Here is a 72,089-nt window from a genome sequence, read left to right as displayed (position 1 = left end):
CCCTCGATTCTTTCTTCTTCTTCCTTCTTCTTTCTTCCTTCCCTTTCACTCCCGCCGGTCTCTCTTTCGCTCTGCCGCATCTCTTCCGACCGTCGCACGGCCACATGCACCGGACGACGTGGTGGCCCACAGCTAGATGAGCCTGGGCATTGAGTCGCCAGTCGGTTGGCAGGCAGAGGTGCTGAGATCGACACCCAAAGCCGACGGTCGGCGAGGTGGTGGGTGGCCGGTTTTTTGGAGGCCACCGGTCTCAAGGTTGGTCCCTCCCCCTAGTTTTCGACCCCCTAATTCCGAAAAATGACATCCATTTGCCCAAATTCCAAGCCATTGGTGAGATGAGTGGAGGGGGAGTCTAGCCGAAACTTCCTGGCCATTTTCCGGCCAACTCCGACGATTCCAAGCCAACCAAAGGTTGGTTTTACACTCATCGTCTCCTTAGCTTTCATTTGGCACCTTATTTGTGAATTGTGATTGAGTATTTTGAAAGATGCCATTTTTGGATAAAATAATATTATTTTAATGTGGTAATCTGAAAAATGTATATTTAATATTTAAATAATTGCCATTTATATTGATGATGTCAAATTGTGTTGAATTGCATAAATATGGGTTGAATTAATTTTTCTGAAATTTGGAAAGCTGTAGATTTTAAACTGCTATTAAATTATTGTTAACTTTACTGTGAGGTTACTATAAGGTTATGGCATCTAATAGAATGTATCTTTATATGCTTAATTATTTTTGGAATTGTATGTGGTTCTATTGACATTTAGTATGAATTAATGGAATTGATTACATTGAATTATTGTGATCGAAACTATACTTATGTGTTTAATTATTTATTAATGCATAAAATTTTATGGATTTGATGAAAGTGCGTAAATTTAAATTTATTTTATTAAATTCAAATTTTCTAATAATATATTATATTATTATACAAATATAATATTATAAAATTTTATCGTTTTTCGATGCACCATACACGTACCGGTGTCCTGTAGTTGTGGATGTGATTACTGTGCTGGTAAAGTGTGATGAGCACACAGGTTTATATTCTACCGTGGTTGCCATCAGACCGAGGGCAGGCAAGTTTGATATTGGCCCTAGCCGTTCCCCTCTATAGCCAGGATTGGGTTTTTAGCATCGGCACTACTGGGACGTCAGGGCAGCTTGGATGCCGATTTTCTCTCTTTAACCCTCCTGTCAGTCGGTGCCTTGGGACGCTGGGCACCTTCGGACGCCACTAGTATATAGTATGAGTATCAAGTATTTTAAATATAGAAATATATATACATACATATGTATGTGATGCTATATTATGTTTTATATACCACACCGTACAGGGTAACGATCCAATGTGGTCCATGTAGAGCTAGACTTGTATATATGTTGCCTATGAATCCAGGAGATCGAATGGCCAATTTAGTCAACCATCCCGGATTGTATGGGTAGCAAAGTATCGGCGACAGCTGGAATCATGGATCACATTGTATGTTAGATGGTATCGTGTATATCTCCGTTACGATTATGCATATTTTATTATGTGTTACGAATTTTAAGATAATATTTTATCTTACGCTACCTTGTCTATTCGTGATCTGATTTCTTACTATTGATTTTATTATATATTCTTATTATTAATAAATCTTATCATCATTATTATCATACGATAACTTTGAACAAGCATTATAACCTATGGGTGAGAAAGATAGCCATTGGGCAGGTGTGGTTATGTGATAGCCATTGTGCAGGTGAGGTTATGTGATAACCTTTGAATATGTATGGTTATACGTAGCCCTCAGACGAATTGTACTAATATAGTTGTTATTATCATTAAAATGTTTACTATTATTATTGTTGGTGTAGTGATTGGTTTGTACACCTTTCTCTATATTATGCATTGGCATAGTTGTAAAACGACATTTGAAATGTATTTGAAATTTGCAGCACTAAGTGGGTGGTGTGGCCGGACGAAAATCAATGATGGTATATTCTGGTTGGCTATTTACTAAATTACTTCCATTGTATAAATATTTTATATAAATGTACTATCGAAGTGCTACAATTTGTGGAATTTATTGTAGTAAGGAGGGAGGGATAAGGTGGCACGATATAGGAGTGCGTTTTCATGTAGGAAATTTTTGGGCATGCTTTACCCTTAAGGGAGATTCTATCGGATTTTCTACTGGAAGATTTGGTAGGGTTTCCCTAGGATCAGACTTGTCTAGGGTTTCGAGAAGGGATTATGGATGGGTCCTGACAATTGTTATAAGCTCTTAACACCTTAAGAGACCTCAACATGCCTATTTCAAATGGTATAGATCCATCTAAATTGTTGGAACTCAAGTCAAGGTGTTGCAAACTTATTAGAAGGCCTACTTTCTTCATAGTTGGCCGAGATTGTGTGGAGTTGGTTGCAGACATGTGAATGCTAGCTTTACAATAGAGACAACTTTCTCTGCTACATGATTCTTTGGTGGTGAAATGTGTTGATCAAATAAATCCTTGAACAGGAATATCTGGTGTTGTTGTTGATGATTATGATGATGCAGAAAGAGACAAGATGAGATCTCCTGGAAGCTTTCAATGATCAATTCCAGTATTACAATTCTGAAGCTTTACACTTCATGGTATTCATTTACTTCCATTGTGTAAGCAAGCCCTAGTCAAACAAAATTCCTTTTAAATTAATATACACGTTATATTATATATAAGTATTTTTTAAGTGATGAAATAAGTTTTGATAATTGCAAACTAGTCTAGCTTTTCTCTGTTGCAATCTATAAATTAACAATATCTTTTTTGTTCAAAATAAAAAGCATTTCTATTGTTCAAATGATTTTTTTTTTTTTTTAAGGAAACGAACAAAAAGAGATTGATGGAAGACTTACCTAGAGCTGAGTATCAAAAGGACCCTGCAAATGGAGTCCAATTTGATTACTCCAGTTCTAAAGTTGTAGCAGAACCAAAGTCAGAAATGTAAGCTTCATATTCATCATCCAACAGAATATTCTTACTCGATATGTCTCTATGAACTATGGCAGGACAACATTCATGGTGCATGTAGAATATGACATTCGCTAAACCTTTCATAGCATTCACTGGGCTTTCTCTATCCCAACTCCAATGCCTTCACTTCTTCACTTATGGTGAAGTGGAAAATTCAAAATTCTGATGTGGAAAGTCATACTACCATAAAGGGAAAGTGAGTTAGGAAAATATGAGAAGCTCAGGTTTTGGAGAGTACCTCTAAGATTACCACTCCCCAGGCTTACGTCGATAATGCTTCCTACTTCATTACAGATGATGCCAATCCATTCCCAGGGGCTGCCCTTATTGTGTTTCCTTGAAGAATTTGAATTTTATATATATATATATATATATATAGCTTCCTTGAAGGAACAAGAGAATTGCAGCATTCGAGGAACAACCAAGGAAGCAATAATAGAATGATTATAATGATGGACATCATGATTATAAATATCAGAGAAAGGAAAAAAAATTCCTTTTGATGTGTTGAAGGGTGCATCGGCTTAAATATCCTTTCTTGGAGGAGAAAGATAGAAATTAAAAACAATAAATTATAAATTTTCCAGCTTAGTTTTTGACCAGGCTTCACGTTTTAAATGTTTCTAATTGTTCTCACTGATTCAATGCAAGAAATATAATAATATCATGTGCTATACAAATGGGATTATACGTTTTATTTTTCCAAAATTAATTTTTTTTCCTCAAATGTTTCAACCTTGTTATATCAGATAGAGCACTTCGAGATCATTAAGATTTATTTATTTATTTAATCTTGCTGGTAAGATCATTAAGATTTTGAAAAGATAGGTATTTATCCCACTTATAATTAAGAATATACATTAAATATATATTCTTTGTCGATATAATTATATGGAAGCTTGGAGTTGGTTTATTAACCAAAGCCACATTGGCAGCTATAAAAAGTCTTGGGGTACACATTGTGTACTGACATGGATTCGGATGTGGTACACATGATCAATAAAATGGAGCCATAGTGTACCATTAATTATTATGTCAGATTAAAAACCTAAATCAGTTCTGAGGCTTTAGCGCCTTTCGTTTCCTTTTAACATTTTTTTTTTTTTTTTTTTTATTGGTTGGACAAGAGATCGTATTCATCGGGAGATAGCTTGGGTGCCTAATGTCACGGTCCTACATTTTATGCAGCGGAATAGACCGTGCGGCGCCAAGACTCTCCAGTCATGGCCAGCCTTTTCACTATCCGAGTTCATATATCGACCCATCTGATACCAATTGTATGCTCATGAGGTTCCCATAGTCGTCATGGCTCATGTCGCTCAGCAAGCTAGCCCGATGGCCTTGCGCCCACTCGGTAGCTTGTTACTCAATCTTGTGCCAAGATCTGGCCAGCAACCCATCTCTTCACTCGGGCCTTGGTCCATGCACATCTCGAATAGCATCCGACCCTAGAGCATGCACACCAGCATCATGCCAACATGCCCTCAGGGTAGCAACACAAGGTTGGAAGCCCACATATGAATGTCACCCGATGGCACGGTGTCGCCCCGTCCGTGCCTATTTAGCTTCCGACCCTCTTGAGCGAGGCAGAACCCGAGTCCCCGCTCATTGGCACATTTGCCACAACCTTGTAACAAAGGCCTACGTGTGTTCTTGGCATAGCCGATAGAAAACGGCATAGCGAATGCTACACTTAGCCTCTGACACAGGAGTGACGCGCAATACCAGCTCATAGCGCCTACCGGTACTGTCCTCGGGACTCCCTGTCCCTCGGAGACATAAGACCACCTCCGTGGCACTTTATGTCCGCCCCATGGCTTGCCGTCGCCCATGGGAAGCTCGCTTAGCCCAAGCTCGAAGCCGGAGCCGGGGGCCGTGGAGAGCCAACACGGACCACCCCCCTAAAGAGCTTATTGAGCCATTTCCTTTCTGGCACCCATAGATATCACTTTGTGCGAGGAATCATAATGGGGTTTTCTCTAGCAAACCTTCACATCTTGGCTTGCCATTCGATATGCACCATCCTAGTGACATTCTTAAGAACTTCCCACGGCCCGGGATCGAAGATCCCGACCTTCAAATATTTACGAAAATGCCACTAGGCCATTCCAAAGGTGCGGACCGTCACATCCTCCCCCACTTGATTATGTCGATGCCCTCATCGACGTGCCCGCTGGCTATCCTCAAGACTCCTGCACTCCGCGTAACATCTTTCCTCCACATAAGCTCTTCAGGCTCAAACTCAAGATCCTGCATACTTCGTCCCTCTACCTCTGTAGAATCACCTCTGTGACGACCTTCGCGCGCCCACCCTTGGACTTGGCCAAGGACCTACTGCATGCATTCACCCAAACTCAAGCTTTCCTCAAAACCTGCACCTCCTTGTGCATAAATTAGTGCTTCGCCCCGCACTTTCAGCTCCATATGCAGATAGTGTCCCCCTCGGACGAATTCTGCCTTTTGTATATCTCGCTGGCACCCAAGCCAGACTCGTGTCCCCCTTGGACAAATGTTCTCTTCACTTGTTGGCACCCAAGCCAACGCTTATTGTCCCTCTTGGACGAATAGCTTCCCGAGCTCCAAAGTAAGGCACTCTCTTGCCTTCAAGGTCCTCCCGTGGACCGAACTCTACCAAGTAATCCGATGGTGACATTGACCCTCTCATCGAGCACACCGTCTCCTCTCAGGTGGTGCCCCTACGTCAACTATCCCAACGGTACCCAAACTCGAGAGTTCTTCATGTGGTAGTTCTCCTCTCTCTTGAACTCCACTTCATGCATTTTCGGCACTCTGTTGCCGTGACGAGCTAAGTTTCCCTTCTTAGCTCTTGTTCCCGCGCTCAAATTTCCATCTCCACGATGGTGAGGTGCTAGCAATTCTCAAGCTAGCTTTGCCTTCTCCAAAGGCAAATTTATGCACAACATCCCTTGAGTGTGCATCTCAAATTTCCATCTCCACGATGGTGATGTGCTAGCAATTCTCAAGCTAGCTTTGCCTTCTCCAAAGGCAAATTTATGCACAACATCCCTCGAGTGTGCATTTATCCTTGTGGCTTCCAAAGCCAACCCTTGCGCAAGTGGCATCCTCTTCCCGACGAGTTACCACATCTTGAATGGAGGTCCTCTCTTCTGCGACCTCCTTATTTCGGCTGTTGACACCTAGTGTCGTCTTGAACTAAGTCCTTTCCTTAGTTCTTTGCCTCAATCTTGCTCACTTTTGTATCTCGGCTCCTCCTCTGAGCCAGTTTTGCCCTCTGGCAAATTTACAGTGCTCCACGCATCCACTCGTCTTGACTTCTCATTTGCTTCGACAAGGTTGTCTTTTCTCTTGGACAAACGTGGCCTCTGCCACCCAGCCGCACTGGCTTGCTCTTTCTTCCCCACTCTTTGTGGCTGTCAAGACTCTTCGTCAAAATGGATCTATTTTTGGTATTTTCTGTAATTCTTAAGACCAATACCCCAAAAGAAACACATGGCTAACAAGCCCTCAATTATTCAAGAGAACTGCACTACTTACGGCTTGTGCTCTCATTTAACGACGCATGAATTCCTTTCTGAGCACCAGTCACTTATTCCAAATGCTTGTCCCATTCATGAACTTCACATTTGCCTCGCTGCTCGAGCATCCAGTTAAAGGTATTTGTATCGCACACTGGTACTCGTTTGGTGAACATCCCCACATCATATTCAAGTTGGGCATGCTGCCACAACTAACCACGCTCCATGCAAGAACGCCCCCTTCACAGTAGCATCGGGGTTCTACGGATCCAAGCATCACCAACCAATACCATCCGTTCCTCGGTTCGCCTATTGCAGGACAAACCGGGCTCTGATACCACTTGTCACGGTCCTACATTTTATGCAGCGGAATAGACCGTGCGGCGCCAAGACTCTCCAGTCATGGCCAGCCTTTTCACTATCCGAGTTCATATATCGACCCATCTGATACCAATTGTATGCTCATGAGGTTCCCATAGTCGTCATGGCTCATGTCGCTCAGCAAGCTAGCCCGATGGCCTTGCGCCCACTCGGTAGCTTGTTACTCAATCTTGTGCCAAGATCTGGCCAGCAACCCATCTCTTCACTCGGGCCTTGGTCCATGCACATCTCGAATAGCATCCGACCCTAGAGCATGCACACCAGCATCATGCCAACATGCCCTCAGGGTAGCAACACAAGGTTGGAAGCCCACATATGAATGTCACCCGATGGCACGGTGTCGCCCCGTCCGTGCCTATTTAGCTTCCGACCCTCTTGAGCGAGGCAGAACCCGAGTCCCCGCTCATTGGCACATTTGCCACAACCTTGTAACAAAGGCCTACGTGTGTTCTTGGCATAGCCGATAGAAAACGGCATAGCGAATGCTACACTTAGCCTCTGACACAGGAGTGACGCGCAATACCAGCTCATAGCGCCTACCGGTACTGTCCTCGGGACTCCCTGTCCCTCGGAGACATAAGACCACCTCCGTGGCACTTTATGTCCGCCCCATGGCTTGCCGTCGCCCATGGGAAGCTCGCTTAGCCCAAGCTCGAAGCCGGAGCCGGGGGCCGTGGAGAGCCAACACGGACCACCCCCCTAAAGAGCTTATTGAGCCATTTCCTTTCTGGCACCCATAGATATCACTTTGTGCGAGGAATCATAATGGGGTTTTCTCTAGCAAACCTTCACATCTTGGCTTGCCATTCGATATGCACCATCCTAGTGACATTCTTAAGAACTTCCCACGGCCCGGGATCGAAGATCCCGACCTTCAAATATTTACGAAAATGCCACTAGGCCATTCCAAAGGTGCGGACCGTCACACTAAGCCCCTGTTGGTGAAAATCTGATACTAGTATTACTCTACAAATATGAGAGTTTGCAATTTTGAATTGAGCACACAAATTGTATAATTCTAATTCTGCCGCAAAACCTGTAAAGTTTATGCTATTTTTAAAGGGTTTTTTTTTTTTTTTCGGTTGGTGAATATTTTTATAGCTAGTCGTTGATTGTTTGTGAGGCTATATTGCTAATTTCTATATCTACAAATTAAAATAATAATAAAAACTTGATTGATAATTTAGTATATATATCAATTTTGAGATGTTCCAACTAATAGTGTCATAGGTTGTCGCCATACATAAAATAATTTGGATAATTATCAATTACTAGGCTTGAAATTGATTTTTGAATTAGTTAATTTGTAAAAAAAATCTAATTTACCTTTCTGTGTCAAGATAAATATTAAATTATTATTTTCTCATTTACTTTACAATGATGTATATATATATATATATATATATTAAGAGAATATTATATACTCGAGATTGCATATATAGATTTATGGTGACTAGCAAAATAACAAAAAGACAAATAGATTATATTTTTTAAACATTTAGGTGAAATAAAACAATGATGCCATAAAGTATTGATATTTATTCTAAAATAAAAGGGTAAATAGACATTTTATCAAAAAACCTCTGGCAAGGTAGATTAAATTTTCCCTTTTTTTTAAATTTTTTTAGTAAAGGAAAAAGATGGTTTGTGATGACTATACTGCCTTATTGTATGATGTTTACAAATTAACATCATCATGACAAAATTAATAGATAAAGTACTGATTCCTTAAGATTGATATACATGCATCATTTTCCCCCCTCCCCTCTCTCTGATATGGAAATGGAGATCAAGATTCCGATTTAAGATCATTGTTGGAGAAAATAATGATTTAATTGCTTGATTGTCGACGCATATGGATACAAGGTTTTCATATAAGTGAGAAAAATACGGGTCTATGTTCTTTATTAACTAGTGTATAAAACAAAAGTAGCATGTAAATATAGTATATATGGAAAGGTAAAAGCCAACAAACGTAAATACAACAATAGAGAAAATGAAGAACATATATTCCCTACGGCACTAGATGGATATAAATGGCCTAAACAGTCATATTGGAAAACACTTGAAACCTTATTGTTATATGTCGGTCGAACATCTGCATCTGTATCATGGGGACACAATCAGTGTCGCGGTATTCGAGAAGTGCGCCCAGGTGGAGGTCGAAGTGGGAAGTCCTGCGGGGGATCATCATTAGGAGTGCCCGATGTACTAGGTGTTGAAAGAGTACTACGTAATGATCGAGATGTGATGACACCGCTATCCGGTACAACATCCAATCTAGAGGACAAAACATGGAATAATGGAGTTGAATCTGAGGAAGACGATGAAGAACCCCCATGAGCGCTTAAACATGGAACAAATATTAATAAAAGCGTATGGATGAGAACCAGTAAAGTAAATGTTGGAGCCACATGACCCATTTGCTTGCTGCTACAACTACTTACTAATATCCCTTTCTTATAACTCAGATATTGGAACTACCTTCATATCTATGCTATAGATATTTATATATAGAAGCGAGATACATATATGGCTATTTAGGTAATCAATACCATTAACCAATTTAAGTACTTGTCAAATTAATTAACGAGTGAAAGAAAAAGGCTCGGTGTCATTGCATATTCATATATGTAGCTATAGCACCTTGATTAAACAAATAAAACTCACTTAATTGATTAATTAATGTGATTAGCCTCTAAATTTTCAACTATTGAAAAATAAATTTGACATATATCATTGGGCCTACTTCCTATTAATTATAGGTTTTGGAATGGATGATTTAATACGGTATTCCCGCATTGCTTGTAATAAGGTGCGAGAAGTTAAGTCAAGCCAACCGTGTTTGGAATAGATGATTTAATACGGTATTCCCGCATTGCTTGTAATAAGGTGCGAGAGGTTAAGTCAAGTCAACCGTGTGAAAAATAGAGCTTCCAGAGGCATGCAGGGGAGAAGATTTTCATGACAGTTTTTCAATACACAATGTGCAGACAAAATAGCATCTTAGCCACATTTAACGCATATCCAGTGTGAAAAGTAGAGCTTCCAGGGGCATGCAGGGGGAGAAGATTTTCATGACAGTCAATTTCTAAGGAGACAATAAATAAAGACTGAATGAAATTAATAAAAATAAAGCCAGTGTCTTCTTTTTCTTTTCTTTTTATTTTAATTTTTGGTATTAAAAAAAAATGCAGTGCCTTCGATTTGAAATTTCCATTCTAATTAGTAATCGGAAAAAAAAAAAAAATTCAATGCACGTTGTGTAGACAATTTGGATCTTAGCTACTTGTAAAACATATTCAATCAAGTAGAAAAGCGTATCACTATCGACTGACACCGCCTCTTATTAAAAAGTCAAAGAGAGCCCAACCCTGTTTCCTATCATCCATTTTTCTAAACCAATCTTTCTTCTCCTCTCCACCAGCATCAAAATCTCAATTACAGCATACAACCCATGAGGTATATTATTTCTGGCTTAGGGAAAATGTGGCCATACATGACCCTATCATATAAATGCCTCTTTTCCGTTGTAATAGTAATCTACATGTATTAAAATATTAACAAATTTATTTACCAATTCATATTTATATAAATTAAATATAAAAAAATAAATTTCTAAATAAATAAATAAATTAAAAAATAAACCAATTAAATATTATCGTATCATTTATAATATAATTTAATAAATAAATTTGATGACCATTTAAATAAATTTGATGGCCATTTTGATAGTTCTGATATTATTGCAATAGAGTCGGCACTGTTTGATTAGGTAAAAGAATTTTTTTCTCTCTTTTTATTTGAAATGGAAGGTACAAGAGATATTAATTATTTCAATTAACTAAAATTTAGCCATTCTTGTTTTTTTGTATAATATCTTGAATATTTTATAGTTTGCATTCATTAATAAGGCAAATATAGAGATCAGTTTATCTATGGCTGTACTATTTCAAACTAGATACAACTAAAACAGTCATAATTTCAAAAAATTTTGCAGGAATTTAAAATTTGAGACAAAAATCATGGTAGGGAAGACGGTGTAGGAGGCGGTGGCGATGGTGGTCGAAGCAAAACACGAGGAATATTAGGCATGGGATTAATCATATGAACAGCTTTGTTGGGGATTGGAGAAGAAGGCCTTGTGGGAATCCCAGTTCTCCTGCCAAGCTGAACCTTCATTTCATTAGCACCACGTTTATCAACTCCAACCACTTCAATTGTATCCATATGATCATGAACATCATGATTAATATCATTTTCAAAACCACACTGTGCCACTGCGGCATAGCATTGCGAAAGTGAAGCCAAACTAGCTGAAATTACCGCCACAACTATCAAAATCAAACAAGCTGATACTGGAACATCCATTAAACTTACACTTCCTCACTCGATTCATGCTCTGTTTTAGTTTTTGTGTATGTATATAAATAGGACACAGAGGTCCCAGTTAGAGTAATTACCAATTAAGCTAAAGGTTTAATTATTATATATTCTTCGTATTGAGGTTTATGAGATCAAATTTATTAGCTGCTGTCAACTGGATATATTTTTTAAATTGAAATTACAGGCCTACTAACATGTTGGTCTGTATCTTATTGTCAAAGTCAACTAAATTCATAGACTTTTGAGAGTTAGCTACCTACTAAAGTGAAAGAAGATATTACGGGAAGGTGCATTGTAAACCAACTAGAGAATCTTTTTGCAGGGATTTTCCGAATTAATTTTAATTAAATATAATATTTATTCCATACACTGACCGAGTTAGTATGGATATTTGGGCAAGGGGAGTCCTAAGATGCGACGCCGTACGATACAAGTGGAATATCTAAGGGAAAGACCCCAATAAATATCTCAAAAAATCTATCTCTTTATTATTATTATTATTATGTTTATTTTTTGTATTTTTATATATCATTGTTTCTTAATGGTTCAGAAGTCAGATAACCAATGGACTAAAGTATGCCACATTAAGAGAAAAATAAACAACTTTTATTTTCCAAACTTTCTCTTATTGGCTTTTCAATTGAGTAGGATACATTTTCTAGGAGGGAAAGATTCAGAGGAAGGGGAGAGTACTTTACCAGAGTCAGTACTTAGGCATACAACGATTAAAAAGAACTTAAAAAAGAATAAACGAAAAAAAAAACATTAACAACTTTCCCAAAATTAGGACGCTTTTAGAATGAGAATTAATAGAAGCGTAGTGTTGATATATACTACATGTCAGTGAAATTATGTTATCTCCTGAGATTAGTTAGTTTATATATTTTCTAGTCACGACAGAAAATTAAATTAATAGAAACATACAATATACAAACAACTTTGCCGGAAAATTAATTAAGGATACAGTATATATTAGCTTAAAAGTTAACGAATATAATAAATCATGATTAAGTTGAAATATAACACATAAGAAATATACAACAAAATATATGCTCTTCTTTGAAAAATTCCTAGATACAATTAAGTTGGTTTGATGGAAGCAAACAAAAAAAATTAACTAACTTTGCTCTTTCTCATTAATTGAGTTATATAATTATATGCTCATGCTATTACGTTCAAGTTGGGGATAGTATACATTCCATTACAAAGATTGAACTCCTTAGTTTAAAATTTTGGCTTTAAAGTAGTGTTCTTTTTGAACATACGTCTTAGATATTTGTGTACAATCCATTATAAGTAATTGAATAACATTGTACGACAAGACAAAGACAGTAACTTACACGCCACTGTACACAGCATATATTTATATATATATATATATATATATTGTATATAGTCGGTTTAAAATAAAATCTAATTTATTCTATTAAATTTAAATTTATCTTTGATAATTATTGGATTTTATCAATAGTACGTGCATTATCCTATTATATATACATAATTTGATTAGTGACTAATGTGATCAAACCCAAGTTTTTAACCCGAAAAAAAAAAAAAAGTTGTTCTTTTGATCTCTCCTAGCCCAAATGAAGATGGTTATAAGTTTTATTTATTTTGTTGTAACATTCGAAAAGATCAAGATCTCAATAACAGTTACAAATACAATACATGATTTTTAAAAGAATGTACAACATATATATATATATATGAATTGTTAATTTGTTCTTCATGAAATGCTAATTTTGAAAAATGTAATACGCATAACTGTTTAAGCATAAATGTTTAATTAAACAAAATGTGAATCAGATTTATGACAGTAAAATATATCTTTTTAAAAAAATCAAATTTATATATGCTTGGTCTATACTCCGACATTGCTTGAAATTAACTTTTTTTTTTTTTTCTGGGTGAATAACTTGCATGAAATTACTTGAACTATACATAAGGAGACGAACAAAATAAGGTAATTAAAGTTGGACCAAAATAAAAAAATGATTGATTAAAATTGTGGAAGTTCCAGTTCTCCTGCCAAGCTGTGTGTTAAAATTCTAATCCGGTACATGGTTACTTCAACTTTATTAGACAAGTTGTACATCTATTCTAATTGAAAATTACAGGCCTACTAACGCATTGTCTGTATATGTTATTGTCAAAGTCAATTGCATTCAAAGCCTTTTGCGTCAGCTACCCCATAAAGTCAAGAAGAGACAGAGCAGGAAGGTGCATTGATACAACACTAGAGAAATTTTTTTGCGGAAGTTTGAAAATTTTAATTAAATTAATATATATATATATATATGTATATTTATTTATTTATTTACTTATATATTCTACACACCAACCAATTCATTATGGAATTTTGATACAGGAAGTCTTACTGTTATCAGAAATATATGTAGAGTATATATAGTAGCGTACTAATATCAATGAAATATTACCACCGAATGTGGTAGCTAAGTGGAAAGAAGTCATTCCGCCTTCATATAAAAAAATAAATGTAAGAATCTAGAGAAAAGCTCAAAAGAGGAGGACCTACATTTGAGGTGGAGTGTTAGAAAAAAATATAAATGAAATGAAAACCCACCTTCCGCCAACAACTCAACAACTCCACCTAAAATAAAGAAACAAATGTAAGGACCAGAGAGAAGCCCAAAAGAGGCGGACCTATATTTAAGGATGAGTTTTAGAGAAAAATATAAATAAAATGAAAGTCTATTTTCCATCAGCTTATACCGCACCCACTTATATGGAGTGTTTCGTTCCCCTTTCCAACCGACGAAATCCCACATCGGTTGGAAAGGGGAACGAAGCATGGCTTATAAGAGTGTGGATACATTTCCCTTCTAGACACGTTTTAAAACCTTGAGAGCTGGATTGTACGAGAATTCCCTAGGCCCAAAGAGGACAATATCGCATGCAGATGGTCTGGGCTGTCACAAATGGTATCAAAGCTAGTACCCGGATCGGTGTGCCAGCTAGGACGCTGGGTCTCAAGCGGGGAGGATTGTGAAGTCCCACATCGGTTGGAAAGGAGAACGAAGTATGGCTTATAAGCGTATGGATACCTTTCCCTTGTAAACGTGTTTTAAAACCACATGCGAATGGTCTGGACCGTTACATTGTGTCTCCTTGAACAATTTGAATTAGATATATATAAAGCTTCCATGAAAGAAGAAGAGAAAGAAAAGTTGAATTGTAAAGGCTATGCTTCCATTTGAGTATATAGAATTGCAGCATTAGAGGAACAACAAACGAAACAATAATTGGTACTAAGAATAATCATGCAGACTACAAAGATGAATTTTGGGAGGATTGTGAAGTCCCACATCGGTTGGAAAGGAGAACGAAGCATGGCTTATAAGCGTATGGATACCTTTCCCTTGTAAACGTGTTTTAAAACCACATGCGAATGGTCTGGACCGTTACATTGTGTCTCCTTGAACAATTTGAATTAGATATATATAAAGCTTCCATGAAAGAAGAAGAGAAGGAAAAGTTGAATTGTAAAGGCTATGCTTCCATTTGAGTATATAGAATTGCAGCATTAGAGGAACAACAAACGAAACAATAATTGGTACTAAGAATAATAATGCAGACTACAAAGATGAATTTTATATGTATAGGATGGACTATAGCGGCTAAAAATGGGAAAAACTGGAAACTTTTAAAGGTGATCGGGCACTATTTTTAGTTAGAATTCAACCCATATCATTAGGTGCTCAAGAGTTTTCAGAATGGAAATAAAAATTCATTGTACATCATGGTTCGAAATCGGAGTGATTTTTGGAATCATATTCCATATTTTCGTGATATTTGTAAAGTTAGAATACATAACTTAGAAAATAAAAATACTAATATTGATCATCCTTTTATGGAATTCAATATGGATCGTGATATGGTAGAGAATCCTTTGACGTCCGCTTTGTGGATTGTCCAAACATTTGGTAAAGCCATAAAGGGATATTGGAATGGAGTATGTTGTAGTTAATTAATGGCATGATCATTGCGACTTCTAGATCTATATGTATAAATATTCAAAAATATATACATGTTGGAAATTTACTTATGTAGTGAATTCTTTTCTGTAATTTTAATCATTATTTATAACAAGTGATAAAGTATTCCTTTCAGCATTGAAATTTTTCTAATCATGTATTCGGCTCAATATACTTTTTCTATTTTATTTTATTTTTCTGTCCTTATCCTTGGTATACAATATTTATAACTCATTATAAACTTTCAAGATCCTCTCTCTCTCTCTCTCTCTCTCTCTCTCTCTCTCTCTATATATATATATATATATATATATTTTTTTTTTTTTTAAGCTAGAATTTAAGAATCTAAAAGTATTCAAAGACGGAGTAACTTTTATTCATCTCCTCTAAAATTCTAAGAGTTAACCATAAATTACTCATATAATACTAAAAAATTCATATATAATCATTGCATATACTTATGTATAGATGAATATGCTATATTTTACAACCAACTTTGTTTAATTATTTTTTTATTTTTAATTTATTTTATTATTTAATTTTAAATATTATTAAAAGATAATTATCATAGAAGTATACATATATATATATTTGATTATATTTCGGAATCCTTTTCCTTAAAATAATCAATTAGCAATTCAATTTTGGATCACAATATTTTATTAATTTATTTGTACTTCTTAATTATATAAGAAAACTAGCACCAATAATTGGCTAATGAGATTGTTTCGAGTTAATGGTGATCTTAAAAGTTGATTTGGCTCAATTTGGTTACCCCAAATTGAGATCCTCCATTTCAAATGACTGTTGGGCACTAATTGTACACTGATGGATTATGCACATATAAACACAACTCAATAACCAATAACCAATCTTGACCCAAAAAAATCATAATAATAATAACAACCAATAACCAAAAAAAAATACACCATATAAACATGAAACAAAACATATAAGTTTCATATTGGTCATATATACTATTTGATAGAAATAACAGAATAGCCACCTATTAATTGTTAATTACCACACTTATAACCAAATAATATAATAATATTTTATTGGTTTATATTTGCGGTTCAGATATCTATTTAAGGAGAGGTTATATCTAACTTTTTAATCAATAATATATTAACGCACATTATTAAATTTGTCACGTTATTAGCATGGTAAATATTTTTGATAATTAAACATTTTATCTTGTTCACAAACTATAGTTTCGTATATTGCAGATTAAAAAAGTATATATATATATATATATATATATGGAGAAAGTGTTGTATCTTGCAGAACGCACTGTTAGTATAATACAAAAAATTACAAATAGAAAAAAGAGGAGAAGGATAATTCAACAATTTCGGTGCATATATTACCCCTTTTTCAACAATTATATATATTTCCCAACTTTCTTGTTAAGTACTATTTTTTTTTTTTTTTGGTTCAACATTTTAATTAATAACTGGAGGCAACAGAAATCTTATCTTAATTTCTTATTTGAATTGAGAATATAGTATTCATGTATGTTTTGAACTGAGAAAATTATTGGTTAGTTTTAAGTAAGATTGAAACAAAAATGTTGCATGCACTGGTTAAAAACTAATGCCGAAGAGATAGCATGTTGATGAAGGTAAGATCTTAATTTTTTTTTTTTTAAAGAAAAAAAACAATAAAAAAGGAAAGAAAAATCGGTTGAATTTTTCGAAAAAATATATACATAAAAAGGTTTTTCAGTAATTTTACATTCCTATGCGGTGTGAGTGGAAATTCTTGCCGTGAAGAAAGATGTACTCTTTTTCAATCTGTTTGGTCATTTTTATGTTTAACTGATGGGCCGTATAGGCCCAAAATTGATTTACATCTTTTCATTAGGAAGTATAAAGAAAGAAAGGAGCGGAACCACCAAATAGAAAAATTAATAATAAAAATAAAAATAAAAATAAAAATAAAAATCCTTGCACTAATTTTCTTATTTTAACTTGTTTTAATGAAATAGCTCCAATCGACTTATGTATATTTGACACAAATATTGCAATAAATGGCCGATATACATTAAGAAATGAAAATTTCACATAATAAAAATTAATTCCTATGTATGGATATAAAAATGTGGCTATGTTAGACGAACATGATATTTTTATAGAAATTTTGTGAATGGTCTGCTGTAAAGCAATTTGTTATTTCTATGCATATATGTCCACAAGCATAACAATAGATAATATAAATTTTTTTATAATTACTTGTAAATTAATACAGGAAATTTGTAAATTAATACTTGAAACAGCAAGATATCTGTTTTGATTTATTTCTCCACTATATATATAGTACTGTGGAAAGAATTCTGATAGCTAAGTTCAGTTTGAGCAAAGGAGGGCTTCCATAAAAAAATAATAATAATAAAAAAAATAAATTAAAAAATTAAGCAACAGCTTGTTTACCTGTCTTTTACCATAAAATCAACATTTTATATTTATCTAGTTTTGTAATTCTACTTAAAAATGGAATCAACTGGTTAAACAAGAATTCCATCAGCTCCTTTCTGAACTACGCCTTTTAAGTCTAGGGTTGGAAAGAGATATATATTTCGACTTAAAAATATCGTCTTTATTGTTTTTTTTTTCTTCTTTTTTTTTTTTTGGGTTGGGAAATTATGACATTTATTTTAGATGAATTTTCTATGTATATGAAGCTCTGTGAAGTTATCTTATTCAACGTCAACATTCAGGTGGTCTATTAGTTTCTGAACTGTCATTCTTTTTGGTTATTATAAAGTCTAATAGTTTGGTTGGTTGAGTATTTTGATTCCAACTTTTATTTGTGAGATATTTAATAGCTGTCTATGATCTTTAGCTCTTTTTAAAAAGTCGTTGGTTATCAGGAGAACCAGGAAATCCAAAATTATGAATGCAGCATTGCAGAAAGGCCAGGTAAAAATTTTGCTGCATTGCATTTGATTATTTTGGGATTATATCTAGTTGCAAGGCCTGGTGAAAATTTGATCTGTTTCTGGGGGGCCTGGGATTATAATTGATGTTGCAGCAGGATAAGAGTGTGTGCCTCATGGTAGAAATTATGGTCCAAAAACTAGGACACATATGGAAATGGATCTAATAAACAATACATGAATGTAAATTTTGCTTCAGTTCCATCACAAATGCCAGACCATTTTTTTTCTCCATTAGAGACTTTAGAAGCTAGATGGAACAAAAATCAGTTTTCATATTAAGTACATGCGATAACCAAGTCCTGGTATATCCAAGCTCTTGCTATCTTATTACACAAGAAAAGAAAAACAATCCGGGACTAACGAAGAATGACAGAGTGAATGAAAATACACACACACAGATGATATCAAACAAGGAGAAATTGAAGCAGTTTAGGATGTCCATGTTGGAGAATCAAACAGCTGCTTTATTGTAATCATATGAAAAGGCTCTGACAATGATGGTAAAGGAGTTGACAGCTTCTGAGATACTTGCTTCATAGTTGGTCAAGATTGTGGACTTTGTTGTAGGCATGCAAATGCTGTTTCTGCAATGGAGACCACTTGATTTGCTATGTGCCCCCTTGGAGATGAGAGATGTTGATCGAGTACATCTTTAAGTAGCACATCAAAAGCTGGTAATGGTGATGGTAACAGAGATGATATGAGATCTCCTGGATGCTTTCCAATGATCACTTCCAATGTTACGACTCCAAAGCTGTACAAGTCAATCGTCTCATCTATTTCCATTGTATAAGCAAGCTCTTCAAAGAAATATGACTTTGGGTTGGTATTTCCCGACCATCAGATACTTTATATATGCCAAATGCAAATAAGTATATGTTTTTTTCATCACAATCAGTTAATTAAATTATATACATCTTCTTCAATTTAAGTGTTCAAAGGCCTTAGTAGTGCATTAATAGAAGATAGTCAAATCATTCAAGTTAATCTCTCTGAATCATTCAAGTTAATGTATATCTAGTAAATATGCATTAATTACTTGGCTCTCATATCTGGTCTAGAAATCTATCTTTGAAGCTATTTGGAAAAACACAGTATGTAAAAAATGCGTATGATGAATATGATTTGGTCTTGAATCCTTTTGCTAGATACGTTTCTTATGAGTGTGCTAGGAACTTCTCAGTTCTTGTTTTACCAAAATTAAAAGTACCATCTCTATTGTTCAAATGATTCTTTTTTTTTTTTTTTTTCTGGAGAAATGAGCAAAACATGAGCTTTCTTGTTTACTAAAAAGAACCAATAGATATGTTATGGATTTAACATAAAAGTGTCAATTTGATGGAACACTTATCTGGGGCTGAATAGCCAAAGGTTCCTGCAAATGGCGTCCAATTTGATGACTTCATGTCCAAAGTCGTAGCATAACCAAAGTCAGAGATGTGAGTTTCATATTCATCATCCAACAAAACTTTCTTACTTGATATGTCTCTACGGAGTGTAGCTGGGCAAGATTCATAGTGCATATAGGATATGGCATTTGCTAAACCTTTGACAACATTCACTCTCTTTGTCCACTCCAACTCCACCGCCTGAACATTATTACTCAAAATCTTAACAAAACTTCCCCTTTCCATGAACTCATAGACCAGATATGAGTATCTTGTATGAGAACAAAATCCAAAAAGCTTGATGATATTTCGATGGCGCATTTCTATCAAAATACTTGTCTCACTTTTGAAAGCCTCTTGATGCGTTGTTCCATCATTCTCATGGAATTTTTTCACTGCAACAGCTTGACCAGTTGGTAGTAGTGTTTTATAAACACTTCCGTTCCCTCCAACACCAATGTTTAGAATCAAATTTCTCTGTTGCTTGAACTATTTCATCATGGACCATTTTCCCATGGTGGTTCCATGCTGCGAAGAAGAACAAAGGTTCAATTTGTGTTTCTCTTAGTTCATTCATGTTCCACAGTCCTTTTTTGGTGAATAAAAAGTATCCCAACAATGACAAACAATAAAAATAGAGTGGCAAGCCTTCAAGCTTGTGTTGTTGCCGCACAAACCTTTATTATCTTGTAATGCTTCAATTGGGGCCTCAATGAAGGCTTTGACGTGGGGAAGAGGACCTTCTAATTGATTATGGGATACATCAACGGATATCAAACTTATCAGCTTTTGAAATGAAGCTGGTATTAAGCCAATGAAATTGTTACCGGCTAGGCTGAGTGTTTCTAACAAGAAAAAATTTCCCAGTTTTGGAGGCAACTCTCCTATAAGAATGTTATGACTAGATCAACATTTCGAAGAGACTGAAATTCCCAATCTGAAAAGGAACAACCTCATTGAATCTATTCTTTCTCAAGTTCAAGCATTATAGGTTTGCACACAGCTTCAAATGTTTGGGAAATATTCCACTCAATTTGTTGTCTGCAAGGTCAAGCTGTTGAAGGTCAACAAACATCCCAATTTGTGTAGGAACATTTCCAGACAGTGTATTATTATTGAGTTTGAAGATATAATCCACAAATGCATCTTGCAAAGATCTGGTGTATGCATGAGGTCAACATTTGGAGAAGACTCGAGCTAATTCAATGGATAAGCTTCAGAAGAGTAAAACGCATCGTTTCATTTACTTGAAAATAAAGAAGGGCAAAGCAGTCATTTCTAGCATATTGTAACAGAATAACAGCAAGCTACGTGTTTTAATCTGAGTGGTCTTCATAATACGTTGGACGACGTCATTTTGAAGCTGGTGTGTAATATATATGCACAGAACTCTTTCTCTTCGATGGATGTAACAGAAATAACAGAAACCAGTCTTTCTTCAAGCTTGTGAACGAGAGAGGAGCTCCAAGATTCTTCTTTACCTTTTCTTTAATTGTATTCTTTTCTGAGTGAGAAATCATCTCTAAGTGAGATTGAGTGATTGTATAAGTTGAAAGGGTGTATAATGGGGCTTCGGGATTTGGTGAGTATGTTTTCTATGTGAAAACCTGTGTGTATACAAGAGGTGATAGTTTGTGTAACTACTGCAAGATCAATAAGAGACCAGAAGCTCTCACCGGAGCAACGAGGACGTAGGTCATCTTGACCGAACCTCGATAAGTTGTGTTGTGTTTGTTTTGTTTTGATTTTCGAACAGTGGTATCAGAGCTTAGTTGAGTAATCTTGATTCTTGGTCCTGTGTCTTGTGAGTTTTCTGTGAGAATCATCTGTGTGAGGGTTTCTCAATCTTTCAAGAAGTCAAGAATGTCTACAAAGTTGGAAATTGATGTATTCAATGGCAAAGGTGATTTCTTGCTGTGGCGCAAGAAAATGAGGGCAGTACTGGTGCAAATGAAGGTAGTTAAGGCAATCGATGGAATTTATGCTGCTGATGTTACTGATGAAAAGAAGCATGAGATCGATGAAATTGCAATGAGCACAATTATATTGCATCTCTCCGATAGTGTTCTGAGGCAAGTTGATGATGTAAGCACTACTTCTCAAATATGGCAAAAGCTTGAACAGCTTTATCTGGTAAGATCCTTACCTGATAGAATTCTTCTACTTGAACAATTTTTTGGCTTTAAGATGGATACTACTAAGGATTTGGACACAAATCTTGATGCTTTTAATCGTTTAATCTTAAGTCTTGCAAATTGTAAAGTTACTTTTGATGATGAACATCATGCTGTGATCTTATTGAACTCATTGCCTGAGACTTATAGAGAAGTAAAGAATGCCATTAAGTATGGCAGAGATTCATTGACCTTAGATACTGTTGTAAGTGCCCTTTGATCTAGAGACTTGGAATTAAAGTCTGAATCGAAAAGTGAAGGACTTACTGTGAGGGGTAGGAGTGCTACTCGAAGTTGGGGTCATAGTGACCATAGAAGTAAGTCTAGGGAGACTTTTAGGTCTAAATCAAGAACTAGGGGTAGAAGGTGCTATTACTGTAGGAGAGAGGGACACATTATTAAAAACTGTTTCAAGAAGAAGAAAGATGAGAAAGAAAAGAGTCAAGAGTCTGGTGATTTAGCAGTGGCCTACACTGATTTAGAGCCTGCAGAAGTTTTGGTAGTGTCCACAAGTCAAAATCATACTGAGTGGGTATTGGTGTCAGGACCCGTCCAAAGTTCCCCACCGGAACCCTAGACAAGCCCTGATCCCAGGGAAACCCTACCGGACCCTTCTGTGGAAGATCCGGCAGAACCTCCCCTAAGGGATGGACTTACCACAAAATTTCCTGCACTGAAAACACACTTCTATAATTGTTCCCTTATTCCTCCCACAGTACGACGAACTGGTTCCACAAATTTCAGCACTCCAAAATAAAAATACAGTAATCCAGTGCAATACAAATACATAAGTGTTCCATACAGTATACAGAGCTTTATGAAGTACTACAAAATACAGAATACAGCAAAAGTGAACGAAATATTACAACTGCAGTAAAAGAAGAACAAGGTACTGCACGAACAAATACAGCGAGAAAGATCAAGTCCGCTCCGAGTGAACACCGACAACCTGGTACCTAGAGGAACGGAATTTAAGAGTGTGAGATGCTAATCATCTCAGTGAGCGACCCTACTACTCTACACTATCATACCACGGTAATAGGTATATAAATAAGAATTATTTGGAAATAATAATGTCTCTCAAAACCCTTACAATTCTCTCAGTTGGAAAGGTTCCCCTTTTAAAACATTTTCACAAAACCCTTTATTCATATTTCCCGAAAACCAAGACATCAATTAAATACCAGAAGCGGTAACAATTATATTTTTAATTCTAATTCAGTTTCCAAACATTTTATTTTTAAAACACAGTTCTGAAAATCATTTGATGCACCCACTATATACCAGTGGCGCCAACAGTACCCAGCGTCCCAAGGTACCGCCAGACAGGAGGTTATAGAAAGAAACCGGCATACGGTCGCGTGGCGTCCCACTGCACCGCTGCTAACCTGGTGTCCCGGCCAAAGGGGGGTGGCCGCCCTCTCCGATGGCATCCACAGGACACCCTCATAATATCAACCGCGCACTACTCACACCCACCTGCGCGCTAATCACATCACCTGCGCGCTAATCACACCCACCTGCGCGCTAATCACAACCGTGTGCACACTAACCATATCACATATACCATATCACATAATCAGAACACCAGTACGTGCACGGTGCATCTAAAAATTATAAAATCCATAAATTTAAATTTAAATCATAAAACAAATTTCACATTTTTCATAAGCATAGCGGGCATAATCCATCCGCTTGAACCGGGAAATTCTCCACAATTTCCTTATAATCCATACCATAAATTCCATGATTTTCAAATCCACCAACTCCCAAATCCATCAATTCAAATATCCACATTTGTTTTCCAAGCATAAATAATTTCTCGAAATATCATAATCAAATCCCATAATATTTTATGGGCATATTTCATAAAAATTGAAATCACCAACATAACCAAATATTTTCCTTGAAATATTTGAAAATCAAATCGTGCCCAATTTACCATTAAAACCACACCAATTTCAAAATCCTCAAAACCATAAATTAATTCCACGTGGCATAAATTGGTGAAATACACATTTTCTTAAATCCGATAAATTCACAAATAATTCCACAATAATTCAAATAAATATTTGGCACATAGAAATTAAATTCCAAATATTTAAATCACACATTATATATTCACCAATTAAATTCCCAAAATTAATTTGAAGGTGGGTCACTCACCTGGAGCACGCAATTAACCCATGATCCACTACGGGATCAATTCTACGACTCACCGGTGCTCCTAGAACAAAATTCACAGACAGTCAAATAAATTAATATTTTATTCGGGTAAATAATACCCGGTACCCGGGGGGTCAAAACACAAACGATAACTAAAATTTACGAATCATATACCGAATCGAAGCTCGAGTGATGCTAATCACAGATCCGGTCTTAATTTTCGATGATCGTACCCGACGGGGTTTGAATTTCGTCGGGAAGCTTTCCGGGTTTCGGCTCCGCAATTCTCCCAAACCGTCGCGAATTGGCGGAAACGGAAGTCGGATTTGGGTTCAGGAGGTCGAACACTGCGGACTGGAGCTGGCCGGAATTTTCGGGGTACTCGCCGGAACAGTACTTTCCGGCGGGCCGCCACGTCACCGGCAACCGTCGCCGGAACAGTAATTTCCGACGGTGGCCGTTTGCTGTGAAATTTTGCAGATTTGTAGATCGTGAGGAGAGCAATCCAACGGGACCGACGGTGAGCAAAACGGAGGTCGGACGGCGGAGAAATCACCGTTTGAAGATTTTCGACCCCTCGCCGGAAAACGCTCCGATCCCGGCGCGTCGGTGGTCCGATGGCCGTGATTTTTGGTGGGTAGGCCGGACTTGAGGAGAGGATGCTGGGTGTATGGCGCGTGTACTGTTTATCGGCCGGAATAGTGCCGATTCGCGGTGGCCGGCGGTGGAGGGGAAAAATCGCCGCCAAACTTCGGACGTCCGATCCGGGCGCGTCCGGCGGCCGTTCGCCGTGAAATTTGGAGGTTTTGCCGGAAATGAGGTGGGCAATCTGGCTGGCCGGCGCGTGTACAGTAACTAGGCCGGAAAAACGTGAAAATGGCCGGCGGCCGGCGGGTCCTCTTTCTCTCTTTCTCTCTCCTCTCTCTCTTTCTCTCTCTTCTCTCTCTTTCTCTCTCTTCCCCGAGAGTTTTTCAAAATTAAAACCCTGTGTGACACTGTTCATGCCACGTGGACCACTCAGAAGCTGACACGTGGCATTTCACTGTTCACGACCCAAAAACATTAAAATAATACGGTATCCGGTAAACTTCAAACGTCCATAACTTTTTAACCGGATGTCCGATTTAAGCGTGCCGCTAGTCTATGAACTCGTATCGACGAGTACTTTACAACCATACAAGAGTCAACTCACAATTACATCACAAGAAAAAGTCAACTCCCGGCACCTTTTAGACAGTTTACACTTCAACTTGTTTTGCCCATAACTTTCAAACCGTAGCTCCGTTTTCGACGTGCTACTAGTCTACGAACTCAGGGCGTCATGCACTTCGCCACGGTACCCTGGTCAACTCGAAATTCCCACCGAGTCAAAAAGTCAACTTTGACCCCTTCGGTCAACGGTCAACGGTCAACCTCGGTCAACGTGCACGGATTCCGGTGCGATTCGGGACGGGGTGTTACAATTGGATTCTGGCTGTTCTTTCCACATGTGTCCTGACTTGAGTTGTTTTAACTCATATACTAAGTGTGATGGTGGCCAAGTGTTGTTAGGCAATAATCGATCATGTTCAGTAACTGGCATTGGTAATGTGCAGTTGCAGTTAGTAGATGGTACCATTAAGACCCTTACAGCAGTAAGGCATGTACCTGATTTGAAGAGAAATTTAATTTCCCTTGGCATGTTAGATGAATCTGGCTTGTTCTGTAAAACAGAGAATGGTGTCATGAAAGTGACCAAAGGATCACTTGTAGTAATGAAGGGTCAGAAGAAAAATGGTTTATATGTCTTACTTGGTAAACCATTAGTTAATTCAAGTAATGCTTCTATAAGTTCAACTGCTGATAAAACTGCTTTATGGCATAAGAGATTAGGTCACATTAGTGAAAAAGGCCTGTATTACTTGAATAAACAGAATGTTTTTGATAAGGATATAGTCAGTAATTTGGAGTCTTGTGAAACTTGCATTTTGGGCAAACAGCATAGGCTCAGTTTTAATTTGAGCTCAAATAGGGCCAAGTCTGTCTTAGGTTATGTACATGCTGATTTGTGGGGACCTGCTAGAGTGCAAACATAGAGTGGAAGCAGGTATTTCTTGTCCATAATTGATGATTACTCTAGAAAAGTCTGGATATACTTGTTAAAGGCTAAAAGTGAGGTTTTTTCTAAGTTTAAAGAGTGGAAATTGCTGGTTGAAAATCAAACTAGCAAAACTGTTAAAATTTTAAGAACAGACAATGGTCTTGAGTTTTGCAGTCGAGAATTTGATGACTTTTGCAAATCAAATGGTATTCTAAGGCATAGAACTGTGAAATACACACCACAGCAAAATGGTGTGGCTGAAAGAATGAATAGAACCTTACTAGATAAGGTGAGATGCATGCTAGTGTCATCTGGATTACCTAAGTTATTTTGGGGTGAGGCTGTAATGACAGCCACGCATTTGGTGAACTTGTCACCCTCTACAGCTTTAAACTTTAGAACTCCTGAACAAATGTGGCTTGGAAAGAAGCCTGATTATAGCAAACTGAGGGTTTTTGTGTCAGGACCCGTCCAGAATTCCTTCCCCGGAACCCTAGACAAGCCCTGATCCCAGGGAAATACCACCGAACCTTCCAACGGAAAATCCGGCAGCACCTCCCCTAAGGGTAGGACTAACCAAAAACCACCTGCACTGAAAACACACTTCAAAAATTCATCCCCTTATTCTTCCCACGTTACTACAAATTGGTTCCACAAATTTCAGCACTTAAAAAAAAAAACAGCGGCAACCCAGTGCACAAAAACAACTACATGTCCAATACAGTATACAGAGCATTATACAGGTACATGTGGAATTTATACAACGACAGATAAGAAGCAATACAAGATAGAGAGGAAAAAGGGAAGAAATACTTCTTGAACCTTCGGCAACGAACTGAGACGTTGGGCTCGCCCCGGACAATCAACGTCTCCAACCTGGACCTAGGGGAATGGAATTTAAGAGTGTGAGATGCTAATCATCTCAGTGAGTGACCCTATATACTGTACACCTTTAATATTAATAATATAAAAATAAAGGAATTTAATTAACCAGTACCGAACAATTAAATAAATAAACAATTGAAGTAATACTTTCTCTCAAAACCCTCACTATTCACTCCGTTGGAAATGTTCCCATTTTAAAACATTTTCACAAAACCCGATATTCGTACTTCCCGAAAACTAATGAACCAAATAATTTAATAAACAACAAATAAATAAATAAATAAATACCCCAAATATAAATAAACTGTAATAAATTATAATAAATAATTTTGTACCATTTGGGGTTTGAAACTTTATTTGAAAATTACACCTGACAATTACACCTGACGCACCACACCATATACCGGTGATACCCTCCGATACCCAGCGTCCCGAGCACCGACTGGCGGGGGGGTTAAAGAGAGAAACCTGCAACGGCACTTCGGCGTCCCGACAGTACCGCTGCTGAAACCATCTCCCGGCCAAGGGAGGGGCGGCTGTGGCCAATATCAAACTTGCCTGCCCAGTCCAATGGCAACCACGGGAGAAATAATAACCGCGCGCTAAACCACATAATAACCGCGCACTACCACGTGTCCATACACCATACACCAGAACACCAATACTGTATGAGTGCGTCTAAAAATAATCATTAATGACCAACCGTACCATTTTTCCAAAATTACCGTGGGAAATACATTAAATTCTCACACTTACCATCCCACATATTTTTATTTAATAAACCGGTACGAAACATTGATAACAACGAACCACAATTTTCTCGAAATACGAGATGCAACCATAAAAATACCGCGGGCATAATTTATAAAATTTAAACAAATATTTTCGTAAAATATTTAACCTAATTATGCCCGAAAAATCAAATTTAAAACCACGTACAAATACTACCGAAATACACTTTGCTCATGCATAATAAATTAAACCACAATATAATTCATAAATAAATCACACCACATGAGCATAATTTAAATACCAATTTAAATACCAATTAAACATAATTAATTGCCCAAAAATGATATAAAATCCAGACACAATCAATTACTGAAAATACTTGCTCATGTGTAATAAATACCATTTAATCACAATAAAATAATAATCGGGAATTTCTTAATGACCCCAAAATTTCATTTAGCACCAATGGGTAATTATATATAAAATAATATTTTTTCCCGATTATATTTAAAGTACACCACATGAGCATAAATTCAGATACCAATTTAATACCACATAAATACAATTAATTACCCCAAAAACATTTTTAAAGGTGGGTCACTCACCTGGAGCACGCAATTAACCCATGATCCACCATGGGATCAATTTCACGACCCACCGGTGCTCCTAGAACAAAATTCACACAGTCAAATAAATTAATATTTTAATCCGGTAAATAATACCCGGTACCCGGGGGTCAAACACAAACTTTAACCAAAATGGTCGAATAATATACCGAATCGAAGCTTGAGCGACGAGGATTACCAATCCGGTCTCCATCGACCCCAATTCCGTCGGAGGTGGCCGGAAAGCTTCGGCCGGTTTTCAATTCCTCGTATCTCGCAAACCGCTTTGAATTTTTGAGATTGGAGGCCATTTTTGAACTCAGGGGACTCAAAATAGGGGGAGAGGAGGCTTCATTCGGACTGAGCTGGCCGGAAAACACAAGAAAAGAGGAGAGAGAAATTTTGCCGGCCGGCGGTTTCTCCGACCCGATCGGAGCGCGTCCGGTGGCCGGTGACCGTGAAAATTGGCGGCTGAGCTCGCCTCCTCCCTCCGCTCGTCATTGGCTGGCGCGTGAGGAATATGGGTGGCCAGAAAAAGAAAACACGGTGAGAGAGAGGGACGGCCGGTGGGAGAAAAAAAAAGTCTGGGCTTTGTTTGATGGCTCGGGGAAGAAGAAGAGAAGGAAAGGAAAAGGAAGAGAAGCTGGTGTTTTCCCACGTGGGGAAAAAGAAAAGAAAAAGAAAAAGAAAAAGAAAAAGAAAAAGAAAAAGGAAAATAAAAAGAAATGATTTAAAATTAATTAAATAATATTAATAATAATATTATTATTTAAAATAATAATAAAAATAATTTGATTTTACACATGGTTGACATGTGGCTTCTCAACATGGTGACACATGGTCACCTTCATTAAGTCACACGTGGCACCTCGTTACGCGCTTAAAAAATAATATTAAAATAATACGGTGTTTGAAAAACTCTACAGGTCCATAACTTTCAAACCACATGTCCAAATCGGACGTGCCGCTATTCTACGGACTCGTATCGACGAACACTTTACAACCATGCATGAGTCAACGCTCAACCTTGCATGAATAAAAAGTCAACTCCGGCACCCCTTGGACAGTTTGGACCTCAACTTGTTTTGCTCATAACTTTCAAACCGTAGCTATGATTTCAACGTGCTACCAGTCTACGAACTCGTGCCAACGTGCACTTCGTAACAGTACCTCAGTCAACCTAGAATTCCAACCGGGTCAAAAAGTCAAATTTTGACCCCTCCGGTCAACGGTCAACGGTCAACCTCAGTCAACATGTAAAAATTCTGACATGATTCGGGACGGGGTGTTACATTTTGGCTGTGCTACATATGTCCACCAATCTGTAGGGAAACTTGAACCTAGGAGTTTGAAATGTATTTTCTTAGGTTACCCTCAGGGAATTAAAGGCTATAGGCTTTGGGATAGAGAGAGTAGAGGTTTTAAAGTTATTATTAGCGGAGAAGTTATTTTTGATGAAACCTCTATGCCTTGCAAAGATACTAACAGTGCAGGTGATGAAATGAGCAACAAAGTGGAGACACGAAGTATAAGTCTGTTTCCTGAGGTAGAAAACCAAGACAGTGAAGGCTTTGTAGGAAGGTCAACTTCAGAAGGAATAGAAGAATCTGAAAAAGGTGAGGAACCAGAAAAATTAACACCTGCACAATTTGAGGCAGATTCTGAAGATGCTAACACTCAACAGCAGTCACCAAGTACAAGAAATAAGAACATAGCATCACCTGGCTATTTGCTGACAAGAGATAGAGCTAAGAGGACAGTAAAACCAAACAGAAAGTACAGTTATGCAGACTGCATTGCTTATGCCTTGGTGGAATATGAAGAACTTACTGACAATGAGCCAAGGAATTACAAAGAAACAGTAAATTCTAAGGAGTCAGCAAAATGGAAAGAGGCCATGAAGGAAGAAATGGAATCTCTCCATAAGAACAGAACTTGGGACTTAGTACCAACACCAACAAATCAAAGAGTTGTAGATTGTAAATGGATCTACAAGGTCAAAGAAGGTATGTGCAAATCTGAACCAGTGAGGTTTAAGGCCAGATTAGTGGCCAAGGGATTTACACAGGTGGAAGGAATAGACTACAATGAGGTTTTTTCACCTGTTGTGAAGTATACAAGTATAAGAGTCATGTTGGCATTAGTGACTCATTTTGAATGGGAATTAGAACAACTGGATCCAAGACTGCCTTTCTTCATGGTGAATTGGAAGAAACAATATATATGAAGCAGCCTGAAGGTTTTGAAATTAAAGGAAAAGGTGGAGATTTGGTGTGCTTGCTTAAAAAGTCACTGTATGGACTCAAGCAATCACCAAGGCAATGGTATAAACATTTTGACTCATTTGTGGTTAAATCTGGTTTTGAAAGAAGTGATTTTGACAGCTGTTTATACTTTAAAGATCCTATGACAGATAAGGCAGTGTATCTACTGTTATATGTAGATGATATGCTTCTAGCTGGACCAAATGGCAGAATTATACAAGTTGTGAAGAACTTATTAAAGTCAGAGTTTGAGATGAAGGATCTTGGACCAGCTAAGAAGATTTTGGGCATTGAGATAGTGAGAAATAGGTCAAGATGTGAAATGAAGTTGATACAATCTTCATATATTAAGAAGATAGTTTCAAGGTTTTCAATGGAAGGTGCAAAACCTACAAGTGTACCTCTTGGTGGACATTTCAAATTGTCAAATGAACAGTGCCCATCAACTGAGCAGGAGAAGGAAGACATGATAGCAGTTCCTTATACTAATGCTATGGGCTCAGTGATGTATGTTATGATTCTAACTAGGCCTGATCTAGCTCATGCTATTAGTGTTTTGAGCAGATTTATGGCAAATCCTGGCCGAGGTCATTGGGAAGCTTTAAAATGGCTTCTAAGGTATTTGAAGCATACAGCAAATGAAGGGTTGATTTATAAGAAGGATTCAAGTGAAGTGGAGCTTAATGGATATCTAGATTCTGATTATGCAGGAGATAGAGACAAGAGAAGATCAATGTCCTCTTATGCATTTACCTTGTGTGGAAACTGCATAAGTTGGAAATCTCAGTTGCAGCCTGTGGTGGCCTTGTCAACTACTGAGTCAGAATATATGGCAGCAACTGAGGCTGCAAAAGAAGCCATTTGGCTTAAAGGGTTACTGACAGAGCTTAAAGTACTCAAGCAGGAGGTCACTTTGTACTCAGATAGTCAAAGTGCAATTCATTTATGTAAAAATCCAGTTTTTCATGAGAGATCTAAGCACATTCAAGTTAGATATCATTTCGTTCGAGATTTGATAGCTCAGAAAGTAGTCAGATTGAAGAAGATTCCTACAGAGTTTAATCCTTCAGATATGGGAACAAAAGTGCTCACTGTTGGCAAGTTTAATACTTGCAAGAACCTGCTTCGAATAGGAGCAGGCTGACCAATTTGTGAAGAATTTTGCTGAGATGGTGATGAGCTTCTGTATTTGGTTGAATTTGTGGATTAGGTGGAGATATGTGAAGATATAATCCACAAATGCATCTTGCAAAGATCTGGTGCATGCATGAGGTCAACATTTGGAGAAGACTCGAGCTAATTCAATGGATAAGCTTCAGAAGAGCAAAACGCATCGTTTCATTTACTTGAAAATAAAGAAGGGCAAAGCAGTCATTTCCAGCATATTGTAATAGAATAACGGCAAGCTACGTGTTTTAATCTGAGTGGTCTGCATAATAAGTTGGACGATGTCGTTTTGAAGCTGGTGTGTAATATATATGCACAGAACTCTTTCTCTTCGATGGATGTAACAGAAATAACAGAAACCAGTCTTTCTTCAAGCTTGTGAACGAGAGAGGAGCTCCAAGATTCTTCTTTACCTTTTCTTTAATTGTATTCTTTTCTGAGTGAGAAATCATCTCTAAGTGAGATTGAGTGATTGTATAAGTTGAAAGGGTGTATAATGGGGCTTCGGGATTTGGTGAGTATGTTTTCTATGTGAAAACCTGTGTGTATACAAGAGGTGATGGTTTGTGTAACTACTGCAAGATCAATAAGAGACCAGAAGCTCTCACCGGAGCAACGAGGACATAGGTCATCTTGACCGAACCTCGATAAGTTGTGTTGTGTTTGTTTTGTTCTGATTTTCGAACATTGAGTTTAAGAACGTAAAGCAATCTCAATTGGCCCAATTCATTTAGAATTTTTCCTACAAGAAGATTGGAGGACAGATCAAATTTCTGCACTTGAGTAGCTTTCCCAAGTTCACAAGGTAGAATGCCAAAAACTTTATAGCTAGAGATGTTCAGCATAGTTAGTTTTTGACAGTGTCCCCAATTTCTAGTAAGTTTCCAAAAAACTTATTGTTGCCTAAGTCCAAGTGAAACCGGACTAAGGAGCTGTAATTTCTCATGCTTTTTGGAATGGAATCTATAAAATGGTTGTATCCTACTGCAACCCTTTTAAGTCTCCCACCCAGACAAATATTTTCTGGAAGAGAGCCATACAAGAAGTTATTGCTTAAAAAAAGGTATTCCAGATTTGTAAGGTTATTCATTTCAGGAGGAAGGGATCCTGTAATGTTGTTAGCGAACAAACTGAAGATGGCGAGGGATGTAAGGTTTCCAATGGATGCAGGAATTGAGCCACTAAGATGGTTCCCAGACAAGTAAATCTCTTCAAGAGATTTAAGCTGTCCGATGGACACAAGTATGGAGCCAGTTAGATGGTTATCCCACACATAAAGGATAGCAAGTGATTTAACCTGCCCAATCTCATTGGGGATGGACCCATCTATTTTGTTTCCACCAAGTTCCAAATCAATTAACTTACTTGAATTTCCAATGGACATAGGAATTGGGTCAGTGAGCTGGTTATCATTCAAATAAAGGATAGTAAGTGATTTAAGCTGTCCAATCTCATTGGGGATGGACCCAACTATTTTATTTACACGAAGTTCCAAATCGGTTAACTTGCTCAAGTTTCCAATGGACACAGGAATTGAACCAGTGAATCGGTTACCATTAAAATAAAGGGAAGTGAGTGATTTAAGCTGCCCAATGTCATTGGGGATGGACCCCAGCTATTTTGTTTCGAGCAAGATCCAAATGAGTTAACTTGCTAAAATTTCTAATGGACATAAGAATTGAGCCAATGAGTTGGTTATCATATAAATAAAGGGTAGTGAGTGGTTTAAGCTGCCCAATCTCAATGGGGATGGACCCAACTATTTTGTTTGTACTAAGTTCCAAATCAGTTAACTTGCTCAGGTTTCCAATGGACATAGGAGTTGAACCTGACAAATTGTTACTATGAGCATGAAATAACTCAACAGACACCAAAATGCCTATTTGAGGTGGTATAAAGCCATGCAAATAATTTCTTTCCAACCGAAGGGACCGTAAAATTGTTAAAAGGCATATCTGAGATGGAATGTCTCCAGAGAGATGATTGGAATCGAGGGCAAGGCAGGAGAGTCTATAAAGGTTGCCAATGTGAGATGGGATACTTCCATAGAGGGAGTTGTTATAGAAGTCAAGAGTGAGTAAGCGTACCTTTCAGATTACTACTTTTGAAAGTAATGTTGATGACACTTCCAAAGTCGTTACAAGTAATCCCAACCCAGGTACCGGGATACTATTATAGAGATGATGAGGAGTTGAATGAGTAGAATTGAGATTCCAAGAGCGGAGAAGAGAATGAGTAGTTGGATTCCTATCAAGGCTGTCCTTCCATTTCACAAGGGCCTCTGCCTCTCCACTTATTGCAAAACAAGTACTATAAGAACAAAGAAACAGTAGAATGATGATAAACAACAAAAACTGATCAAGTAACCATACAACGAGGCAGGGAATCCAGGGTGCCATGGACTTGATAATTTTTGAACTTTGCTTTTAAATGCCTTGGCTTTCTTTCGAATATATATAGTGAGAGCATTTTATTTATTTATCTATTTGAAAAAAAAAAAGGGAAATAATTATTCTTTTGTTTTTGAGGAAGAAATATTTGAAAATAAATAATTGTTTTTATTCCTTTGCTTAATTGAAAGGTTAACCGCGTTTGCTCAGAATAACCCCTAGTTAAATAACGGATTCATTAGTTAAATTTTCATTTCCATACAAACATTTTTTTAATAGTCTATTTGAAAATCTATTATATTTAATAATTTATTTAATTTTTTTTGGTACGGTTTATTAAAAAAAATATCTATTTATATTCTAAATTTATTTTTAGCTATTGTTATCATTATTTTAAATTTTCATTATATTTTATACTTCCTTTTTAAAAGTTTGTTATTTTTTCTCATTTTACTCGTTTTATAATTTTTTGGGGGTTCTTTCATCATCATCATCATCATTTACTTTATTGTTTTAATTGGATACTTGCGGAAGACACATTTTTTCTGTACTCAGTTAAAGATTTTGTTTCACTTTTTCTTTGGATCAGTGATTTTCAACTTGTAATGGAGCTCTATCTCAGCAGTTCCCCATAGGGGTGGGCAAAATCCAATCCAACCCATTCAATCCACCCAATCCAATCCATTTTTAACGGTTTGGATTGGATTTTTACATCAATTGGATTGGATTGGGTTCAAAATATTATAAATTGTATGGATTGGATTGGTTATGGTTTGGAAATATAAATCTAATCCAATCCAATCCAATTCAAATAATATATTATATAACTAAAAAATTATATATTTTTTATTTTTTTCATTTTTATATATTAATTTTAGAATATTTTTTTCATTTTTATATATTAGTTTTTAAATTTTTTTTCCATTTTTATATATTGATTTTTAATATATATATATATATATATATTTTTTTTTTCTTTTACATCCTCATATCCCAAATCCTAAATCAAATTATAAGTTGTAACGCTAAACTAAACATTTACCTTTGTTGCAGCCCACCACCAGTCCAATCACCATCACCATAATATATATATATTTTTTACATCCCCATCATATATATATCTACATATATTGTATCAAATTGTTACTTATATATATATATATATATATATATATATATATGTTTAAATATAATTTTTTGCTAATTTTATTGTTTTGATATTTGTAGAGCTTACAGAATCAACTAAAATTAGTGAACCTGTCAACGTTGATTGACTTATGATTTACCAAAGTTTTAAAGTTAAAAAAAAAAAAGGAATTATGCATTGATTCTTGAGTGAATGAATTTTGACGAATGTATTATTTTACATTATTTGTTCTAACAATTTTAATTTGATTTTATAGGAGTGATGATGACATTAATGTTTGCTATTTAATAAGTGCATGATGTGTATCATTTGCTACATTTTCTTCTTTATTTTCCATTGTAGACTATGTTGTATTTTTCTAATTGTATTTTATGTTTGGATAATTATAATTTATTATTTATATTTTATATTTGGAAAATTTTTTATTTGTATTATATATTTATAAATTAGTAAGTTTCAAACCGATCAATCAATCCAAACCAAACCGATCATAAATGATTTGGTTTGGTTTGGATTTAATACTTCAATAGTTTGGTTTGGATTGTAAATTAGAAATATGGATTGGGTTGTATTTCGGTCCAAAACCGAACCAACCCAATCCATGCCCACCCCTAGTTCCCCATATCAAAGTCCTCAAAATTGATTTCTTGTAAAGAAAACTAGCCAATCTTGAATAAGAAATGAAGTTGGTGGTTTGATTATGAACAATAAATCATATTAGTAAATAGCTTGAATTTACTATCTATATTAATATATTGAAAATTATATTGTGAATTTAAATATATTAAATATTTATAATGTATGAACAATATTTTTTATATTTTAAATTTATAAACATTTTTAAAATAAATTTATTTTATAATAAAATTAATAAAACAAATGAAATTTATTAATTATCAATATTAAAACTTTTATTTTAAAACACAAATGTTTAAGTTTCAAAGTTTTTTATATTGTAATAAATCGAACCAAGCTAAGCTGGAGCTTTTTATGAACAAGTCGAGCTAATTTTTTTTTCGATTTTTTTTTTCATTTCCTTTATTGTTGTAATTGGATATTTGTGGAGTCACATTTCATATGTACCCAGTTTTAATGATGCTAGTTTTAATGATGCTAGCTATTCTGCAATTCTTTTGATGGTCTAATTTTTATTCCACTTGAATCAATTGACGCTTTATATATATATATATATATATATTGGGTATGGCCCTTTTACATGTTGTTATATGCTCTAATTGCACACATTTTAAATGTAAATGTAATAATTAACTAAAGTAAAAGTGCCAAAAAAAGGTATAAATAAAATAATGCACTACTAAAAATTGGGGGCAATCGCTACATCGCATATTCATCACATATGGGTCATTTTTGTCACCTTATCGACTTTAGGTGACAAAAATCGGTTGTCTTGTGTTTGACATGATAGATCCGTCACAAAACAATTGCGTAACAAAATTTTTACTTCGTCACCGAAAAAAATATGTAACAGTGACAAAAAAAATTTCGTCATAGATTAGAGCTTTATGGTGACATTAGTTTTTGTCACGTAAAGCATTTTTTTGTCATTGTTTATATAAATTGTCACAGATACTTATCATTCAGTGACAATGCATACAGTTAGGTTACAAAATATTATTTATCACTTAAACCAACAATGACATCTGATTTGTCACTTAAAATGTCAGTGACACATCTGATTTATCATTGAACACTTTCAGTGACAAGTAAACAGCTTTTCTTATTAGATCTTCCTAATTAATTATAATATCATTAATTATCATTTACAAATATAAAATGACACTTTTAAAATGCAATTAACATAAAAGAATAATACTTTATTAAACATTTATCATGTACTACAAAATTCATTAAACACCAACTAATACTAATATAATGTGTACGAAAGACAATAAGATTACAACAAAAGGAAAATGTAAACAAAAACAGTTTGTAATTCTAGGGGAAAAAAATATATACAAGATGGTTGCCTATACCCACTAAATCTTTACAATCTCCATCTTCCAATGTAGTTCATTAATATATTCTCCAAGGATCCTATAGAACAAAAAAAGAAAAAATGAATCATTTAGTAAAATACCAATTAGCAAAAGAGTCAAGAACAAGCTCAAGACTTCTTAAGTTCCAATAAGTTGGCAATCCTTTACCTGCCAAGCATTCCAACCTCTTCAATTCCCGCAGCTTTTATAACATATATATACTTCCACTCTGTTAATTGATTATATGGCTAACAAAAGTTTGAGAGAAATAAAATCTTGTGATAAAGGAATTAGGAAAAGAAGATAACACAATATGTATATATATATATATACACATTTTATATACACACACAAAAACAAATTTAAATAATATACATATACATATGGAAAGGTACCTGAACATATGTGTTTGCTGCTAGGAAAAGAAAACTTTTAACTTCTTTTATGTAACTACTGGCATAACAGAGGAGGAAATACATACGTATAATATAGTACATATAGATAAATATACTTATTGAACTTTGTTTCTTTAAAATATATTTTGTTTCTGCTGCTGCTATTATGAACCAATGTGATGCAAGATGGAAACAACCTCTGAAAACTTATCAGAGAAGAGGAAAAACAGATTCTAAGGCCCAAACATTAATTTGGCATGATCTAGGACAAGATGGGCTTATTTGGGATCTTCAAGGATTTTAGTAGATTAATTTAGTTTCCTATTTTTAATTAGAGCATTTTATTATTCAATTAGGTTTTCTATTGTTTTCAGTTTCTTAATGTTATTAGTTTCCTTATTTAACTAGGTTTCCTATTATTTTAGTTTCCTAATATTATTACATGATTTTAATATAAATAGGGTTCTTTGTCATTCTGGGGGCAGTTAATCAATATTACAAGAATTTTATGAGATTATTTTCTCTGGTTTTGTGTGATGCAAAACAAACTTAGGTGTGATGCCTAGGGTTTTGGGAGTGATTCCTAAAATCAACCTAGTGTGATACTAGAACCCTATCTATTTCTTTTCTGTTTTTTTTCTTTCCCTATCTGTCCTACATCAGTTTGGTATCAGAGCCAGGTTCCAACCCTAGCCGCGTAAACAGTTCCGTCAACATTAACTCTTCGGTGTGAACAGTAACTCATAGCGTGAACAGTAATCCGACGTGAACAGTGTCGGTGATCAGATTGTTTCTTTGGATTAAGGAATCATGACTACAAGATCTGGAAAAAGTTTTAGAGGTAGAATAACTGACAATCAATTTGAAGAATTATTTATTCGTATGGTCGAACAAGTGGAGTCTCTTAATGTTCGGGTTAGTAATATTGAAGCCCAAATATCTCAACCTAGCAGTTCTTCAACTAACAATGAACAAGATGAGAATCCTGAAGCCAATGAGGATAAAAGTCAAGAGAAGCTACCAGCAAAGACAATTGCTCCAGTGCCTTTCCCTACAGCCCAACAGACACCTAATTGGGTGAGAGATATATTGCAATCAACACAAGGACGTCACAATACTTTTGATGACATCACAAAGAGGGTAAAGATTGAAGTACCAGATTTCGAAGGTAAAGTAAATCCAACTGAGTTTGCTGATTGGCTTTCTTCCATTGAAGAATATTTTGATTGGTATGATATGGATGATGATCGGAGAGTAAAGTTCGCTAAGATGAAGCTAGTAGGTCTTGCCAAAATTTGGTGGATGGGTGTTGAAGGAGATTTAAGGAGAATGGGATCACCACCCATTGGTACTTGGCAAGAGATGAAAGCCAAGCTTAGGGAAAAATACATGCCTACCAATTACTATGATAAATTATATGAGCAAGCAATCAACTTGAAGCAAGGTAATTTATCAGTTGCTGAGTCTATGCAGAAGTTTGATGAGTTGAAGACTCGAAGCCAACTACTTGAAGATCCAAGGCAAACATTAGCAAGATTTAAATCTGGTTTGAGGTCCGACATTAGGAGGGAGCTATTAAGACAACCTATCTACGGCTTAGAGCAAGCTTTTCAAGTTTCTTTGGATTTGGAGGAGTATCTTGGAAGTTTCAAAAGACTGGATATAAATCGCAGCAGCAGAGTTGTAACAAATCAGCCTTCAAAACAACCTATGAAGGCCAAGGTACCTGTTCCTAATGCTTCTGAACTTAGAGGAAAAGGCAACCAATGTTTCAAATGTGGACAGCCTGGTCATATGGCATATAATTGTCCTAAAAGAAACCTACATCTTGATGTAGAACATCATGAAGAACTTGATCAACAAAGAGAGGAAGATGAAGACAATTTCAACTATGGAGTTTATAATCCTGATGACTTGGAAGAAGATGAAGTAGATACTTCATTAAGTGCTGTTGTTAGACGTATCCTTTCAATTCCGAAAGATGAGAAGGAAGATTGGAAACGCACCTCTATTTTTCAAATGTTGGTTCGTTGTGAAAATCAAGCACAAAAACTTATCATTGATGGTGGGAGTAGTATGAATGTTGTGTCGGCATCTATGGCAGGACGATTAAAACTTCCTATTGAACCACATCCACATCCATATAAAGTAGCATGGATTGACAGTACTTCAATTCCGGTAACCCAACGCTGTCTAGTTTCTTTTTCATGTGGGGTTTACAATGACTCAATTTGGTGTGATGTGATTCCGATGAAAGTAACACATCTTCTTCTTGGTCGTCCTTGGCTGTATGATAGAGATGTGTTTCACTGTGGGAGAGAAAATACCTACTCTTTCATGTTCAAAGGTAGGAAGGTTGTGTTGAAGCCTATGACGGTAGCTGAGATGGATAAATATAAGGTGGAAAAACCAAGTAAGGTTTCTAACAATCCACAAAAGTCTCTACATATTCTCACTAAGAAGAATTTTGAGCGAGAAAGTAAGAAAAATGGAGTTATATATGCTCTTCTAGCAAAGGAAATAAAGAAGGAAACAGCAATGTAACACCCCGTCCCAAATTGCACCGGAATCCGTGCACGTTGACCGAGGTTGACCGTTGACCGAGCGGGTCAAAAATTGACTTTTTGCTCTAGTTGGAATTTCGAGTTGACCAGGGTACCGTGGCGAAGTGCATGACGCCCCGAGTTCGTAAACTAGTAGCACGTCGAAAACGGAGCTACGGTTTGAAAGTTATGGGCGAAACAAATTGAAGTGCAAACTGTCCAAAAGGTGCCGGGAGTTGACTTTTTCTTGTGATGTAATTTTGAGTTGACTCTTGTATGGTTGTAAAGTACTCGTCGATACGAGTTCATAGACTAGCGGCACGCTTAAATCGGACATTTGGTTAAAAAGTTATGGACGTTTGAAATTCGCTGGGTACCGTATTATTTTAATATATCTGGCTTAAGTGCATAGTAATGCCACGTGTCAGCTTCTGATTGGTCCACGTGGCATGAACAGTATCACACAGGGGTTTTTATTTGTTAAAACTCTCGGGGAAGAGAGAGAAAGAGAGAGAGGAGAGAGAAAGAGAGAGAGAGTCGCCGGCCACCGGAGATTTTCAAATTTTCCGGCCGAGTTACTGCACATGCGCCAGCCAACAAGGTTGCCCTCCTCATTTCCGGCAAAACCTCCAATTTTCACGGTGAACGGCCGCCGGACGCGCCCGGATCGAACGTCCGAAGTTCGGCGGCGAGTTTTTCCCCTCCACCGCCGGCCACCGCAAATCGACCCACTTCCGGCCATTTTCCGGCCACACGCACCGTACACCCATCATCCTCTCCTCAAGTCCGGCCGACCCACCAAAAATCACGGCCATCAGACCACCGACGCGCCGGGATCGGAGCATTTTCCGGCGAGGGGCCGGAAATCTTCAAACGGTGATTTCTCCACCGTCCGGCCTTCGTTTTGCTCACCGCCGGTCCCGTTGGGTTGCTCTCCTCACGATCTACAAGTCTGCAAAATTTCACAGCCAACGGCCACCGCATGCGCCGGCGCCGGCGACGGTTGCCCGTGACCGCGGCGGCTCGCCGGAAAGTACTGTTCCGGCGAGTACCCAATTTTCCGGCCGGCTCCAGTCCGCTGTGTTCGACCTCCTGAACCCGAATCCGGCATCCGTTTCCGCCAATTCGCGACGGTTTGGGAGAATTGCGGAGCCGAAACCCAAAACGCTTCCCGACGAAATTCCGACCCCGTCGGGTACGATCATCAGAAATTAAGACCGGATCTGTGATTAGCATCACTCGAGCTTCGATTCGGTATATAATTCGTAAATTTTAGTTATCGTTTGGTGTTCGCTCCCCGGGTACCCATTTGGGAATTACCTGAATAAAATATTAATATTTGTGGTTTGGTACTGCGGATGTTTTAGGTGCACGTGCGAGTAGCGGAGTCGATCCCACGGCGGATCTTGATTGAGATACGTGCATAAGGTGAGTGACCCACCTTCAAATTAAATTTGGGGAATTTAATTGGTGATTATATTATGTGTGATTTAATATTTGGAATTTAATTTCTTATGCCAAATATTTATTGGATTTATTGTGGAATTATTTATGAATTTATTGGATTTAAAAAAATGTGCATTTTACAAATTTATGCCATGTAAAATTATTTTATGGTTTTGAGGATTTTGAAATTGGTGTGGTTTTAATGGTAAATTGGGCACGATTTGATTTTCAAATATTTCAAGCAAAATATTTGGTTATGTTGGTGATTTCAATTTTATAAAATATGCCCATGGAATATTATGAGATTTGATTATGATATTTCGAGAAATTATTTATGCTTGGAAAAATGTGGATATTTGAAATGATGGATTTGGGAGTTGGTGGATTTGAGAATCATGGAATTTATGGCATTGATTTTAAAGAAATTGTGGAGAATTTCCCGGTTCAAGCGGAAGGATTATGCCCGCTATGCTTATGAAAAATGTGAAATTTGTTTTATAATTTAAATTTGTGGATTTTATGATTTTTGGATGTACCGTGCACGTACTGGTGTTTTGAATATATGTGATATGGATATTGTGCACACGGATATGATTAGCGCGCAGGTGGGTGTGAATAGCGCGCAGGTGATATTATGAGGTGTCCTGTGGTTGCCATCGGATGAGGGTGGCCACCCCTCCATGGCCGGGACACCAGGTTAGCAGCGGCGCAGTGGGACGCCACGCGACCGTATACCGGTTTCTTTCTATAACCTCCTGTCTGGCGGTACCTCGGGACGCTGGGTACTGTTGGCGCCACTGGTATATAGTGGGTGCATCAACTGATTTTCGGAACTGTGTTTTAAAAATAAAATGTTTTAAAGCTGTATTGGAATTAAAATTAATTATTACTGTTCTTGTATTTATTTGATGTCTTGGTTTTCGGCGAATATGAATAAAGGGTTTTGTGAAAATGTTTTAAAAGGGAAACCTTTCCAACTGAGAGAATTGTAAGGGTTTTGAGAGAAAATATTATTTACAAATAATTATTATTTATATACCTATTACCGTAGTATTATATTGTATAGTAGTAGGGTCGCTCACTGAGATGATTAGCATCTCACACTTTTAAATTCCGTTCCTCTAGGTACCAGGTTGTCGGTGTTCATTCGGAGCGGACTTGATCTTCCTCGCTGTATTAGTTCGTGCCGTACCTTGTTCTTATTTTACTGCAGTTGTAATATTTCTTTCACTCTTGCTGTATTCTATACTTTGTAGTACTTCATAAAGCTCTGTATACTGTATGGGACACTTATGTATTTAAATTGCACTGGATTACTGTATTTATTTTGAAGTGCTGAAATTTGTGGAACCAATTTGTAGTACTGTGGAAGGAATAAGGGGACGATTATAGAAGTGCGTTTTTAGTGCAGGGAATTTTGTGGTAAGTCCATCCCTTAGGGGAGGTTCTGCCGGATTTTCCACAGGAGGGTCTGGTAGGGTTTTCTTGAGATTAGGGATTGTCTAGGGTTCCGGTGGGGAACTTTGGACGAGTCCTGACAGCAACCAGCAAGCAAACGTTTCCAGTAGAGATTCAGAAGTTGTCTGATTTTTCAGATTTGGTTCCGGAAGAATTTCCAAGTGAATTACCTCCTTTACGTAACATTCAGCATGCCATAGACTTTGTACCAGGAGCTCAATTACCTAATCTTCCAGCATATCATATGAATCCTAGCGAGCATGCGGAGCTTAAGAGGCAAGTGGAGGAGTTACTGTCCAAGGGATTCATCCGTGAGAGTTTAAGTCCTTGTGCTGTTCCTGCTTTGCTTACACCTAAGAAAGATGGGAGTTGGCGAATGTGTGTTGATAGTCGTGCGATTAACAAGATTACAATCCAATATCGCTTCCCTATCCCTCGGTTTGATGACATGTTGGACATGATGGCTGGTTCGTGTATATTTTCAAAATTGGATCTAAAAAGTGGATATCACCAAATTCGTCTAAGGCCCGGAGATGAGTGGAAAACAGCTTTCAAAACAAAGGATGGTCTTTATGAATAGCTGGTAATGCTATTTGGTCTTTCAAATGCTCCAAGTACATTTATGAGGTTTATGAATCAAATTCTACAGCCATTATTTGGTAAATTTTTGGTAGTATATTTTGATGATATATTGATATATAGCAAGAGCAGGGAAGACCATCTTTCACATTTGCAGCAAGTTATGAGAGTTCTTCGACAAGAGAAGCTCTACATAAATTTGAAGAAATGTTGTTTTATGACATCACCAGTGGTATTCTTAGGTTATGTTGTTTCATCAAGAGGGCTGGAAATGGATCCTTTGAAGATTAAAGCTATCCTAGAGTGGCCAATTCCTAGCTCATTACAAGAGGTACGAAGCTTTCATGGATTAGCTACATTTTATCGAAAATTTATTCGGAATTTCAGCTCAATTATGGCTCCAATAACTGATTGTATGAAGAAAAATCAATTTCTTTGGACCAAGACAGCAACAAAAGCTTTGGAAGAGGATAAGAAAAGATTGACTGAAGCACCAATTCTTCGACTCCCAGATTTTTCAAAGGTTTTTGAAGTAGCATGTGATGCATCTAATGTGGGAATTGGTGGTATACTTAGTCAAGAAGGGCATCCAATTGCATTTTTCAGTGAGAAATTCAATGAAGCTAAGCAAAAGTATTCTACTTATGACAAAGAATTTTATGCGGTGGTTCAAGCTTTGCGATATTGGCGTCATTATCTCATATCAAAGGAGTTTATTCTATTTTCAGATCATGAAGCCCTCAAGTACATCAACTCACAAAAGAAGATGAATTATCGGCATGGGAAATGGATTTCTTTCTTGCAAGAATACTCATTCCTTATCAAACACAAATCTGGTGCAGAAAACAAGGTTGCTGATGCATTGAGTAGAGTTGTGTATATCTTAGCTTCTATGGCAATTCAAGTTGTGGGGTTTGAATCTCTTAAAAGGGATTATCCTTCTTGTAAGGATTTCAGCTTTATACATGCAGCTTTAACAAGAAGACAGCTAGGTGAATACCCTAATTTTTCACTACATGATGGTTATCTTTTTAAAGAAACCAAACTTTATTTGCCTAATACATCATTACGTGAGCAAATGATTTGGGAATTACATGGTGGAGGGACAGCTGGTCATTTTGGAAGAGATAAAACCATAGCCATGGTTGAAGATCGATTCTATTGGCCAACTTTGAAGAGGGATGTTATCAAAACAATTTCTCGATGTCGGATATGTCAATTATCAAAAGGAAGAAAGAAGAATACAGGTTTGTATATGCCTCTTCCCATACCTCATGAGCCATGGAAAGAGTTAAGCATGGATTTTGTTTTAGGATTACCTAAAACAATAAGGGGGCATGATTGCATAATGGTTGTGGTTGATAGATTTTCAAAAATGGCACACTTTATTGCTTGTTCAAAGACCATGGATGCTGTTCACGTAGCTAAATTATTTTTCAAAGAAATAGTTCGTCTTCATGGACTACCTATGACAATAGTTTCAGATCGGGATGTAAAGTTCATGAGTTATTTTTGGAGAACCTTATGGAAGACAATGAATACTAAATTGAAGTTCTCTTCTGCTTTTCATCCACAATCAGATGGTCAAACAGAAGTTGTAAATCGAAGCTTGGGAGATTTACTTCGCTGTTTAGTTGGAGATCACATATCTAGTTGGGATCAAATACTTCCTATGGCAGAATTTGCATATAATAGCTCCATAAATAGGAGCACAGGTCGCAATCCATTTGAAATTGTAAGGAAGCCTATTGACTTGGTTCCTTTACCTTTGGCAGCAAGACCAAGTGCTGAAGCTGAAACTTTTGGAAGACGCATTCAAGAAATTCATGATGATATTCGCAGAAAAATTGCTCTAAGTAATGAAAGCTACAAGGCACATGCTGATTTGAAGAGAAAATTTGCTGAATTTAATGAAGGGGATATGGTAATGGTTCGGATAAGCCCTGAGCATTTTCCTAGGGGCACTTATAAGAAGCTACATTCAAGGAATGTTGGTCCATATAAGATTTTAAAGAAAATCAGCTCAAATGCCTATGTCCTTGATCTACCAAAGGATATGGGTATAAGTAATGTCTTCAATATTGAGGATCTAAGTTCTTATGAGGGACATGAAAATGATACAGCAAGAGGTAGCAAGGCAGCAAGTCTACCATCTACATTTCGATTAAAAGAGGAAATTGAAGATGTTGTTGATCATCAAATAGTATCAACTAGAGGTGGAGGATATCAACGGTATCTTATCAAGTGGAAGGACCGACCACTTTCAGATTGCACATGGATCACTGACCAAGAATTTCAGAAACTCAATCAAGACCTCTATGATCAATTTCATGCCATCAACTCGCCGGGGTCGAGTTTTTCTAAGCCAAGGGAAATTGATGCAAGATGGAAACAACCTCTGAAAATTTATCAGAGAAGAGGAAAAACAGATTCTAAGGCCCAAACATTAATTTGGCATGATCTAGGACAAGATGGGCTTATTTGGGATCTTCAAGGATTTTAGTAGATTAATTTAGTTTCCTATTTTTAATTAGAGCATTTTATTATTTAATTAGGTTTCCTATTGTTTTCAGTTTCTTAATGTTATTAGTTTCCTTATTTAACTAGGTTTCCTATTATTTTAGTTTCCTAATATTATTAGATGATTTTAATATAAATAGGGTTCTTTGTCATTCTGGAGGCAGTTAATCAATATTACAAGAATTTTATGAGATTATTTTCTCTGGTTTTGTGTGATGCAAAACAAACTTAGGTGTAATGCCTAGGGTTTTGGGAGTGATTCCTAAAATCAATCTAGTGTGATACTAGAACCCTATCTATTTCTTTTCTGTTTTTTTTCTTTCCCTATCTGTCCTACATCACAATGTTTAGGAATATTAACATCTGGTTTGTTAGAACGAAATAATATGGCCATGAAGGAGATAAACAAGAAGATAGTGATAAACACTTTGCCACAGCAATTGCAGCAACTGCTTTTGCAGTTCATTCATTGGAAGAAGCAGAACTTCAATATCAGAAAAACAATGAAGGAAGGTCTTGGAATCTCGAGGACCAACACAAAAACCAGGAAAGATGGCATGCCAAGTTCTGGTATGGTAACCAAGAGATTATGTCACAATACCATCAGATAGAGATTATGTGTCCTCCTACATTAGCATTCTAATCTTTGGTCACTGTCACATCCTACTATGTCCAAAATTTCTAGTAATTTCCTGTTATGCACGTGTGAAGGGTCCAAATTCTTTCAGTAACTTTACCTGATCACTTGAAAAAAGATGGTATTGCAGTGCATTTGGCAGTCATTCCCACAAACAAAACACACAGAAGAAAACTTAACTATCACTACAAAGACATTAAATTTTTGTATAAAGATATATTTACTATGTTACAGTTTGCATATTTTTCCTTTAGAAACTGATTTTCACTGAAATAGATGGAGAGCTTAAACACTCCAATACATTACTGATATATAAATACACATAATTGGAAACAACAAGTTAACAAAATTCTGCACATAAAGAACCAAACAAGAGGCAAAGACAATATCAAATTCTTCACTGCAAAAAGAGTATTCTTTAATAAACAAACAGCCCACAAATCAAAACCATCACAAATATGGAGAATATGTAAACCTCCTTGATTGCTTTCTTGCTAGCAGTCCTCGAAATCATCCAAACCATAATGGGTCTCAAAATAAAAACTATCAAATCAACTAAGCAGAAAAAACATAAAGCCATCCATGGAAGAGAATTTTCTTTACCCACTAATGATAATATATATATACACGCACAAGAAAATAATAAAATGTGAATGTTCGTTTGTGCAATATTCAAGAATAATCAATTAGAACTAAATCGATGATAACAAACTTTCCCTTTGGTTTCCCTTTAAGCAAATTGGATGGCCAAAATGAACGATGCTCAGCAAAGCAAAACACTAGGTAGCAATTAACATTAAAGACAACTTCTTTTTTCAAATTGATTTTCAAACATTTTCCAATCAACCAAACAAACCAAAAAAATAAAAAAGCAAAATTTATAGAAACTTACAACAGGATGTTCAAAGAAGTTGGTGAAGTATTCAGCTCCGACAAGAAGCTCTCCGATGGCTTCGAAAGCCCCCTTGCTGTCGACGCTGAAATCGAAGTCTTCGTCAGCAAGGACATTGATGATGTGGTCGATTACAGGCTGATCAGTCCTCTGCTTGCCGACCCAGCACTTTGTGGACCACCGACCTCGCCGATTATAGGATCTTGGGAACACGTGGGATATGAGACACGGCGATTTCAGCACCCCAGGATTCGGCGGAGGTTTGGTTATCTGTAAGCTTGCAGTGATGGTCATCTTCTCCAAGTCTTAATCTTGGACTCCATTGGTGAGAGAGGAAGCAAAGGGCACGTAAGAAAAGAAGGTCGGCAAGCCAGAGGCAGAGGGAGAGGACGAGGGAGGGCTTAAAATTGTTAGGGCATTTTTTATTAGATGCAAGTGGTTGATTTGGGTTAAATTACCAAAACGACACCGGTTTAATATTTTAAATTTGATGTGATAATATATCTGTGACCTATTTTTTTTTTTTTTTTTATCACAGTAGTAGATAAATTTATTTGTGACACCAAAACCTTTGTCAGCATTACAATTTTAGTAAAATTAGTTACAAACGTAAAAAAATTGTCACCATTGACACCAAATAAATTCAAAAAAATTTTCCCTCCAAACTTTAAAAGGTAATTAGTTACAAAAATATGTGACAAAATAAGAATTCATCATCAATTAAGTAACCCAATCACTAAATGTGACAAAGAAAATGTTTGTCACTAAACACCTATATAAAGTGACAAATTTTCATTTGTCATTACTATTTTTGTAGTGATTGCCCGCGATTTTTAGTAGTGATGGTTTGTATCAATTTATGAGTCTCTGAATCATGTCATTTTATTATTATTATTATTATTATTATTATTATTATTATCATTAGTATTGTTATTATTATTATTATTTTTGCCAATGAGTTGAGGATTCCATATTATTTTTCCTTTTGATTAGTGATTTTCAGCTTGTAATGGATCTTTCTCTGTGCACTTCCCCATATCGAAGTCGTCTTAATAGTTGCTTTTTTTTAAGCCAGGATTTGAGTTTTTATTTGTATTTGATAAACATGTTACATACTGCAATGACCTTAGAAATTGATAAACTTGTTACACACTGGCATGACTGAATTGATAAAAGCGTTACACGCTGGCAAAGTCCTTTTGATTGCTAATATATCATTGTGTCCTTGATTAAGAGAGCCTTTAATTCACACTAGATATGAAGAAGCCTATTTGGCTTGAGTTGCAGTAGATGAATTTAGTTTGACCGAAACTTTTTAGACTTATGGAGCACTTTGTGCAACTTTTTTACATTTTGGCAAATGAGCTATTCGTTTTTTCTACTTTTAGACACAAGTACTTGTCTTGAATTTAAGAAAAATGAATTGATAGGTTTCGTTTGATTTTTCATTTTGAAAGTGACTTTCAGCTTTTCTAATATGAATCTCTAATTCTCTAGTCTTGACTTTCAGCTTTTCTAATATGAATCTCTAATTCTCTAGTCTTTCTGTCACAACTATGAATAGGAATATAAAGTATGCACCAGAGAGGAAAGTATGTAAATGGTTTTAGATAAATCTAGCAACATTGTTAAACCGTTGTTTTGTAAAAATAGGTTATTTAATGGGCTTTTTTGATGGTTCTAAATTCTGGTCGTGGATAAAATATGACTGCTACTTCTATAGGCCAAGTTAATGTTCTGTTTTATTTGGTGAAATTTTCTCTTTTAGGGGGCTTGTGATCGGTTTCCAGTTCTGCAAGTTATTACACATAGTATGCATCATGGATTCAAGATGGAGAATGATTTCAATTATTTCAATGATATGGAGAATGATTTCCATTAGAGATGGCCGATCGATCAAGAGCAATATCTTATTTTTATGCTCACAAGAAAGAGATAATTTTTTTTCTTTTTTTCTTTTTTTTTTAAAAAGGCTCATCAGAACATTATTAGAGAGAATTCTGAAAGCTACAGACATAATTTCTTTCATTAAAAACAACAGAACATTATTAAAGTCTTATATGTTAAAAGTCACCAAAGACATTCCCCTCCAACGATTAAAAAGAGTCATGAAATTGTTTGTTCCCCAAAAAAAAAAAAAAAAAAAAAAAAAAAAAACTGCTAGAGAAATACTAGATCATGTTTTTTTATCCATTAAAGACACAAGAAGCCATGCATTACACTACCATGTCTTGGAATATCTACGCTTGGCCTAACTTATTAAGCAGAAAAAGAAAAACAAGCCGGTGAATAATGAAGAATGACAGAGTGAAAGAAAATGCAAAGACACACATGTAGACAATCTAAAACTAGGAAAAACTGCAGCAATTTAGGATATCCATGTTGGGGAATCAAACAGCTGCTTTACTGTAATCATATGAAAAGGCTCTGATAATGATTGTATTGGAGTTGACAGCTTCTGAGATACTTGCTTTATAGTTGGCCGAGACTGTGGACTTTGTTGCAGGCATGCAAATGCTATTTCTGCAATGGAGATCACTTGGTCTGCTATTTGCCTCCTTGGAGGTGAGAGACGTTGATCCAGTACATCCTTAAGTAGAACATCGAAATCCGGTAATGGTGATGGTAACAAAGATGATATGAGATCTCCTGGATGCTTTCCCATGATCACTTCTAATGTTACAACTCCAAAGCTGTACATGTCTATCTTCTCATTTACTTCCATTGTATAAGCAAGCTCTTCAAAGAAATATGACTTTGAGTTAGTATTTTCCGATGATCAGATACTTTTTGTATATGCCAATTGCAAATAAGTCAGAAATATTTTTTTTCATCACATTCAGTGAATTAAATTTTATAAATCTTCTTCTATTTATATATATATACATATATATATACATAGGCCTCAAAAGTACATTAGTCAAACCATTCTAGTTAATCTCTGTTACCTATGTATAGCAAATATGCATAATACATGCTTCTCATGTCTGATCTAGAAATCTGCCGTTGAAGCTATTTGAAAAACAAAGTACGTAAACAATACATACAAAGAAAATGATTTGATCTTGAATCCTTTTGCTAGGTATACCTTTCATGCTTCAGCTAGGAACTTCTTAGTTCTTGTTTTCTCAAAATAAAAAGTACCATTTCTGTTGTACAAATTATTATTAATTTTTTTTTTTTTAAAAAAAAAAAATGAGCAGAGCATGAGCTTTCCTGATTGCTTAAAAAAAAAAAAAAAAAAAAAGGGAAAAGAACCAAAGGATGCATTATGGATTTAACATAAAGGAGTAACTTTGATGGGATACTTACCTGGGGCTGAGTAGCCAAGTGTTCCTGCAAATGGAGTCCAATTCGATGACTCTAGATCCAAAGTTGTAGCAGAACCAAAGTCAGAAATGTGAGCCTCGTAATCATCGTCCAATAGAACGTTCTTAGCTGTTATGTCCCTATGAATTATAGCTGGACAACATTCATGGTGCATGTATGATATGGCATCGGCCAAACCTTTCACCACGTTTATTCTCTTGGTCCACTCCAACTCCATTGCCTTAACATTATCGCTCAATATCTTCACTAAGCTTCCCTCTTCCATGAACTCATACACCAAATATGAGTGTCTTGCATGCGAACAAAATCCATGAAGCTTAATGATATTTCGGTGGCGAGCTCTTGTCAACACATTAATCTCACTATCAAAAGCTTCCTTACTAGCCCCTCCATTTTCATGCAATTTTTTCACAGCAAAAACTTGCCCTGTTGACAACGCTGCTTTATAGACACTTCCAAATCCTCCAACTCCAATGCAATATTTAGAGCTGAAGCTCTCAGTTGATTCAACTATTTCTTCATGAACATTTTTCCCATTATGGCTCCATGCTTCAAAGAAAGTTACAGTCGTTTGTGTTTGTCTTGGCTCATCAACATGCCTCTTTCTCTTTTTACAAATAAGTAGTACTCTAACAATGATAAATGATAGAATTAGAGCGCAAGATATAGACACTACGACTGAAAATATTATAACTTTACTTCTATTCTCTTTAGGTATGGGGCAAATCTTTATATTCGTGTTGTTGCCACACAAACCTTTATTATCTTCCAATGCTTCAAATGGGGCCTCTAGGAAGGCTTTGTTGTTGGGAAGAGGACCTTCTAATTGATTGTGGGATATATCAACAGATGTCAAGCTCATCAATTCGTTAAACGTGAATGGTATTGAGCCTGACAGATTGTTGTGTGAGAGGTTAAATGTTTCTAGCTTATCCAAATGACCAAGCTCCAAAGGCAACTTTCCTGAAAGCAAGTTCTTACTTAGATCAAGATTTTGGAGGGAGTGCAGATTCCCAATCTGGAAAGGAATATTTCCACTGAATTTGTTATTCCTCAAGTTTAAATGGAGTAGTTTTGAACAGTGTTCCAGATGCATGGGAATTGGTCCACTCAATTGGTTGGCTGCAAGGTCAAGTGTTTCAAGCTCTGAAGTCATTCCAATTTCTACTGGAATATTTTCAGAAAGGAAATTATTATTGAGCATGAGAATGTATAACAATTTCAGCTGTCCCAATTCCTTCGGAATTTTACCTACAAAAAGGTTGGAAGAGAGGTCAAGTTTATGCAATTGCATAGCCTTCCCAAGTTCAGGAGGTAGCCTACCAGAAATTTTATTGTTAGAGATATTCAACATCGTGAGGTTCGGAAACTGTCCCCAGATTTTAGTAAGCTCTCCGAAAAACTTATTGTTGCTCAAGTCCATATAATACAGGTTTGGGTATATTCCGAGCTCTTCTGATATATTCCCTTTTAGTTGATTCCCCTCAACTGAAAATTTACGTAAGGAACTGCAATTTGTTATGCTTTTTGGAATGGAACCTTTAAAGCTGTTAAAACCTGCTGCAAACCGTCTAAGCTTCCCGTTAAGACAAATATTATCTGGTAGATAGCCAGTGAGATAATTATCTTCCAGTGAAAGGTGAATAAGAGATTTTAGCTGTCCGATGGACGCAGGAATTGAGCCAATGAGCTGGTTATTATCTAAATCAAGGTGGATGAGTGATTTAAGACGTCCAATCTCGTTGAGGATGGACCCAACTATTTTGTTTCCACGAAGACTCAAATCAGTTAACTTGCTCAAGTTTCCAATGGACATAGGAATTAAGCCACTGAGTTGGTTATCATGCAAATAAAGGATAGTGAGTGATTTAAGATGTCCAATCTCATTAAGGATGGGTCCAACTATTTTGTTTTCACCAACATTCAATTCAGTTAACTTGCTCAAGTTTCCAATGGACATAGGAATTGAGCCACCGAGTTGGTTATCAAACAAAAAAAGGGTAGTGAGTGATTTAAGCTGTCCAATCTCATTCGGGATGGACCCAACTATTTTGTTTCCACGAAGACTCAATTCAGTTAACTTGCTCAAGTTTCCAATGGACATGGGAATTGAGCCACTGAGTTGGTTAACAAACAAAGAAAGGATAGTGAGTGATTTAAGCTGTCCAATCTCACTGGGGATGGATCCAACTATTTTGTTTCCATTAAGACCCAATTTAGCTAACTCGCTCAAGTTTCCAATGGACACAGGAATTGAGCCAATAAGTTGGTTGTCAAACATATAAAGGCTAGTGAGTGATTTAAGCTGTCCAATCTCATTGGGAATTGACCCAACTATTTTGTTTTTATCAAGACTCAATTCAGTTAACTTGCTCAAGTTTCCAATGGACACAGGAATTGAACCTGAAAGATTGTTTCTATAAGCATAAATCACTTCAAGAGACACCAACATGCCTATTTGAGGTGGAATAGAGCCACTCAAATAATTATTAGCCAAAGCAAGGAAACGTAAACTTGTCAAAAGGCATATTTGGGAAGGAATGTTTCCAAAGAGATGATTGAACCCCATATCAAGTGAGGTGAGTGTAGAAAGGTTGCCAATGTGAGATGGGATACTTCCATAGAGGGAGTTGTTATAAAAGCCAAGAGTGAGCAAGCTGGGAAAGGAGGAGAAGTTGAAGTTGTGAAGCGTACCTTTCAGATTACTGCTTTCAAGAGTAACGTTGATGACACTTCCAAAGTCATTACAAGTGATCCCAACCCAGGAACAAGGGGTATTATGGTGATGATGAGAAGTTGAATTAGTAGAATTGAGATTCCAAGAGCGGAGAAGAGAATGAGTAGTTGGATTCATATCAAGGCTGTCCTTCCATTTCACAAGGGCCTCTGCCTCTCCACTTATTGCAAAACAAGTACAAGAAGAACAAAGAAGAAATAGTAGAATGATGATAAACAACAAAAACTGATCAAGTGTCCGTACAACGAGGTATGGACTCCAGGGTGCCATGGACTTGATAATTTTTTAACTTTGATTAGCTAATTAAGGAAGGCTTAAATGCCTTAGCTTCCTTTCGAATATATATTAGGGAGAGAGCACTTTATTTATTTCGTAAAAAAAGAAAAAGAAAAAAGGGAAAATTACAATAACATGCCTCTTTGTTTAAAATTATTGCAAGATTGCCATTGTGTTTTTTTATTACAATTTATCATTTTTTTCACTTCAAAATGGATAATTAAAGTCAAAATTGTCTGGTCAGAAGACTAAAACGCCGTGTTAAATAAATCTCATAATTCCGCTTGACATCAACAAATTGAAACATTAAAAACTTATAATCAATTGCCAAACAAGCTCCTAAGAACAAAATTGCCGAACAGGCAAACACCATTACAGAGAGTGATGGATTTTTCTTATTTTTGGATGGTGGAAAATAGCTATTTCATAAACATTAAAAAACAAATTGATCCGTGATTAATAATTTAGCTTTGAAGTTTTAGAGAGCAACAATTGTTAAGAGTAAATTTGGTCCCAGTCTGCCACCAACATCTTTATCTGCTATGCAACACGGTGCAAAGATGCAATGGGATGGAATGGAAGTAGTTGCAGAAGCCCCAATAAACGCTGCGGGAATTCAAAGTCGGAGTTTGATAGATTCTTCAGTGCACACATGTGGCAACAAGGGCATATATGCACAAGAACAAGTCTATAGCACCAACATTACATAGATTATGAGTGTGAAGTAAGTATTGGTATATGCGTACCAAAGAATTTTTGGTCGTTTTATCTGTGTTTTCCTAATTTTTAAATGAAATGGTTTTCTTTTATTAACAAGGTGTTTTTGTCTTCTTATTTTTGAATTTTGAGTTTTCACAACTTATTTTAAGGTTAAAAGAAAAAAAGGATAAATTGCAAGCAAAAATACCACCAGAAGGTAAGTTTGTCCGAAAAATGAAAAATGAATACTGATTTTAGAAAAGTTTTAGACTAGAAGATATCTTGTTATAGTTATCCTTTAAAAAAAAAATGGAAATAGGTATTCTTGAGGGTAAAAGAAATTCAAAATAAATAATCGTTTCTATTCCTCTTTTTAACTGAAACGTTAGCTGCATTTGTTTGGTATCTTTATTAAAAAAAAAATTATATTTTAAATTGTATATAAAATATTTTAATCTGTTGTTATTATTATTTTAATTTTTTGATTATATATTTAACTTATTTTTTAATTTTTTTTATTTGTTCACATTTTACCTTTTATATATAATTTTCTTTTGGGGATCTATTAGGTTTTTTATTTTTTATTTTTTATCTCCATTTACTTTATTGGCTTAACTAGACATTTGTGGAGACACATTAATTTTATATGTACTCAGTTTTTAATAATGGTAGCTATTCTGCAATGCTTGTGATGATGTAATTGATATTCTTCTCGGGTTAATTAACCCTTTTTATATACTATTTAGATGTATACATTAAATTATAAGAGCAGATTTTAAATATAATGAAAATGCCTCAAAAACAAAGTAGAAATTGAAATTCATTAATATGGTTTTTTATACGTATGAATTTATAGTCTATGAATCATGTGGTTTTTTTTTTTTTAAATTTTATTTTACAGTAAAAGTTATAACGTCTATCAAAACTAGCTTTATTTTACAAACAAACTGAAATGGAAACCCGCTTGGTGGTTTTTTTTTTTTTTTTCTTTTCTTTTCTTCTTTTTTAGTTTAAAACAAAAAAATAAGAGAAGCCATTATTTTAAGCAGGCCAATTGTAAAGAATAAATGTTAAGAAACTATTACTGATAAAAATGATATCAACATTTATTTGATATTTGTTGAAAATTAATGTAAAAGTCTAAATCATGCTGCTGTCTATTTTTTACCATCATATTCGCCAAGTCGATCTACATAAAATGATAATAAAGAGTTTCTTTGACTTTTTTTCATTTTGAGTGGACTTCATATTCTTCTTGACATCTGAATATTCCTACATCTTAAGTCTAAGTCTTCTACGTATCAAGTGGTTTGCAAAAAACCAATATAAGTAATTGCTTTCCAACCAGCGCAATTCGTTTTCTCTTAACGTATTCAACATGGTTTATGAAAAATGAATTTATTGGTTTCTTTGATTTTTCCATTTGAGTGATTTTCTTTCTTCCATTCTACCTCACTTTAGCCCAAGTGGTTCTTAACTAACCAATCTAAATATCTCCTTTCCGACCAAAAACTTAATTTCTTTTCTTATTCTTTTTCATTTATTTTTCAAGGATATAAAGACACTAATTTGACATATTTGTCAAAATTAATGGTTTCATGATTTCTTTGAATTTTCCTTCATGATTTCTTTGAATTTTCCTCAACCTCTTCTCCATATTAGGAGTGTCTATTAAGTAGAGTTTCTAATTTTTTTGTGTGTCTGTTAACTAATGAATTTCATGATTTCCTTGAATTTGCCTTCTGAATGGCTTTCATGCTTCTGAAATTTCATGATTTCTTTGAATTTACCTTCTGAATGGCTTTCATGCTTCTGAACTTAAGGACCTATAACTTAATTTGCTATATCTCTTTTCCATATTAAGTGCACCTACTACTAAAGTAGAGTTTGTAATAGACAAAAAGAACGTGCTTTTAGTGTGTTCGATGTATAGAAGCAGATTAAGTACTCACTCAGAGAAGAAATGCTCTGTTTTTTTTTTTTTTTCCCTTTTTTTTTTTTTTTTTTTTTGTGTGTCACTGCTAGATCTGACTGCTATGTAAGCTAAATGCTCTGTTTTTGCCCTGTTTTCACATAAGAAAAAGGCTTTGCTTTATTTTTTTTGTTTATTATTATTATTATTTTTACTGTTATTTGTACATTAATATAAAATTCAAAAGGTTGGGAAGTCCTTTTTACTAAGCATGTTACTAATAAGAGAGTGATCTATTCAGGACTCTAATGACTTGCTTTACCAGACCGTGACTTCAAGCTTCTAATGTACCTCTCACTTTGAAATCTTACCTTTTTATCAGTAAAATTCCTAAATAAAAAAATAAAATAAATGATCAGATTAAAAGTTAACAAATACATTCATTTCCAAGGAAGAAATTTTGAGTATACAGCGGATAAATTTTAAAGATATAGAACCGAACATGATTATTTTAAATTTAGTCCAAATAGATTGAATATAAGTTTAATTAACACAATACCATTGGACTAAATAAAATCTGTGATGTAAGCTCATCTTACATGTTCCAAAGCAATAGCATACACCAGAGATAGAGGATGAAACAAACTTAACAAAAGAGAAAACAAATTTTCTTTCAATTACAAGTGAATTAATACTTGAAACAAAGATATTTTCTTCAGCTTTATATATTTTCTTTATTATATAATACTTTAAAGAGAATGCTAATAGCCATTTTCATTTTAAGCAAGGAAGGCTTCCTTACCAGAAAATTGATAGTCAATGAAATAGTTTGTTTTACCTTTCTTTTTCCATAAAATTATTGTAATATATTTTAGAGTTCTGCATAAAATCTCTGAACCATGCCCCTTTAAGTTTTGGGGTTGGAAAAAAAACTACTAATTTTGATATTTATTTTTAAAAAAAAGATCTTGTGTCCTTTTATGTTAAAGTTTGTGACTCGAATTTTTATTGATCCAATCCGAAAAGTTCGCTGTGCGTCCCGTTTGGTGAAATTTATTTTGAGAAAAAATTTAGAACTTCATGGTGATAGCGGAGGCCGACGGCCAATAGGCTGGAGACCATAGTATACACCAGAGATAGAGAGGATGAAACTAATTTATGCTCTAAGCGGATCTTATATGTTTCTAGCAATAGTATACACCAAAGATAGAGAGGATGGAACAAGCTTAAGAAAAGATAAAACAAATTTTCTTTTGATTTCTTGTGAATTAATAACTTGAAACAGAGATATTTTGTTTACCTTTATATATCTATATTATATAATACTCTAAAGAGAATGCTTCCTTATGAGAAAATTGATAGTCAATGAAATAGTTTGTTTTACCTTTCCTTTTTCATAAAATCACTGTAATATATTTTGGAGCTATGCTTAAAATCACTGAAACATGTCCCTTTTAAGTCTTGGGTTAGAAAAAAACTAATAATTTTGACATCAAAACAAAAGAAGAAAAAAAAAAAAAAAGATTCTGTGTCCTTTTACTTGTCCTTGTCCTTGTTCTTGGACAATTCTTGCTGCGGTGGAATAACACTTGCATTAACAGAGGAAGAAGGATCCAACAAAATGTTGATGATGGTAACTAAGAGAACGAGACTAGCCTTCCAATCCACTATGTGCTGAAAACATAACATATAATGATATTATATGTTATTATAATATAACAACATCCGCTAGTCACGCATGGTCCCAAAGTGATAGTGGTCTTCCACCAGTCACTTTGCTTTGCCAAGAAATTCTTTGTTTTTCTAGCATCCACTACAGTGGGCCCCATGCCAATATACACTGTTTGTTTTGTCCTTGTATATATTTTGTCCTATCAGTAAGTAATTATTGAAAATTTCGGTAGGAAATTTTAATGTTTAGCATTTAGATTCTTTCATGATCTTTGAGCGACCACACACGATGACAGATTGTGTTTTTGCACCATTAGTCACTATTCGACTCGATCAAAATTGCAGAATTCATGTCATGCCAGAATTCTTCAACCAAAATTAAACGCACGATTGGTTCAGTACCAAGCTATATTCCATTAAATTCTTTGTGAAATGAATAAATAAATAAATAAATAAATAAATAAATAAATTAGTAAATAACCAATTATAACTAATGAAAATGCAACGATACAGAGAAAGAAAATGCAAACACAAAATACATAAAATACATGTTCTTTGTCGATATAATTATATGGAAGCTTGGAGTTGGTTTCTTAACCACTGCCACATTGGAAGCTATAAAAAATCTTGGGGTACACATTGTGTACTAACATGTATTCTGATATGGTACACATGATCAATAAAATATAGCCATGTGTACTATTAATTATTATGTCAGATTAAAAACCTAAATCAGTTCTTGGGGCTTTAACGTCTTTGTTTCCGTTAACTTTTTCTTTTGTTTTTTATTTTTTATTTTTATTTTTTATTGGACAACAGATCGTATCCATCGGGAGATAGCTTGGGTGCCTAATCCCCTTTTGGCAAAAATCTGATACTAGTATTACTCCACAAATATGAGAGTTAGCAATTTTGAATTGAGCACACAAATTGCGTATGATTGTATAATTCTAATTCTGCCACAAAACCTGTAAAGTTTATGCTATTTTTATAGGGATTTTTTTTTTTTTTCCGTTGGTGAATATTTTTATAGCTAGTCGTTGATGGTTTGTGAGGCTATATTGTTAATTTCTATATCTACAAATTAAAATAAAATAAAAAAACCGTGATTGATAATTTAGCATATATATCAATTTTGAGATGCTCCTAATAGTGCCATAGGTTGGCGCTGTACATAAAAAATTTGGATAATTATCAATTACTAGGCTTGAAATTGATTTTTGAATTAGTTGATTCGTAAAAACTCTAATTTACCTTTCTATGTCAAGAAAATATTAAAGTATTATTTTCTCATTTACTTTACAGTGATGTGTATATTAAGAGAATATTATATACTCGAGATTGCATATATATATATATATATATATAATGACTAGCGAAATTAACAAAAAGACAAATAGATTATATTTTTTTAACATATACGGTTAAATAAAACAAGGATGCCATGAAGTATTGATGTTTATTCTAAAATAAAGGGTAAATAGTCTTTTTATCAAAAAAAACCTCTGGCAAGGTAGATTAAATTTTCCCTTTTTTTTTTTAATTTTTTTATAAAGGAAAAAGATGGTTTGTGATGACTACACTGCCTTTTTGTATGATGTTTATAAATTAACATCATCATGACAGATATTAATAGATAAAGTACTGATTCTTTAAGATTGATATACATGCATCATTTTTTCCCCCTCTCTGATATGGAAGTGGAGATCGACATTCCAATTTAAGATCATTGTTGGAGAAAATAATGATTTAATTGCTTGATTGTCTAGCAAGCCATACGAGGTTTTTTTATAAGTGAGAAAAATACGGGTCTATGTTTTTTATTAATTAGTGTATAAAACAAAAGTAGCATGTAAATATAGTATATATGGAAAGGCAAAAGCCAACAAACGTAAATACAACAGCAGAGACAATGAAGAACATATATTCCCTACGGCACTAGATGGAGCTAACTGGCCTAAACAGTTATATTGGAAAACACTTGAAACTTTATTGTAATTTGTCGGTCGAACGTCAGCATCTGTATCATGGGGACACAATCAGTGTCGCGGTGGAGATGAGCCTTGATGGGGTATTGGAGGGCTAGGTGGAGGTGGACATAGGCGTCGCGGCGGTGGAGGTGGACTGGGTGGAGGTGGAGATAGGCGTCGCGGCGGTGGAGGTGGACTGGGTGGAGGTGGAGATAGGCGTCGCGGCGGGGGACTATTAAGACGAGTGCCCAATATAGAATTGAGCCAACGAGTACTACGTAATGATCGAGATTTGATTACACCGCTATCAGGTACAACATCCAATCTAGAGGACAAAACATAGAATAATGGAGTTGAATCTGAGGAAGACGATGAAGAACCCCCATGAGTGCTAGAACATGGAACAAATATTAATAAAAGCGTATGGATGAGAACAAGTAAAGTAAATGTTGGAGCCACATGACCCATTTGCTTGCTGCTACAACTACTTCCTAAAATCCCTTTCTTATAACTCAGATATTGAAGCTACCTTCATATCTATGCTATACATATTTATATATAGAAGCGAGATACATATATGGTTATTTAGGTAATCAATACCATTAACCAATTTAAGTACTTGTCAAACTAATTAACGAGTGAAAGAGAAAGGCTCGGTGTCGCTGCATATATGTAGCTATAGCACCTTGATTAAACAAATAAAACTCACTTAATTGATTAACTAATGTGATTAGCCTCTAAATTTTCAACTATTGAAAAATAAACTTGATATATATCATTAGGCCTACTTCCTATTAATTATAGCTTTTGAAATAGATGATTTAGTACGGTATTCCCGCATTGCTTGTAATAAAGTGCGAGAAGTTAAGTCAAGTTAACCGTGTGAAAAATAGAGCTTCCAGGGGCATGCAGGGGAGAAGATTTTCATGACTGTTTTTCAATGCACAATGTGTAGACAAAATAGCATCTTAGCTACATTTAACGCGTATCCAGTGTGAAAAGTAGAGCGTCCAGGGGCATGCAGGGGAGAAGAAAAGTGTATCACCATCGACTGACACCGCCTCTTATTGAAAAGTCAAAGAGAGCCCAACCCTGTTTCCTATCATCCATTTTTCTAAACCAATCTTTCTTCTCGCCACCAGCATCAAAATCTCAATCACAGCTGTAACCAATGAGGTATATTATTTCTGGCTTAGGGAAAATGTGGCCATACATGACCCTATCATATAAATGCCTCTTTTCAGTTGTAATAGTAATCCTACATGTATTAAAATATTAACAAATTTATTTACTAATTCATATTTATATAAATTAAATATAAAAAAATAAATTTCTATATGAATAAGTTCGTTAGAAAACATAAACCAATTAAATACAATAGCTATAATATAATTTAATAAATAAATTTGATGGCCATTTTGATAGCTGATATTATTGCAGTAGAGTCGGCACTTTTTGTTTGGGTAAAAGAATTTTTTTTGCTATCTTTATTTGAAATGGAACGTACAAGAGACATGAATTATTTCAATTAATTAAAATTTAGCCATTCTTGTTTTTTTGTATAATATCTTGAACATTTTATGGTTTGCATTCATTAACAAGGCAAATATAGAGATCAATTTATCTATCGCTAAAACAGTCATAATTTCAAAAAATTTTGCAGGAATTTAAAAATTGAGACAAAAATCATGGTAGGGAAGATGGTGTAGGAGGCGGTGGCGATGGTGGTCGAAGCAACATGGGATTAATCATATGAACAGCTTTGTTGAGGATAGGAGAAGAAGGCTGTTGTGGAAAGCAGCAAGAACAAGAACTAAAAGCAAGGAAAAACACACACACACAGTTTAACGAGGTTCGGCCAAAACTGATTGCCTACGTCCTCGTGCTCAGGTTCTGAGCTTCTGCTATTATTGATAAAATGAGGAAAAACAAGAGCTTAACAGGTTCTTCAATGGTGGCTCACTCAGAACAACACCCAACCTAACCCATAAGCCCACATACACCCTCTCTCAATCTGTCTTAACCAATTTCACAAAGAAATTGTTCTTACACCTACAGATTATCTTGATGAGTTTGTACAAAACACGCAAACAACTCAACTCTCTCTCACAATCACTGAAACAGACTCAACCCTTAGCTCTGCAATCTGTTAAAAAAACCAGAAGTAAGCGAAACAGGACGAAGACTGTTATTTATATCCAGTATTGTTGTTGCTGATGTGGCAATCCAAAATGACGTGGACCAATGATAATTAGCCCTTCACATAACCACCATAACTAATCCACATGGCCTGCACGTGATTCTGTTATCCAGATAAAACTACCATTGAGCCAATACGACGCCGTCCTACTTAAATCATTAAACCAGATGCAAAACGTTGTTGTTCTTCTTCTCAAAACGATATAACTGTATTATATCCAAAACGGCATCATTTCTTACTTCATTTATGCACAAGCTTAAACAGATGCACATCAGTTCTCAACACTCCTCAACTCTTGAGGATTATTTCTTTACATTTCTCCACCTAATCCTCAAGAGTGTAATTATAGCAGAAACTCTGTGAACCCTCCTTGCAATCTTCCTTTAAATCAACATTGGCCTACCCCAATATTGAGCAAGGTTTTACATGAATTAAACCTGCTCAGGGGTAAAACTTTTGTACCCATATCAATAGGATTAAGTTCTGTAGGTACCTTTTCTAACTTGACTTCCTTCCTTTCCACCATATCCCGTATGAAATGATATTTAATCTGAATATGTTTGGATCTCTCATGAAATACAGGATTCTTAGAAAGATGTATTGCACTTTGACTATCTGAATAGAGTATGACAGCCTTGTGCAACATATTAAGTTCTGACAGTAAACCTTTAATCCATATTGCTTCCTTTGCAACATCTGTGATGGCCATATATTCTGCTTTTGTAGTAGACAAAGCTACTATGGCTTGCAAATGTGACTTCCAACTTACACAATTCCCACAAACAGTGAATGCATATGCTGAGATTGACTTTCTCTTATCTCGATCTCCAGCATAATCTGCATCTGTGTAGCCAAGCAATTCTATTCCATCTTTGCTGCTTTTAAACACCAATCCTTTATTTGCAGTGAGTTTTAAATACCTTAAGAGCCACTTTACTACATCCCAATGACTCCTTCCTGGATTTGACATAAACCTGCTGAGCATACTTACTGCATAAGCCAAATCTGGCCTTGTACTGATCATAAGATACATAACTGAACCTATTGCACTTGAATATGGTACAGTGATCATATCTTCTCTTTCTTGTTCATTACTAGGACACTATTCCATTGACAACTTGTAATGACCACCTAGAGGCACAGATACAGGTTTAGCTTCACTCATATTGAACTTGGACAGTATCTTTTGAACATATGAAGTCTGATGCAGTTTCATTTTTCTATTTCTTCTGTCCCTCTCGATTGTCATGCCCAAAATCCTTTTTGCCTGACCAAGCTCCTTCATATCAAACTCTGAACTTAGTAACTTTTTAACTGAATCAATTACTTTTGCGTTTGGTCCTGACAGCAATATATCATCCACATACAAAAGCAGAAATACAGCATTTGAGCTTGCTGTCTCCTTGAAGTACAAACAACTATCAAAGTTGCTCCTCATAAAACCAGCCTTCACCACAAAGGTATCAAACCTTTTATACCACTGCCTTGGTGACTGTTTTAAACCATAGAGAGACTTCTTTAGCATGCATACTAGCTCTCCACCCTTTCTAGTCACTTCATACCCCTCTGGTTGTTTCATGTAAATAGTTTCTTCCAAATCCCCATGAAGGAAAGCAATCTTTACATCCAATTGTTCTAGTTCCCAATCAAAATGTGTGACTAAAGAGATAATAATTCGAATAGTGGTATATTTAACTACAGGTGAGAAGATTTCATTATAATCCACACCTTCAACCTAAGTAAAACCCTTTGCTACCAACCTAGCCTTGAATCTCACTGGATCTGACTTGGTTAACCCGTCCTTAACTTTATAAATCCATTTACAGTCAACAACTCTTTGTTTTGCAGGTGCCAACACCAGGTCCCATGTATGATTATCATGAAGTGACTGCATTTCCTCATCCATTGCTTGCTTCCATTTTGATGATTCTGAAGACTTCATAGCTTCTTTATAATTCTGAGGCTCATTATTAGAGAATTCTTGAAATCCAACTAAAGCATATGCAATAAAATCTGCATAGCTGTATCTCTTATTTGGAATAATCCTCCTTCTGGCTCTATCTCGAGTTAATAGGTAACCTGGTGATGCAACAGTTCTAGAAGGTGAAGAAAGCTGTTGTCCTTGCCTTTCTTCATTTGATTCTGACTCTGAATGCTCAGGAGTTCCATGGACTTCAGCTTCTGATGATGATTCCTTTGGTGCACTTCCCTCATTGTCTTGAAAATCAATCTCAGGTATTACTAAGTCCATTTGCCTTGACATGTGTTGTGGTTGTTCACTTTCAGTACCTGCACTGTTAGTATTCTTGCAAGGCATAATATTTTCATTGAAAATGACATCTCTACTAACAATGACTTTAAAACCATTGCTGTCCTTAACCCACAGCCTATAGCCTTTGACACCTTGAGTATATCCTAGAAAGACACATTTGATGCCTCTAGGTTCAAGCTTACCTTCTGACTGATGTGCATATACTGCACATCCAAACACTCTCAAATTATCATAATTTGGCAACTTCCCAGACCAAACATACTCAGGAGTTTCAAAATTTAAAGCAGTTGATGATGATAAATTAACAAGATGCGTAGCAGTCATAACTGCTTCACCCTAAAACAACTTTGGCAAGCCTGATGACACTAACATGCACCTTATTTTATCAAGCAAGGTCCTATTCATCCTCTCAGCAACACCATTTTGCTGAGGGGTATGCTTAACAGTTCTGTGTCTCACCATTCCTTGAGTCTTATAGAAATTATCAAACTCCCTATTACAGAACTCAAGACCATTATCTGTTCTTAAAGCCTTTATTGTCCTATTTGCTTGTTTTTCAACAAGTAGTTTCCACTCTTTAAACTTATTGAAGGCCTCATCTTTGGACTTCAATAAGATGACCCACACTTTCCTAGAATGGTCATCTATGATAGACATAAAGTACCTGTTTCCACTTTGAGTGGAGACTTTAGCAGGACCCCAAAGATCAGCATGAACATAATCAAGCACAGCTTTAGCTCTATTTGAATTCAAATTAAAACTGAGCCTATGTTGCTTACCTAAAATGCAATTTTCACAAAAATCTAATTTGCTTATCTGATCCTTACCAAAAACTTGTTGCTTATTCAGATAATACATGCCTTTTTCACTTATATGGCCTAATCTATTATGCCATAGCAGAGTTTTATCTGCAGAATTCTAAATTGAAGCATTGCAAGAATTAGACACAGCCTCACCAAGCAAAACATACAAACCATTTTTCTTAATGCCTTTAAAAGCAACAAAAGAGCCTTTTGAAATTCTCATTTTTCCATTCTCAGTTTTAGTGGTATAACCAGCCTCATCAAGCATTCCAAGAGAAATTAAATTTCTCCTTAAACCAGGCACATATCTAACTGAGTTTAGAGTCTTAACAGTACCATCATCTAGTTTAAATTGAACATTACATATACCAACAACTTTACAAGAATGATCATCACCAAGGAGAACTTGTCCTCCTTCATATTCCTTATAAGACTGAAAAATATCAAGTATAGGACTCATATGGAATGAACACCCTGAGTCTAGAACCCATTCAGTCTTATTTTATTCAGTGTCAGCCACAAGAACCTCACCAGACTCTTCACTCGAGGTGACAGCAGCAAGATCACTACTCACCTGAGTCTTACTTTTGTCATCTCTCTTCTTCTTGTAGCAAAATCTCATTATATGACCTTCCCTCTTACAGTAATAACATTTTCGACCTCTAGTTCTAGACTTGGATCTGGAGTGATCTCTACTCTTGGCTCTAAACTCAGAATTACCAAAAGTCCTTGTTTGACTTCTTCCTCGAACATTTAGTCCTTCTCCCTTAGACTCAGATTTCATTTCAATGTCCCTAGATTTTAAAGAACTTATCACCATATCTAAGGACAAGAAATCACGGCCATACTTTATGGCATTCTTGACCTCTCTATAAGACTCAGGTAAAGAGTTTAACAAAATCACAACATTGTGTTCATCACTAAAAGTGACTTTACAATTTGCAAGATCAAGTATTAAACGATTAAACATGTCAAGATTAGAGTCTAAATCTTTATTGGTGTCCATATTAAAGCCAAAAAAATGCTCAAGCAAAAGAATACGATCAGGTAAAGACCTTACCAGATATAGTTGTTCTAGTTTATGCCACATTTCAGAAGTGGTGGTTACATCATCTACCTTTCTCAGCACATTATCTGACAAGTGAAGAATGATCGTACTTAGAGCAATCTCATCCATCTCCAATTTCTTGTCTTCTAAGAGATCTGCAGAGAATGTTCCATCTATGGCTCTTGCTACTTTCATCTGGACAAGAACAGCCTCCATTTTCTTCCTCCAAAGCAGGAAGTCCCCTTTGCCATTGAAGATCTCCACCTCAATCTTTGATGCCATTCTTGATCATATGAAATTACCTGGTTCTTGATAAAGAATCTCCACCAACTTTCCTAACCTTGCTCTGATACCACTTGTTGTGGAAAGCAGCAAGAACAAGAACTAAAAGCAAGGAAAAACACACACACACAGTTTAACGAGGTTCGGCCAAAACTGATTGCCTATGTCCTCGTGCTCAGGTTCTGAGCTTCTGCAATTATTGATAAAATGAGGAAAAACAAGAGCTTAACAGGTTCTTCAATGGTGGCTCACTCAGAACAACACCCAACCCAACCCATAAGCGCACATACACCCTCTCTCAATCTGTCTTAACCAATTTCACAAAGAAATTGTTCTTACACCTACAGATTATCTTGATGAGTTTGTACAAAACACGCAAACAACTCAACTCTCTCTCACAATCACTGAAACAGACTCAACCCTTAGCTCTGCAATCTGTAAAAAAAACTAGAAGTAAGCGAAACAGGACGAAGACCGTTATTTATATCCAGTATTGCTGTTGCTGATGTGGCAATCCAAAATGACGTGGACCAATGATAATTAGCCCTTCACATAACCACCATAACTAATCCACATGGCCTGCACGTGATTCTGTTATCCAGATAAAACCACCATTGAGCCAATACGACGCTGTCCTACTTAAATCATTAAACCAGATGCAAAACGCTGTCGTTCTTCTTTCAAAACGATATAACTGTATTATATCCAAAGCGGCATCGTTTCTTACTTCCTTTATGCACAAGCTTAAACAGATGCACATCAGTTCTCAACACTCCTCAACTCTTGAGGATTATTTCTTTACAAAGGCCTTGTGGGACTCCCAGTTCTCCTGCCAAGCTGAACCTTCATGTCATTAGCAGACAAATCATGATCATGATCACCACGTTTATCAACTCTAACCACTTCAATTATATCCATATGATCATGAACATCATGATTAATATCATATTCAAAACCAAACTGTGCCACTGCGGCATAGCATTGCGAAAGTGAAGCCAAAGCAGTTGAAATTACCGCCACAACTATCAAAATCAAACAAGCCGACACTGGAACATCCATTAATTTTACACTTCCTCACTCCATTTATGCTCTGTTTTAGTTTTGGTGTATATAAATAGGACATAGAGGTCCTAGTTAGAGTAATTGCCAATTAAGCTAAAGGTTTAATTATTGTATATTCTTCTTATTGAGGTTTATGAGGTCAAATTTATTAGCTGCTATTTTCTAAATTGAAATTACAGGCCTACTAACATATTGGTTCTGTATCTTATTGTCAAAGTCAACTAAATTCATAGACTTTTGTGAGTCAGCTACCTACTAAAGTGAAAGAAGATATTACGGGAAGGTGTATTGTAAAACAACTAGAGAATCTTTTTGCAGGGCTTTTCAGAATTAATTTTGATTAAATATAATATTTATTCCATACACTGACAGAGCTAGTATGGATGTTTGGGCAAGGGAGTCCTAAGATGAGACGACGTACGATACAAGTGGGATATCTAAGCGAAAGGCCCCAATAAATATCTCAGAAAATCTTTCTCTTTATTATTATTATTATTATGTTTATTTTTTGTATTTTTATTTATCATTGTTTTTTAATGGTTCAGAAGTAAGATAACCAATGGACTAAAGTACAAATATGCCACATTAAGAGAAAAATAAACAACTTTTATTTTCCAAACTTTCTCTTATTGGCTTTTCAATTGAGTAGGATATAACATTTTCTAGGAGGGAAAGATTCACAGGAAGGGGAGAGAATACTTTACCAGAGTCAGTACTTAGGCACACAACGATTAAAAAGAACTTAAAAAGAATAAACGAAAAAAAAAAAAAAAACTAACAGCTTTCCCAAAATTAGGACGCTTTTAGAATGAGAATTAATACAGGCGGAGTGTTGATATATAGTAAATGTCAGTGAAATTATGTTATCTCCAGAGATTAGTTAGTTTATATATCTTCTAGTCACAACAGAAAATTAAATTAATAGAAACATACAATATACAAACAACTTTGCCGGAAAATTAATTGAGGATACAGTGTATATTGGCTTAAAAGTTAACGAATATAATAAATCATGATTAAGTTGAAATATAACATAAAAGACAAGAAAGAGAGAGAGAGACTAACAACAAAATATATGCTCTTCTTTGAAATATTCCTAGATACAATTAAGTTGGTTTGATGGAAGCAAACAAAAAAAATGGAAATAATCATTAACTAACTTTGCTCTTTCTCATTAATTGAGTTATATAATTATATGCTCATGCTATTACGTTCAAGTTGGTGATAGTATACATTCCATTACAAAGATTGAATTCCTTAACTTAAAATTTTGGCTTTAAAGTAGTGTGCTTTTTGAACATACGTCTTAGATATTTGTGTACAATCCATTATAAGTAACTGAATAACATTGTAGACAAGACAAAAACAGTAACTTACATGTACCTTACACAGCATAAATTTATATATATATATATATATATATATACATCAGTCAGTCGGTTTCAAATAAAATCTAATTTATTTTATTAAATTTAAGTTTGTCTTTGATAATTATTAGATTTTATCCATAGCTCGTGCATTATCCTATTACATATACATAATTTAATTAGTGATCAATGTGATCAAACCCAAGTTTTTAACCAAAAAAAAAAGTTGTTCTTTTGATCTCTCCTAGCCCAAATGAAGATGGTTATAGGTTTTATTTATTTTGTTGTAACATTCGAAAAGATTAAGATCTCAATAACAGTTACAAATACAATACATGATTTTTAAAAAAATGTACAACATATATGTATATGAATTGTTAATTTGTTCTTCATGAAATTTATATATGCTTGGTCTATACTCCGACATTGCTTGTAATAAGGTGCGAGAAGTCAAGTCAACCGAGCGAAAAGTAGATCAGAGTCCAAGGCACATCCCCATTATACATATATATACATATATATATTTATTATGTATATACAAAGAGAAGTTGGAAATTTTGGTATGATATTAAAGGGAAGCTTCAAGTGGCATGCAGGGAGAAGAATTTCATGCCAGTCAATTTCTGAAAAGGCTATAAATAAAAATTAAATAAATTGATAAAATAAAACCAGTTTCTTTGACTAACATATATCCAATTATGTAATGACATATGTACTACTGTTGACTGACACAACCTCGTATTAGAAAGCCAAGGGGGGCCCAACCCTGATTCAAACCATCCGTTTTTGTAAACCCATCTTTCTTCTCCTCTCCAACAAGCCCTGTTATCTCAATCACAGCTTACCATACATGGATGTTATTATTTCTATTTGTATCCGATCGATAATTCATATAAGCAATAGCAGGACTCATGTATTATTCAAAAGGCAACATAGACTAATTGGTAAGTAACTATTAGGACACATGAAATTAAGAAGAGAACCTTCACTTTCTGCATGTATAGCCGGTCAAATAAGATGCACTTCGAAACTAATTCTTCATCAGCATTATATATATATAGTAATTTTCTCATGTAAACCTGAATAAAAATTTATCTGGGATTTCATCCCATTACCAATAATCTTTTACGGCCTAATTATTGATAATAAAAAAAATTTTGAACAAATTTTTATTCACTTCGTTTATAGAAACATTAATTATTCAACTAGAATTTAGATATTCTTGTTTTTGAATAATGACTTCAACATTTTAGAATTTGAATTAATTAATTAATAAGCCAAATAGAGTTTTATTTTATTTATGGCTGTAGTATTTCAGAATATATAGATACAAGAAAAACAGTCCATAAAAAAAAAAAAAGGAAATAAAAAAAAAAACAGAGTCCCAAAACTGCAGTTGATGGTGGCAAGCAACCGTGGGATACTACCATGGAAAAAAGAGAGTTCATTAGTTCAGCAGTATTTGAATTTATACCATAAAGTATCGACGTTTATTCTAAAATACAAGGGTAAATAGTCTTTTTATAAATCAGTTTTAGTCAAAAATCAACTTCAAAAGTAGTAGCATGTAAATAGTAATAGCTAAAAAGGTAACAGCCATTAAACATAAATACAACAGAGAAAATGAAGACATATATTTTCCATATGGCACCAGATGGAGCTGACTTGCCTAAACAGTGATGGAGAACACTTGAAACCTTATTTTATTTGTTTGATCGAACATCAGCATCTGTATGGGGACACAATCAGCATCACGTTGGAGATGTTAGCAGTGATGAGGTTTAAGCAGGCGATGGAGGTGCTCGTAGAGGTGGAGGTGGGTGTTGTTGGTGCCCATCAAGAGTACTGCCCAACATTTGATGCGGTGGAGGAGGTGTTCGTGGAGGTGGAGGTGGGGATGGGTCTGTCCGATCAAGAGTGCCCAACATAGCATGCGGCAGAGGATTGTGCATAGGATATAATCGAGATCTAGAGGATAAACATAGAAGAATGGATTTGAATCTAAGGAAGACGATGAAGAACCTTCATGACTACTAGAAAATTGAACAAATATTAATAAAAGCGTATGGATGACAACTAGTAAAGTAAATGTTGGAGCCACATGACACATTTGCTTGGTGCTACTACTACTTATTAATTAAATTCCCTTTCTTGTAAGTCCTCAATGGAGCTACCTTTATGTTATACAATATATACAAGGTAGATACATATATGGCTATTAAGGTGATCAATACTTTTAACCAATGGATAAGAACTAACGAGTCAAAGAGAAAGGCTCTCGATCGTTGCGCTGCATATAAAAAATATAATAATAATAAATAAATAAACAACGGCCATGTAATCCCATTGTAAAAAAAATCAAATTAAATAAATAAAACTCTCTTAATTAATTAATTGGTCCAATGTTGATCAGCTCTCATATTTTCAATTATTGGAAAGTAACGTTAATATATATTATTACATAGATTTTCTACTCGTTATAGCTTTTATGATAGATAATAATTTAATATGATATTAAAATCTTGTGATCAAAAAGCTTTTTATTGGATTCTTGATATCCATTTGAATTTATAGTTGTGCTGTATTATTGTTTGAGTTGGGTTGAATTGTTATTTGTTTTAGTTAGTACTTCTCTATTAATGGACTTACACGTGATACGGTGTTTTAACATGGCTTATGCCTCATTTAGATTTGTATTTGTGTTGAGTTATTGTTATTTAAGTTTTAACATCCAAAAACTGTTTTTATTTTGTTCTCTTCTCCTAATCTAAATAGAAAATGGTTAT

The 72,089-nt window shown here is 35.6% G+C and overlaps 5 protein-coding genes across 5 annotated transcripts; all 5 read right to left on the bottom strand.

The window, feature by feature from the left end:
* Positions 1–19,525: 19,525 nt before the first annotated feature.
* Positions 19,526–19,918, bottom strand: LOC112492226 (MDIS1-interacting receptor like kinase 2-like). The gene has a single exon (XM_025075329.1). It carries the CDS (start codon positions 19,916–19,918, stop codon positions 19,526–19,528), a length of 393 nt encoding a protein of 130 aa, XP_024931097.1.
* Positions 19,919–32,242: 12,324 nt separating this feature from the next.
* Positions 32,243–33,054, bottom strand: LOC132803133 (probable leucine-rich repeat receptor-like protein kinase At1g35710). The gene is made up of 2 exons (XM_060815387.1): positions 32,591–33,054; positions 32,243–32,498 (listed from the first exon to the last, which is right to left on the bottom strand). The coding sequence occupies exons 1-2, from the start codon at positions 33,052–33,054 to the stop codon at positions 32,243–32,245; spliced, it is 720 nt and encodes a 239-aa protein (XP_060671370.1).
* Positions 33,055–37,021: 3,967 nt separating this feature from the next.
* On the bottom strand, positions 37,022–48,090 carry LOC132803251 (uncharacterized). Its single transcript, XM_060815823.1, has 3 exons — positions 47,675–48,090; positions 37,373–37,452; positions 37,022–37,262 (listed from the first exon to the last, which is right to left on the bottom strand). Exons 1-3 carry the CDS (start codon positions 47,966–47,968, stop codon positions 37,205–37,207), a joined length of 432 nt encoding a protein of 143 aa, XP_060671806.1. The 5' UTR covers positions 47,969–48,090; the 3' UTR covers positions 37,022–37,204.
* A 1,761-nt stretch (positions 48,091–49,851) lies between these two features.
* On the bottom strand, positions 49,852–54,211 carry LOC112492292 (probable leucine-rich repeat receptor-like protein kinase At1g35710). The gene is made up of 2 exons (XM_025075499.3): positions 50,987–54,211; positions 49,852–50,413 (listed from the first exon to the last, which is right to left on the bottom strand). The coding sequence occupies exons 1-2, from the start codon at positions 54,009–54,011 to the stop codon at positions 50,043–50,045; spliced, it is 3,396 nt and encodes a 1,131-aa protein (XP_024931267.3). The 5' UTR covers positions 54,012–54,211; the 3' UTR covers positions 49,852–50,042.
* Positions 54,212–62,793: 8,582 nt separating this feature from the next.
* Positions 62,794–63,541, bottom strand: LOC132803132 (secreted RxLR effector protein 161-like). The gene is made up of 2 exons (XM_060815386.1): positions 62,963–63,541; positions 62,794–62,868 (listed from the first exon to the last, which is right to left on the bottom strand). Exons 1-2 carry the CDS (start codon positions 63,539–63,541, stop codon positions 62,794–62,796), a joined length of 654 nt encoding a protein of 217 aa, XP_060671369.1.
* Positions 63,542–72,089: the final 8,548 nt, after the last annotated feature.

Source organism: Ziziphus jujuba, chromosome 3 (assembly GCF_031755915.1).
Source record: "Ziziphus jujuba cultivar Dongzao chromosome 3, ASM3175591v1".
Classification (NCBI taxonomy): domain Eukaryota; kingdom Viridiplantae; phylum Streptophyta; class Magnoliopsida; order Rosales; family Rhamnaceae; genus Ziziphus; species Ziziphus jujuba.
Note: the sequence above shows the minus strand (reverse complement) of the source record. Positions and strands in the feature narration are given on the sequence as shown.

What these genes read in the sequence shown, in the direction of transcription:
- LOC132803132 (XM_060815386.1), bottom strand. Translation starts at nt 63,541, where the DNA reads ATGATCACTGTACCATATTCAAGTGCAATAGGTTCAGTTATGTATCTT. An exon ending in AGGAAGTCAAGTTAGAAAAG is followed by an intron (nt 62,869 to 62,962) that starts GTACCTACAGAA and finishes ATATTGGGGTAG; the next exon opens with GCCAATGTTGATTTAAAGGA.
- LOC132803251 (XM_060815823.1), bottom strand. Translation starts at nt 47,968, where the DNA reads ATGACCATCACTGCAAGCTTACAGATAACCAAACCTCCGCCGAATCCT. An exon ending in ACTTCTTTGAACATCCTGTT is followed by an intron (nt 37,453 to 47,674) that starts GTAAGTTTCTAT and finishes AACTTTTGTTAG; the next exon opens with CCATATAATCAATTAACAGA. An exon ending in GAGGTTGGAATGCTTGGCAG is followed by an intron (nt 37,263 to 37,372) that starts GTAAAGGATTGC and finishes TTTGTTCTATAG; the next exon opens with GATCCTTGGAGAATATATTA.
- LOC112492292 (XM_025075499.3), bottom strand. Translation starts at nt 54,011, where the DNA reads ATGGCACCCTGGAGTCCATACCTCGTTGTACGGACACTTGATCAGTTT. An exon ending in ACTTGGCTACTCAGCCCCAG is followed by an intron (nt 50,414 to 50,986) that starts GTAAGTATCCCA and finishes ATTTCTTTGAAG; the next exon opens with AGCTTGCTTATACAATGGAA.
- LOC132803133 (XM_060815387.1), bottom strand. Translation starts at nt 33,054, where the DNA reads ATGTCCATTGGAAATTCAAGTAAGTTAATTGATTTGGAACTTGGTGGA. An exon ending in AATTACAGCTCCTTAGTCCG is followed by an intron (nt 32,499 to 32,590) that starts GTTTCACTTGGA and finishes GAACATCTCTAG; the next exon opens with CTATAAAGTTTTTGGCATTC.
- LOC112492226 (XM_025075329.1), bottom strand. Translation starts at nt 19,918, where the DNA reads ATGCGCCATCGAAATATCATCAAGCTTTTTGGATTTTGTTCTCATACA.